The sequence below is a fragment of the Benincasa hispida genome, chromosome 1 (genome assembly GCF_027475165.1).
Source record: "Benincasa hispida cultivar pf3 chromosome 1, pf3_genome.v1.1, whole genome shotgun sequence".
In the NCBI taxonomy this organism is placed as follows: Eukaryota; Viridiplantae; Streptophyta; class Magnoliopsida; order Cucurbitales; family Cucurbitaceae; genus Benincasa; species Benincasa hispida.
In genome coordinates, this window is record NC_143478.1 from 71,788,710 (window position 1) to 71,860,397 (window position 71,688).

The following is a 71,688-nucleotide window of genomic DNA, read 5'->3' on the forward strand; positions in this document are numbered from 1 at the left end:
TGACTATAAAACGGAAAAACTAACATAATTTGTTTTTTATTTTCTTAATACTCCCCCTCAAGTTAGAAGATGAATATCGAGGACACCTAACTTGACTAAGACATCAGATATAACAGAGTGTGATAACGCCTTTGTGAACATATCAGCTAGCTGAAGACTGGAACGAATTGGAAGCACCTTGAGAAAGCCATCAACAATCTTATCTCAAATGAAGTGACAATCTATTTCAAAATGCTTTGTTCTCTCGTGGAAGGTTATATTTGAAGCAATTGAAATAGCAGCTTGATTATCACAAAAAACAGTGGCTGGAAGTGAATGTTGAATGCTCAAATCTGTTAGCAATTAGGATCGCGACAAAGTTGGTTGTTTTTTGGATTTCCAAGAGATCAAGGAATCTCCCAAGAAGATACAAAACCCAGAGATAGATCGCCTTGTATCTAAACATGCCCTATAATCTACATCAACAAAGGCTTGAAAGTGAAAAGTAGTGACTGGTTTAATCAGAATCCCTTGTCCTGGTGATCGTTTTAGATATTTCAGTAGATGATGAACAACATTCATGTGAGATGTAGTAGGATTTTGTAAGAACTGACTTAACCTATGCACAACAAATGAGATATCTGGACGAGATATTTGTAAATACAAAATACGTTCAATTAATCATCGATAACAAGTAGTGTCATCAATAGACAATGTTGCTCCTTCATCTTTTGAAACCATGTGTCCTCAAGGATTGGAAGACAATATTTTCTTTGAGGTATCAACAAACCTTGGTTAGAACGAGATAGTTCTAAACGTAAGAAGTATTTTGCTTGCCCCAAATCCTTCAATAAGAAGTGCATCTTGAGCATGTTTTTTTACAGTAGCAATTTTATCAGATGAGGGACCGGTGATGATAATATCATCAACATAAACTAATAGTGCAATGAATGTATCAGCATGTCCTCTAGTAAAAAGTGAATAATCCGATATACCCATTTGTTACCCACTATGAGATATCCTTTTGGCAAAGACACAACTGTCCAAGTGTGGTTTCTTTCCATAGCATCAATTTCATTGTCCATGGCATCTCTCCATTCCTTGAACTTGACTGCCTGATGATAGAAAGTAGGTTCATAGACTGTGGCCACATTTAACATATATGCTTTGTGAGCTGATGAGTAAATATCATAAGAAAGATATTTGAAAAAAAAAATGGAGTTGTAGAGTGAGTAGAAGTGTTGGTTATAATGTTGCAATAGAAGTCTTTCAAGTAAGAAGGTGACTTATGTTGCCTTTTTTAGCGTCTTAGAGCTAGCTCAGTAGGAGAAGCAGCTGCTGTTACATCAGGTACTGAAGTAGCAAACTTTGGTTCTATCAACTGATCATTATGCATATAATCATGTATAGCAGTAGACATACTTTCATTAGGATGCCGAAATTTATATTCAAGTTAGTGGTACTTGTAGCTGTCAGAGGTATATCCATAAGAATCGGAGAAGAAAGTACAAACTGATCTAAGAAATCAGTAGATATGTGAGAAGGATTGGCAATGATGCTGCGAAAAGGAAACAAATCTTCAAAGAATAGGACATCTCGAGAGATAAAGAAACTCTGTTTAACAATGTCATATAATCTGTATCCTTTTACACCAGGTGGATATCCCATAAAGACACATGGATGAGCTCTTGGATCGAATTTAGATCTCTTAACTGATAGGATTGAAGCATATGTCAAGCAACCAAAGACTCTTAGCAGAGAATAGTCAACATCTTTCCCATTTAGGATAAAAAAGGAGTTTTGTGAGATAATAATGGCATGAGGATTCTGTTTATCAAGTGGGCTACAGTGAGGACACATTCTCCCCAAAAAATAATGGGAACTTTGGCTTGAAACATCAAGGCTCGTGCTACATTCAAGAGATGTCGATGTTTCCTTTCAACAACAGAATTCTGTTGTAGTGTTTAAGGACAAGAAAACCGATGGATTGTTCCAGTTGTGGCAAAAAATTCCTTAAAGTTGAGTTTAGGTGCATTGTCAGATTGAAAGACTTTAATGGTTTTAGATAACTGTGTTTCAACAAGTTTAAAGCAACGAGGGATAATATACAAAACATCATTCTTATGTTTCAAAAGGTAAACCCATGTATAATGAGATTTATCATCAACTAAGGTGACAAAGTAAGAAAAACCAGCATATGTGAGATTATGAAAAGGTCTCCAGATGTCACAATGGATAAGATCAAAAGTTTCATCAGCAACTTTATTCAAAACAGGAAATGAAAGTCTACATTGTTTTGCAAATGGACAAACATGTCAATGATCATGATTTGATATAGAATCAGAAAATATGACAAGATATTTTATAATTCCTTCATTCTAGCAGTTGAAGTGTGTCCCAAATGTTGATGCCATATAGAGTTAGATGCTTTACAAAACATAACATGTTGCATTTTACCTTTATTCCTGTCAGTGAGTGTTGCTAACAAGTGAAGACCATCAACGAGATCAGCCTTCCCAATCATTTTCAAGCTTAACTTGTCCTGAATTGAACAATGATCTTTAGAAAAATAAATGGAATAACACTGATCTTTAAGTAAGGCACTGACAGACAACAAATTATATGTAAATTCTGGAACAAAGAGGACATCATTAAACAAAAAATCCTTCTGTAAAATGATATCACCAATGAATTCAACCATGAATCTAGTTTGGTTAGGCAAGACTACTGATATGTTATGAGCAACTCTCATATTTGCAAATAGAGATCGATTATGGGATATATGACTTGAAGCTTCTGAGTTTAAAACCCAAAGAATACTATCACTATTTATAGGTGTAGATGGAGAATGACATGTACCTGCTACACGAGTGGTTTCAGTTTTAATGATACCTTCATTCTGTGAAAAGGAGAGATGAGACTACAACATGGTCATCAGCTGTGAATACTAATCATTAGTGAGGCTTGTAAAGAATGCCGACTGATTGGATCGCCTTGCAATACTGGTTTTCTCTGATGCTGTTACATTGGGAGAAGATGAGCCGAAGATAACATTTTTCTGATGAATAGAAGAATTGTATAATCTGTGGCCTCGTGGATATCCGTGAAGTTTGTAACATTTATCCACAATGTGTCCCTTTATTCCACAGTTGGAACATATCGAACACTATCTATCTTTCCTTTTAGACTTATCAGGTTCGCTCTTTTTGTTTCCATCAGTACTTGCCATGAGGGTGATAGATTCAGTTGAAGAAGAATTCTGACCAATGGATCTCTATCTTTCTTCTTGAATTATCAGCGAAAAAACTTTGTTAATAGCCGACAAAGGATCAATTAAGAGAATTTGAGCTCAAATTTGATTGTATGATTCATTCAATCCCATAAGAAAGATCATGACAAATTTAGCATCAAGGAATTCAATAATTTTCTTCGAACTTCCACAATGACATTTATCAACAGGACGATATTCAACAAGATTTTGCTATATTGTAGCAATTTTAGCATAATATGTTTCAACAGAGGAATTACCTTGTATCGTTGTCACAAGATCTTTCCTCAACTGATAGACACGAGGGCCATCGGACTGAAGATATCTCCCAGATTTCTTTCTTATTTCCAGTGTATACAAGGCTTGCAACAATTTCTCTGGATACTGAATTAATGATCCAAAACATAATGACATCATTGTTACATTGCCAGATGGACATCAGCTTTCCTTCCATCGATGGTTTCTGAATTTTTCTAATGATAAATCCTAATTTGTTCTTACCAGAAAGTTCTAGACACATTGCTTTACTCCATGATGAGTAGTTGCTTGATCCAACAAGTGGTTGAGATATAAGATTAGTAGTCGAAACAATCGAATGATGTAGGAGATACGGATTCAATTGCACTTCCAGATCAATATTCATGAGAGGTGGAATCCTCGAATTTACAGGTGTTAAATCTTCTCCTGCAGACATGGCAAGGATGAGTTCTCAAACAGGGACGATCTAAAAGTGTGTCAAAAGGTGATAAATCGAAGAGTGATTCAATGTGAAAAAAAATTCGTTCTGATACCTTATTACCACATTGAATAAAACAAGAAGATCATTTTCTTCATTGATTGATTGATAAATACAATGAACTCTGTTCTTTATATACCAAGCAAGCAGAGAACAGAGTGATGAAGAGAAAAGAAAATGAGCTCAACAAACTGGATCCCAACAAACTAACAGACTATAAAATGGAAAAACTAACTGAATTTATTTTTATTTTCTTAATATTTAATAAATAATTTAGAAGATTGAATTCGATCTAGAATGATCACTTATGTAGGCTTTAATTAATTAATTATTATTTTTATTTAGACAGTCAAACATTGTTTAGCAATGTAATTTGTAATTGGAATTTGAGGCAATGAACAATTAATTTTGCTCCTTTTGAAAAACCCTAATCTCTTGCTAAGCAGGAAAAAAAAAAAAAAAAAACCCCCAAAATTAGCACTGTTTTCTTCCCCCTCTCTCACGCGCGGCTACTCTTTGAAACGCTGAAACATTGGCGACGGCGACGGCGACGGCGTTGGCGTTCATCTCTGCACGGACGGGCGGCAGCTCCTGTAATATTCCTTCTTTTTGAAATCCTCATCGACGGCCACGATTTCTGAAATATCTCTCTGTGTAGGCTTGTTGAGAAACTTTGTTCCGTTGTTTTGTACTTTTTCTTGAGGAAACAAACTGCTTCTTTTTTACATTGTTGCTTGAGGAAAAAAATGTGAGTTGTTCGTTGTTCTAAGATATTTGGTTGATACTTTGTTTGTGACCTTGCTCACATTGGTTTGCCAGTGCGAGACATGGCGAGAGCGCAAAAGTCTCCAAGGGTCAATTATCGTTTTATTGTATTTTTGTTATTTTTATTTTGGAATACTAAACTATAAATTCTTGGTTGGTAATTAAGGATGTCATAGATGCACAACAAGCTTAAAGAAGGCAATCATGGTGATGACTCAGTATGGCATCAAATATGCTGTTCACATTATCACTGCACACTTCGGAAATCTCGTCGCTGTATGCTTTTCTTATTTAATCTTTGCTTCAGAAATTATCAGCCTCTTCTTCTTCTTCTTCTTCGTGTTATCGTTGTTTAATAGTATTGTTTGTGCGTTGACAGAAAGTGTGCGAAACCCTGCTCCGAAGGGGACCTCTGACGTTGAGACTTCTTATACGATTCACAGAACTTACCTCATCACAGGTCAACAACTCTCTTCTTATTCTCATCCAACATAATTGCGTCCAAGCCTTCACTGCAGTGACAGAAGGTAGAGAGTTTTGTGTCTTTGTATTTTTTGGTAAAGCTAATCAAAGCCTCCTTTATTATTGACAAAAATCACTCACGGGCTGAAAGAGCAACCCTTTTATCTTAAATTGAATCTGGACTTTAGAATTGAGTTCCATATAACTGGGTTTATAGATAGTGTTTTGAAAGAATTTATTTAAGCTTAGCAACTCAGTCTAAGCCTATTCCTTTTTTTAAATTTATTAGCTTGATAGGAAGCTATTATATGGAATCACATCGACAACATTATTGGATAAATGGGGTTTTGAAAAGGTAGTTATATTCTCGGAAAGCACACCACTTGTGTACAGATTGAGATTCTTATCATTGTTTTTGTAATTGCTTATATAGGTGAGTTTGGAGATGCACCCAAGGCTGATACACAATACTTGGCTTTGTTTAGTAATGTACTTCATCGTATGAGATTTTCCAAATTCCTGGCTATTGCTTCGGAAAAGCTCAGGAAAGATAAAGATGTTAGTTCATTTACTCATTATGGAAAAATGTCTTATCGAGAGTTTTCAGCTTCAAGTTAATTTATTTTCTCAACTTATGTTTCTGATTTTGTAGTGTGAAGAACTTCTCGAGGGTCTGCTGCAGAATGGTAGGCTTTCAATGGAACAAATGGTTGAAAGAGCACAGTCAAGTAAACATGCAGGCAAGTTTGTTACCAGGTTTTTTTATTTGCATGTTATTATTTTCTTCCATCTGCAGTATTATTTTTTTAGACTTATAGAACAGATCCTGTTCAAGTAAGGTCGTTCTATCTGCTTTATTATTTAATATGCTACTTTCTTTCAGTATTATTTAGATGGATAGATCCCAGAGATCATATTCTTTATAATTCACGTTAGTCCCAATATCAAATTTTATTACTCAGGCAAGAAGATCATTTCTTTGAACAAGTGGAATTACTAAGGAGGGGGAAGAATGTCAAAGCTTTTCTCTAACTACTCTATTTCTCTAATTCTAGCTAATTGGCAATCTTTTCACCCCTTACCTCCATTGGGGTTTCATTTATCAATTAAATTTCTATTTGTTTCACAAGAAAAGAATAATTGTTTTTCTTTCATCTTCATCTTGTTTAGAAGAGTAAAATTGTGACACACAACTGGATATAAATGCCAGAGATTATTCATAAACATTCAAAGGAAGTTTCATACAATCCAAACATTTGAGAGGTCCGGACTCTCCCTACACAAAACCAAAACAATAAGATAGTTTTTCCCTTATGTAACTACTTTACTTAAATACTAATCCATATACCATACACAACATAATTCCTAATAACTGTCCAGACCCAACATGAGAGAAACCAACTCTCTGGCATAACTCTTCTAATCTCATTCAACTTCCTTCGAGATTGATTTTGTTGCTTTTCTTCCTTCCTGAATAAATATAAAGGATAGGTGGTGTTGTAGGAGGTGTATCAAATTGGTGTTTGTTTCCTAAAAGCTAAAACTGTGATACATTTTGCTGAACTTACTCGACAAGAACATTAATGAAGAAATTAACATAATTTAGAAGGCGGCTCTTGCACTGAGAAAGTATTTGCAAATGTTTGGTTTCTGAAGTATTGTTTCTGCATTTTTAGGAAACCGTCCAATTCCAGATATTGTACATGACAGTCTATTTAAACTATTAAATGCCCATTTTGTTGAACGTTGTCCGGCCCCTGAACCAAGTCTTTCACCCAAAGTTGAGGAACAGCCTCCTCCTAAAAAAAGAGGTGCTAAGGCTGCCAAGGTAACTGCATGTCTGAAACTTTAAGTGCAATATGGTGCCAACTATTACCTTTGAGTCATTAAATGGATTCGTTACAGATATCTGAGGTGCCAGAGACCTTAGAACAACGTGTTGTAGAATCAGCACGTCCAATGGAAGTTCTAAGATTTTCAATGGGTGATACCAACACAGAGGCTGAAAAGAGTGAACATTATTCACAAATTTCTGGACAGAAGGTATGAGAATGTTGTATCAAATTACCAGGTTGCAACACATGTAGTACTTGCTCATAATTTTTCTGCAGCGCAAGCACGATGATCTGGAGATGGTACAAGATTCTGGAGATGCAGATAGTGTTATTCTTTGGCGTGCCAACTTTGATGAGTTTATAAGATGTCTTAGACATAAGGTTAGTATTATTTTATGTTTTATACTTGGGAATTTTTTATACCTTCTAATGAGGTGATATGAAATACACTATACAGGGAATGCCACACCCCCTTTACTTGCATCCACAATAATGATGGGAAAGATAATCGGGCATGACAAACATGAGCAATTTACTCACTTGAACCTATTGATGGAGCAACTTTTTCAGGGATATTGATATTATTATTCTAATTTTATAATATATATAAATCAAAAAAAAAAAAAGAGAGAGAGAAGCACAACCAAAAACGTTAGGAGTGACCTATGGGGACCCCCCTGGCCTACGGAGGAGGAATCAAACAGAAACCCCTGATCTAAAAAAACGAGGACAGAAGAATATTACAATAGGATTTGTGTAAAGCACTCTATTTTTGGACTTTGTATACTGAATGTGGTCACAAGTTGGTGGTTGATACTTGGTAATTTTATGCAAGAACGAGAGAGACAGTATTTAAAATCACAAGTTTTATTATTGACTTATTCAAAATCAAAATATCTCGTTTTGCATTTTGTTTAGCTGCATGTGGGTTATAATTGGCCGCCATGTTGTCCTTCACTTTTATGTTTTTTTCCTTTTGATTAACTCCTTTTCATTGTGCTAGTTTTGGAAATGTACTTGATATCTACATTTAAGTAGTAATTGGATCAATATCTTTATATGTCTCTAGGCTTGCATTGAACATGTCAGATCACAGTTTGATGACGGAGTGGTAAATGTCTTGAGTGCCATTTTGGAGGCTACTCGAAGTTCTGAAAAAATCGTGAAAACAGAGATAACAGGTACAATCTAATGCTTTTGTAGATTCCTCAAGGAGTTTAATCATGCAAGTGTTTGAACTTGACGCACATTCATCGCATAGTCACAAACCCCTTTTTTCTTTACCTGTTGGGTCTAGAATTTAAGGAATTGTTTGGGCACTCTTTTGAAGACCACTTTCTACTTTTAAAAATAAAAATATTAGTGAAAACTTGTTGGCTTAATGGCTTTATACAAGTTGTTTTCTAATGTTTTCTTTTAGTTTGTTTTTAAAGGTGACTTGATTCCTCGAACAGCCGAAATTATTTTTTTTTCTAAAACTATTGTCTTGTAAATGATGACTAAGTGCAGAATAAGCTTAATCTTTAAAAACATTCTCCTTACAATTCTAAAATTCAAGGCAGAAAGCCGTTTTTTCAGAATCTTTTTCAGGACTTATGTTTGAACTTTTCCCCTCTTGGCATTAAGTCATTTACTTCATTGTGGAAAATAATGACCTTTACAAAGCCTACCATAGTTGGTAAAGCAAAGTGAGGATCTCTAGGCACTTTATCGGTATCATTAACCAGCAAACACATTATCTTTTGTGCTATTTTGATTTTGCTATATATATATATATTCTTCCATCCACCTCTTTTACATAGTGTTTCTCTGTTTTGTATACTGAGTAGTAGTTTCTTGGCTTCTTTTATCTAGACTTTTTATCTTGTTACTCTCTAGTGGAGGTGTTTTGGATGCATGGTTCATACATTTTGTAAAAACTAAATCGTGAAAGATAGGGCTCAAGAAATATAATAACACGATTCATGATTTGGAAACTACTGTAGAAATGTCTTTTCCTTTATCACCTATATACACTTTTTTATGTCCTGTGTTAACGTTTCAATTGTTTGCAGTTCCTTTATCATTGGATAACATTTACGAGGAGGTAATGAAGAATGAAGTCGGACGGAGTATGACCTTAGATCGGGTTGAAGCTTCCCTCTCCTCATTGGGTTGTCCGGGGATGGATGATTATCAAATTAGTATGTTCATCCGCTGTTGATTTCCCAATGTGTTTATTTTTCACACTTCTGAATGAGTTTCAGCTTTCCTAAAACCATTTGCTTGCACAGATTTAAGGAAGATCATCGAACAAGCTCAAATTGATGAGGTCTCTCCCTCCCTTTCGTTCATCTAGTGAAAAGTACACCTTTGTTCTCTGAGACTTGAGAACTGTCATTTTTTGGCTAATAAATTCATGTATATATATAAAAACACTATGATTGAGTAAAAATGAAATAATACACGAACATCAGAAAAAGCCAACCCACCAAAAAGGGAACCCAATTATGAGTAGGGGTTCTAGTTTACAAAATAGATCCTATAGAATAATTACAAAAGGCATTTTTTCTAGTTTGCTGGGGAGCACGATTCTTCTCTGATCCGTTGCACTTGCAGAGATTGATTAATTTATAGCCAACTAACTTGAATTCTCTTCATTACAGGTTGAATCCATTGTTTTGAAAAGATACGGAAGGGATGCTTACAGAATGTTCAGATTTCTGTCAAAAACTGGTGGCTTGGTTGAGACAGAAAAGGTAAGGAGTTTTCTGTCGCTTACATTCAAGGCTGTCCAACTACCAGAAAAAACACGTATGCATTTGCAATGTACCTTTCATTTTATCTTGAAATATATATAATTTACCCGTGAATTCAACTAAAATACATAATTTTGCTGTTGATTTTAAAATTAAAACTTGAACAAAAAATTGAGTAAAAAACTAATAATATAATGGGTTGGCCTTACATCCGTACGATTAGTTGTCTTGTTGTTTCAATCTAGTGAAGATTACTAGGAATTGTTATTTTTTATTCTTAGTATTTTGAAACTGGCCATTTGTGATTTTGTTTTTTGATTAATTATTTTACAGATTCCATTTCTATTTCTGTAGATTTCCGATAGTTCATTTGTTGATAAGAATGAGGCGCCTAAAATCTTATATAGGTTGTGGAAGGACGAGTACCTATACATGGAGGTAAAAACATATTTGCTCCGTATGCATGTGCCTTTTTTTTTTTTAAAGTGCATGCATGTGTTTTTGCATTCAATTTCATATATTTACATGTCATGAAGTAAGGATAATACAATACTCTTCTTTTCTTCCAAAGAGAAGCACGACATTTTTCATTGATAGAATTGAAAAACATAAAGGTGTAACCCTGGAGGAAGCAAAAATACCATACTGGCTTGCGTGTTTGAGTCTGATAGCATTGGACATATTGGTTTTCACTATATTAATTAAATACTTAAGATAATTGTGTGTAATCAGACATGGATGTAACTTGATAAAACATTAAAAAGATAGTTAATGTTTAATCAGGTAACATAATGTTTTCTTTTCAGAATTGGCTGTAGTTTTATTAGCAATTCTGCCCATATTTGATTTGAATTTTCTTTATAGCTTGTCTTTGTTTCTTCATTTCTGTGCATCATCTTGGGCCTACAACGGCTAGCCATGTCTTTTACCACTTGAATGATTTACATTGTTAATCTTTGGGGGGCATTTTGGGCATCATAGTAAAACAATTTTATCTTTGTTGCAGAAAGTAGCTCTAACAGTACCTAGACACTCCTTATGCTTGTTGTGGAGAGTAGACAGATATAATTTGTGGGAACATGTTCTGGATGAGATGTATCATGCTTCATTGAACTTGCAGTTACGACAGGCTTACGAGATGGAAGAAAACAAAGAGGTTAATGTTCACAGCATTCACTTAATTCATAATATGCGATTTTAAGGACATTAGGTTCTTTCAGACTTGCTTGCCAACTTTTGTCAGTAATGTCTATAAACCAGCTTTGTCGTTGAATGACAGGATACTTCTGGGTGAACTAGAGTCAAACCTGTTTTGTATAATCACCCCTTGTCGTTTGTCAAAGCTTGATTAATTTTGGCTTTTGCCTGTGCCCTACTTTAAACAATAGTATTGCCGTATTGGAATGAAGATCTCATTCTGCTGACTATTCCTTCCATGCCTTCTCACTGTGTGTATGTGTGTATGTGTGGAAAAGTTCAAATACTGACTTCTTGCTGTGGCAACTATTTTCCAGCTTCTGAGTCTTCCACCAGATAATCGCAACGAGCCACTCATGAAAAGATTTGATCGTTTGAAGAAAGTCAGAGGACTCCTGCAGTCGTCACTGCTGAAGCTCGACGACGCGCTAATGCTTTTCCATGACTTCTAAATGAAGAATTCAGATTAGTGGCTCATTGAGGAGTGTGAATGGAGGAAGCTTCTGTTGTGGTTAGCAGTGTTGTCTTCCTTTAAGGAATTTCATTGTCCTTATAAATGTAGTTTGATTGAGGATAATTATGGAGTATGGTTATGGCTTTTCCTAGTGTACTTTTTAATTATTGTTATATTTTAGGTACCACATCATTTGAGGCTTTTCTATCACAATAGAACTTAGGTTTTAGTTTTTGGGATTTACTTGGAGGTATTTTTTCCGCATAATGGTTTGTACATTTGATATTTTCTATTTGAATGGAAAGAAAATTATATTATTTGCTTCCTAAAAAACATAGTTTAATATTATTTGCAACTGACTAATAACTAAAATCATACCGTTGTAATGTTTATTTAGTTAATAGTTTACTCTTACATGCCTTGGCCAATCCATTGGAAAATGTTAGAGGTTCAAATATGGTTTGCCACCTAATAGAGTGCAAGTAAGTAATGCTATAGATATTCTTAAATTAAAAAAAAAAAAAAAAAGAAATCCTCTAACATTAGACTAATTTGACTGGTGTCTAGAGAGAGAAATACAACCTCTATTGATGTTTCCATTAATGTTGTGCCTCGACTCTTTCAATTATTTAAAATTATATTAGATATATAACATAGGTAATTTAACTTATAGATGAGTTCTTTTGTAATTCAATATAAAAATATTTTTGTGGGGCTCAATGTATATATGGGTTTTTTTTTTTTTTTGGGGGGGGGGGGGGTCGTCATATAAAATATTGGACAATTTATTGTTTTGTCCACATTTTTTTAACTTTATTCTTCTATGATCTTTTTAAAGGTTGTTAAGCCAATTTATTTATAAATATAATAAAATGTCACTGTTTATCCGTGATAGATTGTATAGACTATGATAGACATCTATCGCAGTCTACCTTGATATATGTATCGTGATTTATCACTAATAGATAGTAACATTTTGTTATATTTGTAAATATTTTCAATAGTTTTAATATTTAAAATAATTAAACATTTTAAAAAAAACTATGAGAAATAAATAATGTCTTAAGGAAGAAATGTTTATTTTTCAAAAAAAAAAAAAAAGAATAAGAAGTAGAAGTGGAAATCTTTTTAAAAAATTATGTGCTGTATAATGGTATATTTGGCAATTGGTTTGGCTTTAATGATTTTATACTTTGTATAGCAAAATTTTGTCTTATTTCTTTTTTACTTATATAATATTAAAAAAAATAATTTTAAGAAAAAAAAAGTATACTTTTTAAATACCTCAAAAAATAAATTGAAATATATGGTGAATAAAAATCCCCACCTTATAAGTTGTGGTTGTTGAAGCAGCTTGTCATTTTCTTGGTCCAAACTATGAAATGGACAGCCTTCATAGTTTTGGGGTTACATAATTTTTTTTCCTTTCTAATTTAGAGAGCAACTTGAGGTTGAGGGTAAGGCCAGCCAAAGACAGTCATATATTGTCTATCTTTCCATGACACAATAATACAATCACAAGTCTTGAAAAGGCATCAATGCTATTCTCCTTCAATGCTCTCATTTCTTTTCATATATCTTCACATTTTCATGGTAAATTTCTTTCTATCATATTCATACCTCTTTATTTGATTACATTTTTTCACATGCTTGCTAACTACTTTCATTCTAGCTACTCACTATTCTTTGCTCAACATTTGTGTCACTAATAGAGTCATAGGAATATGATATTATACGTTGTTGACATAAGTCATATCTAAAGCTTTATATCAAAGTTGATACAAGTTTGTTTAATAAAAAGTAGCACACATTCACACACATGTAATGATTTTGATCCTAAAGTTGAGGCATTTTTGACTCGTCATAGATCCATGGTTGATCATGGGATGTGACAAAGTAAAAGGAGAGATGAGATTAATCTTCAACGAATATATGAATTCTTTTTCAAATGCAATCACAAATAATATAGTTTTTTTAATTCACTTATTATTGAGGTGGAAGAATGGACCATTAACCTCTAAGATGATAATTAGTGTCTTATCCACTAAGCTACGTTTGAATCGACCACAAATCATGTAATTTGATTTATTATATTATTTATATTACTTTTTTTTAAAAAAAAAAACTTTCGCCCCCTTTCTTTTTAGGTTTTTTTTTTTATTGATACTTTTTCTTCTCTTGATTTTTTTTAGTTAAATAATGTCTAAAATAAGGAATTGAACTTTTAATCTCTTGGTTGAGAGCATGTATCGTTAATCAGTTGGGTTATGCTTATATTATATTCATGAGGATTTATAATTCACTAGTATATGTTTATTCCATAATTTAGGGTGATCACTCATTAGTAGTTCACTAAAATTAATGTGTTACCATTTTAGTGGGTCACACTAAATCACTCTCTTATATTAAAATCAATCACTAATTTATCAATTCATTAAAACTAACACGTCATTGATTTTCTTTTTTTTTAGTACAACAACAATTATAGATGAAGATCCAGCAATTAATCTTTAAGCCTTAATGTTATTTATACTCCAACTCTTTTAATTCTAAAATAAAAATGACATATCATAATTTTTTTTTAAACTAAAATTAAAATGAGCTAAAACCAATCTTTCAATTTAGATTTTTTTTTTTTAAAAAAAAAAAACCTAAAATTAACTCTAGTATTAATTTTCTTGAAAATGGACCCTCATTAATTAGGTTAATTTTATGGTTCATTTTTTTCACTTTTGATTTACACTCAACTAGAATAGATATATATTTAAGTAGAGACATAATCATATTCATCACTTTCTCCTACTATTTATAGTAATATTTGTTTAAATAAAAGCTATACCAGCAAGAATGTAATTAGTGAAAATATGACAGGATTTAGATCTTAATAAATAACTTAAATTAAGTAGAGTTTGCAAAATTGAGTTGAACATATAGAAAAATATCATAAATGTTTTTACTAATTATATCAATAAATTGGGAGGAGGTACAAAAGTCAAACTTGAAATAAATTAATATAAAAATAGACCAACACCTCATCACACAAATCTATGAGGCAATTGCACTTTTAAAACATACTCAAAAACTCCTGAAATTAAATAATAATAATAATAAAGAAATGCATATATAAAAATGCTAAATTTTTAATTAACCTTAATAACAATTGGTCTCCACAAATTGGGACATATAAATCCTTTTTCATCCTTCCTCACATGTACTACATAGTGTTTCTTTATATATTCAAAACTATACATATATAAAAAAAAAAAATACCTCCTTTAATAATCATTTGATTTTTGAAAATAAAAACTAAAGTAAGTTTTGAAACCTAGAAAAAATAGACTCCATTTAGTGACCACTTGAGCCCCGTTTGATAACCACTTGATTTTTTATTTTTTGTTATTGAAAATTAAGCTATAGACATTATTTTCACCTCTAAATTTTTTTTATTTGTTATCTATTTCTTACCAATGATTTAAAAAATAAGCCAAATTTTGAAAACTAAAAAAAGTAGTTTTTAAAAACTTATTTTTATTTTTGGAATTTAACTAATAAGTCAATCATTGTACTTAAGAAATATGCAAATCATTGTAAGAAATTGGGAGATAATGAGTTCAATTTTCAAAAACAAAAAATGAAAAATGAAATGGTTTCCAAATAGGATCATTGACTTTTTGTTTTTAGTTTTTGAAAAGATGCTATTTCAACCTACAAAATTCTATGTTTTGTTTTTCATTTTATTATAATTATTTTTAAAAACCAAGTTAAAATAAAGAAATATTAAAAAATAATTTAACTAAGAATTCAAATGTTTTAAAAAAAATATGATAACCGTAGTACTGATTTTAGAAGAAAATTAGCAAAAAATTCGACAAAAGAAAACTAAAAACAAAATTGCCATAAAATGAGATCGTAGTTTTTAGAAACTTGTTTTAAGTTGTAAATCATGGTAAATAAGTTGTAAGAAAACAAATATAATTTTAAAAAACTAAAAACTAAAAACCAAATAATTATCTGGTTAGATCTTAATAAGAATTATATAGAGATTTGAACCGAAGAAGTACACAATAATTACTACTCAACTATACTTACTTTTATATTATGTTTACTTTATATATATCCTAAGCAATTCCTTTTATTTATGTTGTGGCTTTTAAAGAGCATTTCCACTCATGGGCTAAGCTCATAGCAGTTAAGTTTAAAAAATAAAGCTTGTATTATTTGATCCCACATGAATTTTATATCATCATATACTAATTTTTAAGATAAAAACAAATTTATATTCATAAACTTAACTCTAAATTAATAGTTATATACTTTATTAATAAATCACTTTTAGACTTTCTAGTAGAATTTTATATTTTATTTTAAAACTATTAATGCATATATGAGTCATTTTGAGTGGTGGCTCTCATTTATTGAAAATCATTTATGTTAATATATTAAATTTATTTATTTAGTTTTTAATGAAAGGCATTTATGTTAATATATTCAATTTTGAAATGGAAATTTCCATTTTAAAATTTATAAAAAGGTGTTACATGGATGGGAAAAATAATGTGAGATGTTCCTATTTGTTTGTAATTTGGAAGGATTTTAATAAATCCCTATGATTTATCATAGCAAATTAGTGAAGTGATCTCTAGTAATTAAGCTATATATGCAATGTTAATAATAACCTCTCTCTCATCACTTTGTAGTTATGTTTAATTGTCTATCTAAATTGCTTGAGAGAGTTTTGATTATATGAGAAAAATATTCATTTTAAAAGAGTGTTGTATTTGGACATGTTTGAATTACTACAGAAAAAAAATGTTTTTAAGAAAAATTATTTTTATTATTATTTTTTTTTTTTATAAAGACGGTTTAAAATACACTTTCAGAATAGTGTTTTAAAATCTATTTATAGTGGTCGTTAAATGTTTTTCAAAATGACTTATTTTCAAAATTAAACACTTGAAAAGTTTAACCGAGTACACAATTTGTGTTGACTATTGGTGATTAAAAAAAATTAATTTACACCCATAAACTTAGTTGTATCGATTTAAACCATTAAACTAATAATTGTATTAATTTAAATATTATGAACTTTCAAGAGTGTATCAATTAACACTCTCTCTCAGACTTAGTTAAAAAAATTTCGAGCAAGTGAATCAATTTAGACCCTTCATTAAGATTATATTTGAACACCGTTCATGTATTCAATTCTTATACGTTGTAGGCTTCTTCAAATATCATGTTAATAAAATGGATAATTAGAATTAATACATGTAAATTTTTTAAATAAAATATTAATTGAAAGTCTAAATTGATTTGTTTATAAAAATTTAGAGATTAAATCAATAAAATTATAAGTCTGGCATTAAGAAATAGATAAAACTTTGAATTTCGTGTCTAAAATATCTCTAAACTTTAAATGGTCGTTTTCAAATACAGAAAGTAACTGACAATGATATTTTTCTATATTTTCAATATTTTTTTTTCATTTAAGACAACTATGTATTTACATATTTCTTAATTTTTAATTTTAAGTTTTTGCATCCTAAAATGTATAGTAAGTTTCAGGACTTTTAATTTTGTATTTGATATATAGATTCTTAACCTATTAAAAAATTTTAAAAATTAATTAATCAATTATATATAAAATTCAACTTTATAACTAATAAACTAATAAGTCCTCAAAACTTTTAATTTTGCGTATCTAATAGGTTAGTAAACTTTTAAATAAATAATAAATATTTCAATTATCTATACAAAATGTACAGTTTTTTAAAATTCGTAGATTTATTGAATACAAAATTAGAAAGATTTATTAAATATCTTTGCGCGGGAATGACGCAGCTAGTGAGATACTAACCGAGGCATATCTATTGCGGGTTGAAAAGATTTATTAAGTACTATATAAAGTTTATAGACAAATAGGCATAAACTTAGAATTTGAAAAACTAAGACCTGTTTAGTAATCATTTTGTTTTTGAAAATTAAGTCAATGGATACTACTTCCACTTTCGAATTTCTTTCCTTATTATCTACTTTTCACTAATGGTTTAAAAAACCAAACCAAATTTTGAGAACTAAAAAAATAACTTTAAAAAAATTGATTTTGATTTTGGAATTTGGCTAAGAATTCAACCAATGTACTTAAAGAATATGCAAACCATTGTAAGAAATGTAAATAAAATATGGTTAATTTTAAAAAACAAAAATAAAAAACAAAATGGTTACTAAACGAGATCTGATTTATTTATATATTTAAAAGCTAAAAATGAAGGTCATGATTGGTAACCATTTGTTTTTCTTTTTTTTTTTGAAAGTTAAGCCTATTTTTTACCACTAATTAAAAAAAAAGTCAAAATTTGAAAACAAGAAAGTAGCTTTTAAAAATTTATTTTTATCTTTGAAATTTGACTAAAAATTCAATCATTATACTTGATAAATATGTAAATCATTGTAAAAAATTAGGAGAAAATAAATTTAATTTAAGAAAAAAAATGATAATATTTAAAAAACAATAGTACATATTAATTGTGTCACACTGAATTGCCGTTGTAGTGTTCTTTTTTAACTAACAAGGGAACGTGAAAGAATTACTTTTAAAAAAAAAAAGAACGTGAAATGATTAATTAAAATTCTTAAAACATATTAATATCGAGTTGTATCAATTTTCATCCTAAATTTTCAATTTTAACAATATTATATCTCAAATTTAGTTAAATACTGTAATTTTTATCATAAAATTTAAAAGTATTATAATTTCCATTCACGATATAAAAAAATCTCTCTTACAAGTTTTAATGAATTATAAAATATATGTATATTTTAAAAAAGATAAAATCTCAGTGAAAACAACATTAAGCTCGAGCTAATTTTTTGTTAAAATTTATGAACTTTGAAAAATTATTTCATTGTTAATTTGTGTACTAGTCAAATTTAATTTTGTTTAAAGTTTGATTACATTGAATTTATGAAGATTTTGATATTATTTTTTCTACTAAAGTTAGCAATCGAAATAGGAGAAACCGAGAGTAAGAATTGCAACTATTTAAGCCTAGATTCTAATTTGATGAAATCGAAAACTTAAGGTTCAAATTAATACAACTTTATGTTTACGGTCAAAATGGATTTTTTTTAATATATATTTTTTAATTTTAAAAAATTTACTCGGATTTCGAGATCTTTTTTATTTTAGAAAATAGATTAAAAAATATGAGTGAAAATAATATTTATGGTGAAGTAGTATTGATGATTCAAAGATGTTTAGGAACTTAGGATGCTCACATTTCATAGGCATATAAGAAAATTTTTATTCAATTCAATTACTTGGTTTTCTTACTTTCCCTTGTCATTTACAAGCCAAATTTGGTGGGGGACTAACAAAGAAGATATATTTTAATTGAAATTTTGATAGTATATCTTTATTTTGAGTATCACTTAGCTAAGTAAATTTATTAATTAATTTTTTTATATAATTTTTTCTACTAAGATATACATTATTTTATATTTAATTAGACTATTTCTTGCTCTAAAATGTACCTTCTTTCAACGATGTTAATAAATTTGTCTTTTATGATGGAGCACGAAAGATGAGAAAAATTAAAAGCACAACGAAAAAGGAGGTTTTGTTAAAAGAAGTAAACGTGAATAAAGAAATAAAATAAAATTCATATTTGAATGGATTTTTTAAAATGTTTAAAAACATTTTCTTTAGCAAACAAATCAACCACAAATTACGAAACATCTTTAGATATAAATAAAATAAATCACTCAAATAAGGAAAAAAACAGAAAGAGATGAATCATGCTCACAAAAAAATATATAATCTTATAAAAAGGAGACAGTTTGAACCCAACGTATTCACGTTGCCTTCTCAAAACAATTTTATCCACTTTAATGTCTGGATTTCAAGAGTAATCGTCTCCCCGTATGGAACATATTATATTTCAAATGGAAATAATACCTCATTTATGAAAGCCTACTTTGTGGAATAATTGGACCTCTAGATGGAAGAAGTTTTACGAAAGAAAAGTGTTCGATAGAAAAAAGTAAAAAAAACCAATTAGAAGAAGCAGCATACTTATAAACTAATTAGTGACAATTTGAATAATGTATTTTCTTCAAGTTAGTTAAGATTTAAAAAGACATACTCATTCATGAAATAATCCAATTCATGGAATTGAAAAATGCGATTCTACACGAAGAGTCACATACCATTTGTTCCAACAGCGAATGCACCAAGAAATTGTGGCTTTGCCTAATCACATGAGAGAAAGAAACATCACTCAACTCAAGCAAACGAATGACCTGCCTTCTTCGATATAAAAAGAAACCTCGGAGAGATCAAAGAATATCACATCGATAAGATGAGCCACTTCCAAACTTTTCTTTTTTTAAAAAAAACACACGCACACATTTTAAGCATGGTTGCATTATTAGTTTAATTATATCTCACAAAGATTAGTCTTATCAAAATATTATTTCTAGTATAACAATAAAGACTTGACTTAAATTTATTTGCATTGACTGATGTCTAAGGATCAGAATAGGAGAAGAACTTTTAGTTCTATTATGTGAGTTTGCTTTGATAGTAATAAAATAATGAACACATCATCAAATGCTTCCTAGATGAAATTATAAGTCTATATAATTTAGAGGATAAAAGTATATACAACAATTTTTATTATTAAAATTAAATCAAATAGGTTATGGACTTGAAACATAAAAGAAGTTTTCCACTCAAACTCTTGACTTACAAAGAATCTTACTTTTTGACCAATATTTTCAAGTACCTTACTAAGTTCAAATGGTAATAATAAAATGAACACTTTTGCATTTATAGAATTATGTGGTTGTGGAAAGAACAAATAGAAAGATCAAAGCTAGATACACTAACACCATAATTTAGTTTTTTTTTTTTGGAAAAATGAAAATTACCCTTAACTTTGGTAGGTTGTATAAATTTAGACTTAATTTTCAGTTTCACAAATTTGGATCTAAACTTAAATAAGTATTGTTAATTTTACTCTTGGTCATTTTTTTTTGTTATTTCATCCACTAATTTTAGTTATAAATAGTATACAATTTTTCATAAATTCATTAAATTCAATAAACTAAAGCTTTAGATAAAAATAAGTTTAATTTGTTCAATGCTAAAATCAAACATTAAATATTTTTGCCAAAATTATGAACCTTCGATATAATTAAAATCAAATAGTTTAATTATGAAAATAATGATGAGAGTAGAGACATGAACCTTCGATATGTGGCGAAAGAATATGCCTTAACTATCAAAAGTTAGAATTTAAATTTAGTACTAAGGTCCCGTTTGGTAATAATTTATTTTTTATTTTTATTTTTGAAAATTAAGTTTATGGACACTACTTCACCTCTAAATTTCCTTATTTGTTATTTACTTTTTACTCATGATTTAAAAAGTCAAGCCAAATTTTAAGAACTAAAAAAATAGTTTTTAGAAGGTTGTTTTTGTTTATGGAATTTGGTTAATAATCCAATCATTGTAACTAAGAAATATGTAAATAATTGTAAGAAATATAGATAATATAAACTTAATTTTTAAAAACAAAAATAAAAGACCAAATGATTATCAAACGGGATCTAAATTTTCACATTTCTTTTAAGATCATTACATCAAATGTGAAGTGTTTTAAGTATAAAGTTATGAGTTTATCTCATTTTGTTCCAAAACTTTCAAATAATCGATTTAATTTTAAAATATTGTAAAAAGGTATTATTTTCTTAATTTTTTTTATCTTTATCTTTTCAATTACATGTTTAATTTAGATCAAGGTAATAAAAAACTCTTTGGGTCGAATTCATAAAGGAAATTATTAAATTGATAACGCTACTAAAATACTTTTTTTTTTTTTTTTTAGTAAGAGTATTTTTCTTGTTACCATTCAAATATGGGGGAGAATTCAAACGTAAGAACAATGGCTGATGTGACTTTAAAGATATCTTTTTTTCACTTTAAATCTCATATTTATTTTTTGAAAAAGTAAATTGATGTTATACTTTTAGTTTTCGTTCGATCTAGATTTCTATACTTTGCAAACCTGCATTTTAATTTCTTTGATTTGAATATTATCAATTTTAGTTCATATAATTTTTAAAAGTTTATTTTAATTCGTTTACATGCAGTGTATTTTCAAAAAGTAATCATTTTGTTTTTTACCTTCTTTTTTATCGCTTTTTTTAATCATTTTTTTAACACAAAAAGGCAATAATAAAGTGTTTAGATATTGCTAGGTTTTCATTACTTATAAAATTTGCGTTTGAATTTCGTGAACAATTTTCAAAATTCTCCCTCTTCAAAGTTACTAGAACCAAAACACGTGTTTTGAAAACACAAGGATGACAACGAATAAAAGCTAAAAATATATAGGATCATAGAATAAATCTTTTGAGAATATAAGAGATCGAAATGAACAAAGTCTTAAACGTAGAGATCAAAGCGGCGTTAAATATTATATTATTAATGTCAATATAAGCATAGTCAACTTTTAGGGGCTATTTGGGGGTCCAATATGAGATGGTATATCCTCACATCCTATATCATCTCAGTGTTTGGAGGTCCATTATCCTATCTCACCGATTTTGATTATTTGTGGGCCCATTTTCGGAACGTGTTTTGTATCTCACCGTCATTTTCCTTCCGTGTATTGTATATTATCTCAATACTTGAACATGTTCGATCATACTCGATCAGAACTCTCCAGACATCAGAACTCGCCACATTCTATATCATCTCAACACCCCCAAACAACCCTTTAAAGTTATGCCTTTCCTTGAGGCTCAAACTCTCTACTTTGTTATACTTAAAAATGTGGGGATATAGACTAGAACTCATTGTTCGACTGGCTATCATTTTAATCAATTGAAGCATGATGTAGTCAAACTATTTTTTTAATTATAAAATATATATTTTTTTTAGTGTGATAAGAGGTGAGAAGATTCAAACCATAGACCTCTTGATCACTAACAAATATTGGGTGTCAACTGAACTATATTTGCTTTGACATTATACAACGCAAAATTAAAGTATATAAAATGTGTGAGATATGTTTATTATATTAAGAAAGCGTTGGTTGAAAAATATTTTAGGGTCCTAAACTTTCGTGAAAGTAATAACTCAATTCCTAAATTTTAGTTGATAACGATTAAATTCCTATACTTTCAAATTTATAACAATTTAGCTTTTAACTTTAATAAGTAACACTTTAGTTCTTGTAATTTACCATTTATAAGACTTAATCCTTATCGTGATAAACATTATTAAGATTTAATAAATTTTCTTATACGCATAGATAGATAAATTACCAGGAATAAAATATTTTTCATAAACTATAGAGACTAAAGTGTTACATAATAAGAGTCAACACTAAATTTTAAAGGATTTTTTATGATAGTAACTAAATTATTACAAATTGTTACTAACTAAAGTTTAAATATCCAAATTGTTACTCAGATATTTAGGGACTAAAGTGTTTTTTAACGGAAAGAAATTCAGTTAATTTAAATTCTATTTTAGTCCATGAATTTCAAATCATGTTCTATTTTGGTCAAATTTAAAAAACATTTGTTTTAGTTTTTAAATTTTTAAAAAGTGTTTATTTTAGTCCTAATATTAAAATCGTGTTAACTCTTCAATAGAAATGTGAGTGAGCTTGTATTTTGGAATGACTAAACTCTAGATATATTAAGTAAGATGAAAGTGAAGTAAAATGCCAACAACCAACATGTCAAAATATTGAACGACCAAAATTTTGAACTAAAAATGTCTTTTAAATTATCTCGCTTTACCACCTTATTCAAAATTAGAACTCTAGATTTTTTAGCATAGTTAACTTATTTGATAGTTAGCTATTTAAAAATACAAATTAATTCGTCATTATATTTAAGATCAAAGTACTTTTTAAAAGTACAGGAACTATAATGATTTTTTTTAAAAGATTAAGGATTATTGAAAGTTGAGAGACTAAAATAGAATATTATTAAAAAAAAAAGAAGTTAGATTATAATGGTGAAATCTAACGAAATGGTAGAAATCAAAATGGGGAAATAAGGCAACGGATAAAAGCTCAAAATGATGAACAATAGAATATTAAAATAGGAAGCAGTGAAGACTGAAGGCACTGCAGACAAAATAAACAAAAGCAAATGCTTTTATTCTGATAATCCCAACTGCCGTTTTTGATTTGGACAAAAAGTACATAAATTAAATAGAATTGAGAGAAAGGCAAAGCAGCACCTCGCCTTGTTTCTTCCCAATTCCCTGATTTTCTGTAGCGAATAGTTTCAGAAAACCACAAGAAGAAGGAGGAGGAGGAGGAGGAGAAGAAGAAGGGTATTTTTTGTTTTTGAAAAGAAATTTGAATCGATAAAGAAAAGACAATGTCCCCTGTAATTGGTATGTGAGGTCAAAGATTGAGCTAAATTTTTGTTAAGGAAAAAAGAAGCAATGTTTTTTGGGGATTGGGTGGTGGAATTACAGTAATCCAGGCATGAAAAGATCAAAACCACATTAACTTCTCATTTAATGCCTTCACCTACGCTTTTCCCAATGTCAGAAATTGTAGTTTCCGCATTTAAGTCTCGTTTCTTTCTCTTTTTCTTCCACCCTTCTCTTTTCTTCTTTTCTTCCTCTGTTCTTCATTTTTCCCCTACAACAATTCCCATGATTCCTTTTTTTCTAAATCGGATGGTGGTTTCATGGAAGGAGCCAATGGAGGTTTAATGGGTAATTTTGTTGCTTCTCAATGTGAATTGGGTTCGCTTCGTTTTTGCTTTTATCTGAATATCTACTTGAATCTGAGGATATGTGGTGTGGTGTGAATGAATGAATGTCTTGGGATTTGAAACAGAGTGAAGTGAATTTTACTGGGTTTGTTGGTTTTGGAATTTAGTGTTGGGAGGAATTTCTTGCATCTCTTATGTCTTGCTGAACTTTTCTTGCTTCTGGTTTTCTTGAATTGTTATGTTTTTCTGTTTGTTCATGGAACATTTGAAGAGGAGATTGTTGTTCATTCTTTGAGTGATTGATTTGGTCTGTGCAATGGGTTTATTCTTGTTGGTGGATTTGGTTGTTTTGTTCTTGAAGAAGATGTGTGGTTGGAGAGGTGGATTGTTTGTAGAATTGGTTGTTTTTGCAGATATGTTTTTGTTGGTGTCGGGTTTAGGTTCAATGTCTCCTGTTGCTGTTTCTTATGGGGAGAAAGGACCTGTCTTCTGTGGTTTAAAGTCAGATGGATCTCATCTTGTGAGCTGTTTTGGTTCAAATTCAGCCATAACTTATGGAACCCCTTCTCATTTCCCATTCATTGGTCTCACTGCTGGTGATGGGTTTGTTTGTGGGCTTCTCTTGGATTCCAGTCAACCTTATTGTTGGGGAAGTAGTGGCTATGTTCAAATGGGTGTTCCTCAGCCCATGATCAAAGGAGCTCAATACCTGGAAATTAGTGCTGGTGATTATCATCTGTGTGGACTTCGAACGCCTCTGACTGGACGGCATAGGAATACATCGTTTGTCGATTGTTGGGGTTACAACATGACCAGAACCTTTGCATTTGATGGCCCTATTGAATCGATCTCGGCAGGGTCTGAGTTCAACTGTGGGCTGTTTTCTCTTAATAGAACTGTTTTCTGTTGGGGTGATGAGACGAGCAGCCAGGTAATCAGTTTGATACCTAAAGATATGAGGTTTCAAAAGATTGCATCCGGTGGATATCATGTTTGCGGAATTTCGGAGGGTGCTAATTCGAGAGCGTTCTGTTGGGGAAGGAGCTTAGACATTGAAGAGGAGATCTCAGTTGCATATTCAGGTGAAGGTAACGTAGACTTGGTTCCAGTTGATCCATTATACTCTGTTGTTGGAGGCAAATTCCATGCTTGTGGAATAAAGAGCTTAGACCGTGGTGTGATTTGTTGGGGTTTTACGGTTAAACCGAGTACTCCAGCACCAGATGGGATTAAAGTTTACGACATTGCGGCTGGAGATTACTTCACCTGTGGAATTCTAGCTGAAAAATCTCTCCTGCCTGTTTGCTGGGGTCTTGGATTTCCTACTTCTCTTCCTTTAGCTGTCTCGCCTGGAATCTGTAAAGCAGCTCCTTGTGCCCCTGGTTTCTATGAAATTAGCCAAGACAAAGCTCGGTGTAAGTCGCCAAGTTTTCATGTGTGTATGCCCTGCAGTCCTGCTTGCCCTCCTGATATGTACCAAAAATTTGAGTGCTCCTTAAAATCTGATAGGCAGTGTGAATATAATTGTTCAAGTTGCTTTTCAAGTGAATGCCTCTCAAACTGCTCATCCATGCTTTCAACTGGTATGGTGGGGAAGAAAAATGGGAAGTTCTGGCCTATGCAGCAGCTCCCAGTTCTTGTAGCCGAGATTGCTTTTGCTGTGTTTTTGGTGGCTATTGTGTCTTTAACTGCAATCTTATACGTTCGATACAAGTTACGGAATTGCCATTGCTCGGGAAAGGAGCTGAAGTCTAAGAAAAACAAAGGGACTGCCTCTTCCTTCCAGAAGGATAACTATAAAATACGTCCCGACTTGGATGAGCTGAAAATAAGGAGGGCTCAGATGTTCACCTACGAAGAACTCGAGAGAGCGACGTGTGGGTTTAAGGAAGAGTCCATTGTGGGAAAAGGAAGTTTCTCTTGTGTTTTTCGAGGTGTTTTAAAGGACGGCACAGTTGTAGCAGTAAAACGGGCTATAATGTCTCCCAACATGCAGAAAAACTCGAAGGAGTTCCACACTGAACTTGACTTGCTATCAAGATTAAACCATGCCCATTTGCTTAATCTGCTTGGTTATTGTGAAGAAGGTGGAGAGAGGCTTCTTGTTTATGAGTTTATGGCTCATGGTTCCTTGTATCAGCACCTCCATGGCAAGAACACGGCCTTAAAAGAACAATTAGATTGGATAAGAAGGGTCACAATTGCAGTCCAAGCAGCCAGGGGAATTGAATACTTGCATGGCTATGCTTGTCCTCCGGTCATTCATCGAGACATTAAGTCGTCAAACATTCTCATCGACGAAGAGCATAACGCTCGAGTCGCTGATTTTGGCTTGTCGTTGTTGGGACCGACTGATAGTAGCTCTCCATTAGCCGAGCTACCAGCTGGGACTCTTGGCTATCTCGATCCTGAATACTATAGACTTCATTACCTCACCACCAAATCTGATGTGTATAGCTTTGGCGTTTTGCTACTAGAAATTCTCAGTGGTAGAAAAGCCATTGATATGCAATATGAAGAAGGGAACATAGTAGAATGGGCAGTGCCTCTAATAAAATCTGGAGATATCTCTGCAATTTTAGATCCGATATTAAAACCGCCCTCCGATATCGAGGCCTTGAAGAGGATTGCAAATGTAGCCTGTAAATGTGTGAGAATGAGAGCAAAGGAGAGGCCATCAATGGACAAAGTGACCACTGCATTGGAGCGTGCTCTTGCACAATTAATGGGAAGTCCATGTAACGAGCAACCGATCTTACCAACCGAGGTGGTTTTGGGAAGCAGCAGGCTACACAAAAAGTCATCTCAAAGATCATCAAACCGTTCAGCCTCCGAAACAGATATAGCAGAAGCTGAAGATCAAAGGTTCGAGTTCAGGGCTCCGTCGTGGATTACATTCCCGAGTGTGACGTCGTCGCAGAGGAGGAAATCCTCAGTGTCAGAAGCAGATGTTGATGGAAAGAATTTGGAAGGAAGAAATGTAGGGAATTGTGGAGGTGTTGGGGATGGATTGAAGAGTTTAGAGGAAGAGATTGGGCCTGCTTCCCCTCAAGAAAAGTTGTTCTTGGAGCACAATTTCTAAAGTTTGAGGACTGCTTGAAAAGCAAAGCAAAGCAAAACCCAAGAAAGAAAATTCCAAAGCTTTGATTTTTATTACAAAGTCTCTCTGACATGAAGGAAAAAGAATGAGATTCAATTTAAAATTCTTGGAATCATCTAAAGCTCTTAGCTGTTGTTTTGTGATTTCAAAATCATTCCATTGCCTTTTTCTACTAATTGCTTTTGTCTGTTTTTTTTTTTTTGGTATTTGATGCTAACAACTTACCTCTGTTGGTCTTGTATGTTCCAGTTTGTGAATAACTTTTTTTTTTCCTTTTTCCATTTCTCTCAACATCCTGATATTTAGTTGGGTGACTCATTCTTCAAACACTTAAACAAGTGTCAAATTAAAGTCTCTATTTGCCTTTTCTTTTTCTTGGAGATTTTTAGCTCAAATGTAGACATGATCGAGATAAATTTTTCTTTCTAGAAATATCTGTTGACATTGATATTTTATTGATATTTCCATAGAATTGATACTTTTTCCTGGTTGAAAAAAGACAGACAACATCAACCTTTGAACCTATATCAATATTCTATTAATGGTATTAATGACAAAGATTTGAAACAAAGTATAATTCAAATTTAAGCCTATTTTCAAATTTTAAAATTTATTTTTGTTCTAATGTATAATATATACAAGTTTTAAGAACAAAAAGTTGTACTATGAACACTATTTAAAAGTTTGAAAACCTAATTAGAAATATGAAAAGTAAACCCTTCACCAATTACCCTTATTGTTGGATAATTTTTCTAGTACTACATGAGTATCATACTCCACGCTAATGTTAGTGAGACTCCACTCTACTTTTTTTTAGTAGAGGTCACATCCTACTTTTAAAAGAATGTTGACATGATACATAATAAGTGGAGGTAGTATGAAAAATTGTTCATACTTCCTAGTATTGAAATTTTTTTCTTACACATAAGGCCCACTACCCAATCTATAATTAAAAAAACGAACTAATTGACATGCAGAAGGTGATCTATCGATGTACTGTTACTATTATCGTTTAGAGTCAAGCGATAACAATAACGGTAATAGACTAATAGTAAATGTGGTAGATTCATAATTCCAAGTAAATATGATCAAAAGCAATCAAATTATGTTTGCGATTTTGACCCATTGCGATTGATCTATCAATAGAATTCCATTATGATTACACCAATTTCTATTATAAATTAGTATACGTGACCTGATGAAATTAGTATCAATAGAAGAGTGGATTCCCACATTTGTGATAAAACATCCTTTAAAGAGAGTGAAAATTTTAATTCTCATTCATCCATTTCAATTCCCATAGATTAAAGTAGCTCTAAACTCCGAATCACGAGTAAATTTAATACCTCTGGAAGTTAAATTATAAATTTTCTAATGTAACTAAAAATATAGAATCGTATCATATGCTAAGTATTTACAATTATTAATACAAACGTAACCAAAGATAAAAAGAATGGTATCATATGATAATAACAATTATTGTTGTTGAGTTCAACACATTAGAACGCAAATTTGAACCTCTAATTTTGTGGTCGAGAATATGTATTCCTTGTTAAGCTAGAATGAATGCCTCATGAGTTGAAAATCTTTCTTTACTCCCTAAACCTGTTACACTAATCTTACAAGAACACTTTCTAGATACCATATTCTCCAGAGAAATCTTTTTCTCCCAATCACAAGCAGATTTCAGAAAAGAAATGAAGGGGGTAAAAGTGCCATGACCTGAAAACATTTGTGCAGAACACTCGGAATGAAAATTTTTAACATTTTCCTCTAGACTAAAAGAATAAACAAATAAAGTTTAACTGTTGAGCTGAAAATATACTTCCTTCCATCTGCATGAAAATGATGGAAACCCCTGCAAATGTAACTTAACAGAAGAGCAAACTTTGATTATGATTTTGATTTTGTTTTTGAATTGTAGAAGTAAAAATATACCTAGAAAATGTACAAGTTAGGCACAAGGGCAAAGCCTCCTGGTATGTGGATGTGAGCCATCACAAGAAACCATTGACTGTGCGCTACTATATAAGCATGCTCCTGGATTCTGATATTAGTACAAACTAAAAATTAGAACTAGTACATTTCCTTTCTTTATAATACATTGACATTCACAAGAAACTCTCAGTAAAACATACAATCACCAAGAAAATAGAGCATATGCAATAGAACGTTCAAATAATATCTTCTGCCTTATTTAACTATCAAGAAAGGAAATAAAGAATGGTGTTTTCGATGTTGTTAGAGAAGCACGAGTTAATGATAACAGTGAGCTAGTATGTATGTATGTTCCATCATCTTCTTGAAGGGGTAAACAAAACAAAGATGGTCAATAGGATGAACGATGAACAAAAGTGCCCCCCTTGAAGGGGTAGAAGTTGATGACCATGTGAAGAAATCTGGGTAAATTTGGTTCCAATTCCTTGCAATAATGAAAAAATATCAATGAAGGAAGAACAAAATCAGATGGCTTCGGGAGTTGTGTTTCAATTGGTAAAGGAGGTCGACAAACTCCTTTTAATCAGACAGCCGTCAAGGTGGCTGTCTGGTTGATACATCTTGGACTCGGTTTAGCTACACCTTTAAAGGTTCTCTTCTGTGCCAATCTTAGAGAAGTTCGCATTCGTAGTATTCTTTTTCTTTGACTAAACAAGGACCATGGCAATGGCCAATGGGAATCCCTTACAAAAGAGAGATACATCCAGATTTACATTTCCTTCAGGGTCAAGAGAAAAAAAGGATGCTTTGAACTTTGAGCTCCTGGCCGAAATTCTTCCGTCTTGATTGCATGAAAAAGCCTCATGAACCATTTTTCTTTTTTCATTTTTTTTAAGATTATGGGACCCAGTTAGAATGTTAGGTCTCACATTATCTCCTCTTCCCTTTCTCTCCCAAAATTTCAGAATCTCAGTGTGATATTTTTACTCTCCTTTCTACTCCTTTCATTTTTATTGATTATTCGTCCCATAATCTTTCCAACTCAATGCCGACAAAGTATCAGGGTCTGAGTGTATTTAGGGGCTCAATTTGAAAATGAAATAAAATGTCAGTTAGCTATAATAATCCCCTCAAAGAGATATACTTTTCTAAATTTCCTATATTGATGATCAATAGACTAATAATGATAATGGTTGAAAGTAGGGTTTTTTCCCTAGGGGTATTATTGTAATTGTCTTCTACCCTAGAGCTCTCTCTACTGTCTATTTATTCACCCTGTTCTCTTGTATTCAGTGTATCAATTAAAAATAATAAGAAAAAGATCTGTATCGTGGTTTTTCTCCCTATTCTAGGGTTTCCACGTAAACTGTGTGTTGGTCTCTCTTTTCTTATATTTCATCATGGTATCAAAGCTTGGGGACAAAACCCTAGCCGTTATGGAAGAGAACCATCCACAGTCATCTTCTGCTGATGGATCTTCGAGTTTTGACATGAAAACTGCTATTCGAGTGGCTGTGAATGAGTGTTTTCAAGCAGCCTTACCGGAGTTACTTTCTGCCATCTAGTTGCAGTCGACGGAGAGCCGCCGTCAGTGGGAGCCACCTCACCCAACAGAAGTGCCGATCGGGCTTCTCCATGCAGAATCCAGCGGAACTCGCGAAGGTCAAATAGATCCGATCACGATTGGGTACGTCCGCACTGAACCCGGGCAAACCCTCGAAGGACAAACAGGTCTCGCGCCATTGGAGCCCTCCAGACTTGCGCAGACTTTCGCGCCGGCCTGCTCTTCCACAACGAGTCCGTCCGTTCTGTAAGGAGTAGCGCCGAACAAGTCCAGTGCAGATCCGATCACGACAGCTTTTGCAGATCCGGTCCATTCTTTTTCTGCCCTAGGTATGTTCGACTAGCGACAAACCGACAGCCACCTCGAGCAGTTCAGTCGGCTGGGATCTTCACATATGTCGGCGACCTCCCAGCCGGCGACGACCTTCCCGCCGACGACGTCCTTCCAGCCACCAGCGGCGACCCCGTTTCCAGCCGCTTGTAGTTCGGTCCATTACCCAGACGATATGAGACAACGATTGGCTTATCTGCAACAACAGATTTCAGATTTGGATATGATGTACCCAGACGATATGAGACAACGGTTGGCTTATCTGCAACAACAGATTTCAGATTTGGATACGATGTTTGGCGCAAATCCCCAACCGGTTCAACCAGTTTATTCAAAGAATCTGGTAAACTCGTTCTCTATTTTGCCCAATACAACTTACTTAACTGGCTCAATGGGAAATTCTACAGGATTTCTGGTAGGAGAAAAACTGAATGGCCAGAATTATTTCTCCTGGTCCCAATCGATCAGAATGGCCCTAAAAAGAAGGTACAAATTCGGGTATCTGATAGGAGAAATTCCGAAACCTATCCCAGGCAATCCTCAAGAAAGAATCTGGAAAGGGGAGGATTCTCTATTATGTTCTGTCCTCATCAATAGTATGGAGCCACAGATTGGCCAACCCCCTTACTGTATGCAGCAACTGCTAGAGATATCTGGGAGGCAGCTAGGGATCTGTACTCAAAGCGACAGAATGCATCTCGACTGTACACGTTACACAAATAGGTCCATGAGTGCAAACAAGGGACCATGGACGTTACTTCCTACTTTAATAAATTATCAGTGTATTGGCAAGAGATGGACTTTTGCCAAGAGGTTGTCAGGAACTGCGCACAAGATGGGGCCCAGTACTTGAAACTTGAAGAGGCAGATCAGGTGTATGTGTTTTTGGCTGGATTGAACCCAAAATTTGACAGTGTTCAGAGTCACATATTGGGTCAACGACCTACTCCTTCTCTCAGAGAAGTTTGTTCATAGGTTTGACTGGAAGAGGATCGGTCACATGCTATGAACAATCCTGTGGTTGTTTCCACTGATGCATCAGCTTTTGTTACAAAGGCTTCCAGTGCCGACGGTGATAAAAAGCCCACACCTGTTTGTGAGCATTGCAAGAAGTCATGGCATATGAAGGACCAATGTTGGAAACTGCATGGCAGACCCCCAAACAGTAGGCGACGACAGTCACATGACAAATCAAACCCTGGGCGTGCACTTGTAAGTGATTCGGTTAATGAGATTACACAGCATCAGCCCTCAACCAATAATAAGACCAATTTGAGTGCTGTCGGGGTGAGTGCCATTGCACAATCAGGTACATTCCCATCTTTTGGCCTTATTAGCATTAATGGGAAGAAACCCTGGATTGTAGATTCAGGGGCCACAGATCATCTCACCAACTCTTCAGAATTGTTTGTTTCATACTGTCCGAGTGTGGGAAATGAACGTATTAGAATTGCAGATGGGTCTTTTGCCCCGGTTGCAGGGAAAGGAAATACCTCTCCTTTTGATGGTTTAGTACTACGTGATACACTTCATGTGCCTAAAATTTCATATAATCTTTTATCGGTCAGTAAAATTACAAGAGATCTGAATTGTAAGGCTATTTTCTCACCAAATTTTGTTGTGTTTCAGGATCAGAAGTCGGGGATGACGATTGGCACTGCCCGGCACGATAGGGGGCTTTACTTCCTTTCTGACGATGCTTCTTCTAGGGAGGATCATAGAACTGGTTTTATGTCTTTAAATTTTTCTACTTCCGAAAATGACTTTATGTTATGGCATTATCGTTTAGGACATCCAAACTTTCAATATATGAAATATTTTTTTCCGCATTTATTCCGCAATATTAATATAGCGTCTCTAAATTGTGATGTGTGTATTCGTGCCAAACAAAGTTGTATTACTTTTCGTTCTCAACCTTATAAGTCGTCTAATCCTTTCTCCCTCATTCATAGTGACATCTGGGGACCCTCACCTACTACTATCTACACTGGTAAATGTTGGTTCGTCACCTTCATAGACGACCACACACGCCTCACTTGGGTGTTCTTACTTGCTGATAAGTCTGAGGTGTCATCCATCTTTCAACAATTTTATACCATGGTTGAAACACAGTTCCATGCAAAGATTGGAATTTTGAGGAGTGATAATGGACGAGAGTTCTTTTAACACCTCTTTCCGTGACTTTCTTGTATCTAAGGGGACTGTCCACCAGAGCTTGTGTGCTTTATACTCCCCAATAGAATGGAGTAGCCAAGCGTAAAAATCATCATCTGGTGGAAGTTGCCCGATCCTTAATGTTGTCTGCCACTCTTTCGTCCTATCTGTGGGGAGATGTCATTCTTACTGCGGCTCACCTCATTAATCGCATGCCCTCTCATGTCCTTGACTTTCATAATCCCTTGGACCTATTCAAAGAATCCTATCTGACTACTCGCCTGATTTCTGATGTACCCCTCCTGTCTTCGGCTGTGTCGCGTTTGTCCACTCCCATGATCCAAATCGCACAAAATTCACCCCTTGTGCTCAGAAATGTGTTTTTGTTGGGTACCCTCTCCACCAACGTGGGTATAAATGCTATCATCCGTCCTCTCATAAGTATTTTGTCTCCATGGACATTACTTTCATTGAAGATCAACCCTCCGTTAGTCATCTTCAGGGGGAGAGCTTGAGTGAAGAGCCTAATTGGTCCTCCTATGATATCCCTTTAGGGGAACGGCCCCGATTCCTTCTCCTAGTTCTGAAAAAGTCTGTCCTGTCCTCCTGTCCTCCCTACCAACCAAATTCCATGGATAACCTACTATAGGAAAAATCTTAGAAAGGAAGGGACGACACCTGTTGAACAGCCGGCTCCAGTCCATGAATCAGACCCTGCATCTGGTCCAGGTACGTGTATCCCTGAAACTAATGATGTTGATATATGTATGGAGACTGACAAGTGCAGGGAAGATAAGGATGAAGGAGGTGACAATACTGAAAATGTGACAGATGAGGAGACAGCTAAGAATGATAGCAGTAAAGGAAAAAAGCCAGTTTTTGATAAGGAATTGGAAGATACTATTGAAATCCTTGATATACAGATGACCAATCATGCTGAGAAACCTAGAGAGTTGGAAAATCATGATGCCTCTCTCAATCTTTCAATAGCACTGAGGAAAGATACTCGTTCAAGTGCGAAATACTCTATGCACAGTGTCACAATCGCTCTTTCGGAAGCTTCTCTTAGCGATTGTGCGGCACTTGTTCCCGCTCACGAACAAGCCAGCCAACTCGAATACGGACTGCTGATGGCACACCGAGTGCCTCTTGCAACCTCCAACCCCGTTTTAGGGAAAATGGTTTTAGAAAACGGGTTTCGAGAAAAGGTTTTCGTAAGAAGATTTGAGAGTGTGTATAAAGAAAGAAAGATTGTAGTAGACTAGAAAGCAATAAGCAACAACAACGGCTTTATAGAGTACTACTCCGGGTATGAGGAAGTGATGGTTAGTCTTATCCCCATATAGTGCATTCTGAACAAAAAGCTACCTGGCGGCATATGCAAAAGGGCGAGTGGTCACTTACAATGAAAATGTAAAGAAAGCAAGCTAACTAAACTAATACAATACAGGATATGAAAGTAAGCTAGAAGGGGGTTGGATTGGGCATGCGGCCATGGGCAACAGGCCCTGGACAAGCATGACCGTTACATTCTCCCCCACTTAATTGGTTGACGTCCCCGTCAACCGACCTTGTTCAAAATCTGCGACGGCTGGAGCTGCACTTTTCAAGTCTTCGGCTCGCTCCCAACTGATCTCTTCGTCGGGGAGATCCTTCCATTTCACTAAGAACTCTGTCAGTTCTCGTCTGGGTCTTCCAATACGGCGTGTACGTTTATCCAGGATTTGTGCAACTTCTTTCTCAGCAGAACTCTTCATCGTGACCGGTGGGCGCCTTAGCATGTTTCGCTATTCATCTTCGGGATCGGGATGATAGGGCTTCAGGATACTCACATGGATGACAGGATGAATCTTCATCCATGAGGGTAACTGAACCCTATATGAGGTTCTCCCGACCTTCTCAATTACCTCCACTGGACCTTCATATTTCCTTACTAGCCGTTGGTCTCTCTGGCCTCGGAAACGAAACTGTTCCGATCGTAGCTTGATCAGGACCTTGTCCCCAGCTTGAAACTCAAGGGCCTTCCGCTTCTTATCAGCCCACTTCTTCATCCTCTTCGATGCTCTTTCTAGGTAGGCGCGAGCGATCTCAGAGGTTTTGCTCCACTCTTTAGTGAAGTTATGTGCCTGAGGACTTTTGCCTGCATAAGGGTGGTCCACCAAGTGTGGCATGAGTGGCTGTCTGCCGCACACCACTTCGAAGGGCGTTTTTCCGGTCGCGGAACTCTGTTGGCTATTGAAGCTGAACTGAGCCACATCTAACAACTGGACCCAGTTCTTCTGCCTAGCGTCGATAAAGTGACGCAGATATTCCTCGAGCATACTGTTGAAGCGTTCCGTCTGACCATCAGTTTGGGGATGATAGCTAGAGGAGATATTCAGTGATGATCCCAATATTCTGAACAATTCTGTCCAGAATGTCCCAGTGAATCTTCCGTCCCGATCGCTAACAATGCTCATGGGGACACCCCATAATTTCACAATGTGTTTGAAGAACAGCTGAGCAGTCATCACGGCTGTGCACATTTTCGGCGTTGGGACGAACGTGGCATATTTCGAGAACCGGTCGATGATAACAAGGATCGATTCAAACTCTCCCACCTTGGGCAAATGGGTGATGAAGTCGAGAGACACACTCTCCCACGGTCTAGAGGGCACAGGTAGGGGTTCCAGCAGACCCGCTAATTTCGCCCTTTCAACCTTATCTTGTTGGCAGACAAGGCAAGTCTTGGTAAATTGCATGACATCGTCTCGAAGACTTGGCCAATAGTAGCCTTGCTTCAGAAGGGCATAAGTCCTCTGCCAACCATTATGTCCTACCCACGGTGTGTCGTGACACTCCTTCATCAGCGACCTTCGTAACTCCCCGGATCTGGGGATGTAGAGGCGATTGCCTTTGGTGTATAGTAGATCATCTTCCACCCAGAACTGGCGTGTCTTCCCCTCTCTGGCCAACTGTAAGATGGCCTGCGCCGCTGTGTCATTTGTCAAGTGAGTTTTGACAGTTTCTCGTACTGTTGCACTCAACGTACTTGCTTGTAGGCGGGCGAACATGCACAGGGCCACATGTTCGCTCTTTCGGCTAAGCGCATCAGCCGCTTGGTTGCTTTTCCCCGATCTATGTTCGAACTGGAAGTCGAACTCCGCTAGACATTCCTGCCACCGTGCCTGTTTCGACGACAACTTCGGTTGGTTGAAGAAGTGACAAATGGAGTTGTTGTCGGTCTTGACCACGAACTTGGCCCCCAAGAGATACTGTCTCCAGGCCCTCAAGCAGTGAACTACTGCTAACATCTCTTTCTCGGAGGCGGCATACCTCCGTTCGGCATCATTTAGTTTTCTACTCTCATACGCGATGGGGTGTCCGTCTTGGAGGAGAACACCGCCCAACGCGAAGTCAGAAGCATCAGTCTCTACTTCAAATGGCTTGGTCACGTCGGCAATTCCGAGGACCGGCCCCTCAATCATCACTTTCTTCAGGCCCTCAAAGGCGGCCTGACATTCAGGAGTCCAGCTCCATTGGCTATCCTTCTTCAACAGTTCGGTTAATGGCCCTGTTCTTCTCGAGAATCCTTCTACGAACCGCCTATAGTAGTTGGCTAGTCCGAGGAAGGATCGTAGTTCGGTCACGGATGATGGTACCCTCCAGTCTCTAATTGCAGCCACCTTGCCCTCTTCCATACCAATCCGACCACACTCAATCACGTGGCCGAGGAAATTTATGCGCTCTTGGGCAAAGGAGCACTTCTCTCTCTTTACATACAACTGATTTCTCCTCAGCTTTTCAAAGACTAGTTGGAGGTGATGTCGATGGTCCTCCAGCGAGGCACTATAGACCACAATGTCATCAAGATACACTACGACGAATTTGTCGAGGTATTCGTGAAACACTTGGTTCATTAGGGTACAGAACGTTGCTGGAGCATTGGTGAGGCCAAAGGGCATCACGAGGAATTCAAAGGCTCCGTATCTCGTGACACAGGTCGTCTTAGGTTCGTCTCCTTCAGCAATTCGAACCTGATAATATCCAGACCGTAGGTCCAGCTTCGAGAAATACTTAGCACCGTGAAGCTGATCAAATAAGTCAGTGATGATAGGAAGGGGATATTTGTTGCGGACTGTGAGCTTATTCAAGGCCCGATAGTCGATGCACAACCGGAGGCTCCCATCCTTCTTCTTCTGGAACAGTACTGGAGCTCCATAAGGAGCCTTCGCCGGTCTAATAAATCCTGCCTCTAACAACTCGTCTAACTGTTTCTGAAGCTCGGCCAATTCTGGCGGGGCCATCCGATATGCATTCTTGGCAGGCGGCTTTGCCCCTGGTAACAACTCAATCTCATGGTCAATCCCCCTTCGTGGGGGTAAGGACTTGGGCAAGCTTTTCGGCATGACGTCCCGATACTCTTCCAAGACAAATAGAACGTCTTGGGGGATCTCCTCTTCAGTGGACTCAACCGACTCTATCGGGATGGCCATGAACGTGGGTTCGTCGTGGGCCAGGCCCCTCTTCAATTGGAGGGCTGAGATCATTCTCACCCCATTTGGCTGCTTGATACTGGCTTGGACTATGGTCGGTGAAGATCCGGTAATGACCAAGCATTTGGCGAGGGGCATTGGTATGACTTTATGTTCAAGCAGAAATTCCATCCCCAGTACCACGTCGAAATCATCCATCTTGACAATTACGAAGTCAACGAAGCCCTTCCAGTCTCCTAACTTCACCGGAGTTCTCTTCGCTATCCCCGTAATTGGTAGGGCTGCGGAATTCACAGCTTTCATCTTCCCTGCATCTCTTTCCCAATTCAAGTTCAGGCGGCGAGCTTCCGTTTCAGCCATGAAGTTATGGGTAGCCCCAGAGTCAACCATAGTGGTTTTGGCCGATCTTTGGTTGACCCAAGCGTCCACATACATGAGACCTTTCTCTAGTGGCTCCGTCGCCTTTCCCATATTCTTCTGGAGTGCAGATAGGAATTTCAATGCCCCCATCCTGGGATTCTCAATTTCAGCCGCTGGCTCGGTTACCGTCTCCTCCAGTTCAGCCTTGTCTTCGGAGGTAGAGGCTAATGTGGCTTGAAAAGCATTGAACGCAGTTCGATTTGGACATTCGCCCGCCCTGTGTGGCCCTCTACATATGAAACAAGACAGGGGCCGATTGTAATTGTTATGCTGTTGTGGCGGCCCCCGCCAGTTGTTTCCTGATCTCGATTGGGACGATTTACGGTCCCCCCCTGTGTTCTTGTCTCCTCCCCCAGGTCTGGGAAGACTGGAACGGCTATTTCTGTTTCCCCCATTGGAGGAACTTGATTGCTTCCTCACATCTTGTGAGTCAGTGCAAAGGTCGTATAGCCGTTCAGCTGCCGCGTAGGCAGAGGGGAGATCCTGTACTCTCTGTTCATATAGTTTTGATTTCGCCCACGGTTTCAGCCCTTCCACAAAGCAAAAGACCTTGTCCTTTTCAGACATATCTCGTATGTCCAACATGAGTCCTGCAAACTGTTTTACATAGTCCCTGATGTTACCTGTTTGCTTTAGCTCTCGGAGTTTTCGTCGAGCCAAGATCTCGACATTTTCAGGGAAGAACTGCGAACGAAGTTCTTGTTTCAATCTATCCCAAGTATCAATAGTGCAGCGTCCTTCCTGTATGTCTGTAAACCGTGATCTCCACCACAATTTCGCATCTTCAACTAGATGCATCGTTGCTATTGTGACTTTCGACTCTTCAGTCACTGTGTTCGTCGCCTTGAAGTATTGCTCAAGGTCGAAGATAAAATTTTCCAGGGCTTTCGCTTCTCGCACCCCACAGAAGGGTTTCGGTTCTGGGATTTTTATTCGGCTCACTGCCATTGCTCCCCCAGGTGGGGCTTGGTTCCCTACCGCTCGGATGGTGAGATTCACCCTAGCACTCACATCCGCTATCTCGGCTCTGACGACATCCAAGGCCGATCGAAAGTCTTCAGATAAATCGGTTACCATCTGAAGTATTGCTTTTTGGGAGCTGTCCAGCTCTTCGACACGCTCCTCTATGTGGGCAACAGAGCCCGAGGAGCTATCGCCTCGTTCAAAGCTGCCGGACCGTACTGTTTTGGTCTCGAGGGTCTCTACCCTCATCATCAATTCTCTGACGGGTAATCCGTCTAGGCGGCCTACCACCGCATCAATTCCATCGGCTTTCTCGGCAACTTCTTGTAGCCGAGTCTCAAGGAAACGAACATTATCTGGGACCTCTCTCAGGTAGAGCATTTGTTCTTCCATCTCTACCAATCTGTCCACATGGGACTTGTTCAGGTTCTTCGTCGCCGACATGATCACTGATCTTCCCTCTATAAGCCAACCTGGCTCTGATACCAACTGTCACAATCGCTCTTTCGGAAGCTTCTCTTAGCGATTGTGCGGCACTTGTTCCCGCTCACGAACAAGCCAGCCAACTCGAATACGGACTGCCGATGGCACACCGAGTGCCTCTTGCAACCTCCAACCCCGTTTTAGGGAAAATGGTTTTAGAAAACGGGTTTAGAGAAAAGGTTTTCGTAAGAAGATTTGAGAGTGTGTATAAAGAAAGAAAGATTGTAGTAGACTAGAAAGCAATAAGCAACAACAACGGCTTTATAGAGTACTACTCCGGGTATGAGGAAGTGATGGTTAGTCTTATCCCCATATAGTGCATTCTGAACAAAAAGCCAACTGGCGCCCTTGCATATGCAAAAGGGCGAGTGGTCACTTACAATGAAAATGTAAAGAAAGCAAGCTAACTAAACTAATACAATACAGGATATGAAAGTAAGCTAGAAGGGGGTTGGATTGGGCATGCGGCCATGGGCAACAGGCCCTGGACAAGCATGACCGTTACACACAGCTACATGACATATAGCAATCTGTCTCCCGAATTTAAATCTCTCATTGGACACTATCATGGTCCCAAGTAGTATTCGTGAAGCAATGGAGAGTTCTGAATGGAAAACGGCTGTTATGGAAAAAATGAGGGCTCTTGAGAAAAATGGGACGTGGGAACAGGTGCCTTTACCTGAAGGGCACAAGACAGTTGGATGCAAATGGGTGTTCACCGTAAAATATAAATCAGATGGGACGATTGACCGATATAAGGCCAGACTGGTTGCTAAAGGTTTCACCCAGTCCTAGGGAGTTGATTACTTTGAAACATTCTCTCCCGTGGCCAAACTCAACTCTATTTGGGTTTTGTTGTCGATTGCTGTAAACAAAGATTGGTCACTTCACCAGTTAGATATTAAAAATGCATTCCTGAATGGAGAACTTGATGAGGAAGTCTATATGAGCCCTCCTGGATTCAAGAGTCAGTTCAAGCACAGGGTTTACAGATTGAGAAAGTCATTATATGGACTGAGGGCTTGGTTTGATAGGTTCACCACATTTGTTAAAGCACAGAGATATAAACAAAGGCACTCAGGTCATACACTGTTTACGAAAAGGTCCGACTCCGGGAAGATTGCAGTCCTCACAGTGTATGTTGATGATATTGTTCTGTCTGTCGATGATGAGGGTGAAATTACAAGGCTCAAAACAAGAATGGCCAGAGAATTTGATATTAAAGACCTTGGCAAGCTGAGATACTTCCTTGAAATGGAAGTAGCTTGATCAAGAGAAGGTATTTCATATGCAGTAAGCGTGGTAAGCCAATTTATGCAAGCTCCCTATGAGGAGCATATGACTGCGGTTAAGCGTATTCTTAATATCTAACTGGTAAGGGTTTGATGTTTTGTGATAATAAATCAGCAAGTTGGGTCTTATTGATATTTATGCCCCAACTTGAGGGGGAGTGTTGAAAGCAGGGTTTTTTCCCTAAGGGTATTATTATAATTGTCTTCTACCCTAGGGCTCTCTACTATCTATTTATTCACCTTGTTCTCTTGTATTCAGTGTATCAATTAAAAATAATAAGGAAAATATTTGTATCGTGGTTTTTCTCCCTATTCTAGGGTTTCCACGTAAACTGTGTTGGTCTCTCTTTTCTTATATTTCATCAATAATCACTTCTGATAATCAATACAAAAAGAACAAGACAACATACCAATTCTTTAGGAGCATCAAAAGCAACTTCAGCAGGTTGATCAGCCCCAGCACTTGCTAAGCAACCTCCTTTGCAGCTCAAGTATTTTTTCATACTATCCCAGAAACACAAATAGAATATAAGAAAGTACATAATTCATAAGTCATAGACCAAAGCACTGAAAAGAACCAGAGTAACTAATGATTGGAAGCAAATTATATATCCACTTTTCTATTAAAAAACACTTGCATCAAGGAAAAAAAAAACAGTGGCTTCATTAAGAAATGGGGACAAAAAACAAACAGCGGCTTACTCACATGTCACAGTGATTTAGGACCAAAATCTTGTTTGGGACACACGATTGTTCATTCGACTTGCAAACTGAATCACATGACTCTCCTTGTCTATCATAGATTCAGTTCATAAGAGTAAGAAAGATGTTAAACAATGTAAAAATAAACAAACCTGGGATAACTACCCAGCGAAAGATACCTTCCAATAACGACATTGATGCCATTGAGTCTGAATTCTAGTTGTGTGCCGTTGACTCCTATGAAGTCCATTTTAAGTATAATAAATTGTATAAGATGAGAAATAATAAACCAAATGAAAAGTTAATGCTTAGAAAACCATATAAAAAACATAATCCAGTGTTTGAAAAAGAAGCACAAACATTACAGAAGGATTAAAGAAAACAGAGTGAACTATTTATTTCGATGACAACCAAACTTTCACAGAGCAGAAATGAAAGGACATGCAATGGGTATCGTAAAAACGAGTCGACATTAACAACAACCAAAGTGAGAATAGTTTAGCAGTAATTGGCATCTCCTTCTTCCTAGAGATCAAAGGTTCAAATCTCCATTATCCCCACTTGTTGTACTAAAAAGCCAATAAGAGTAGAGCCAAACAACAATGTCAAACACCTAACAACTAAAAAAACGTGCTCCATTGTTAAGAATAGATAAGGGGATGGAAACAAAACTCTTTAGACATTATCACCCGAAGGGAGGCATTGGATTAAAATATGGACCACATCTCCCTATGACAAATGTTGTATAAAGATGCCAAAAAGGATCTCCACAAAGCACCTCCCCCTCACTAAATGGGAGGATTGGAAACCACCTCTCCCTAACCATTGCATGACAAGAGCTATAACAGGCAAAGGAAATGTTAAAAAGACTCCATAAATGCATAGATAATCAAGGAAGCAAAGCTGCATCTCCAAAGCATGTGTTCCAAATTCTATGAGGCAATCTTACAAAAAAAAAAAAAAAATACCCTCGTGGATTTTAAAACAAGGAGCAAGTCCTTTGTATCAAATCAATATTTTTTTCCTCCACACATGACTTACCAGGAAAAAACTAGCCTTCTTTGGGGCCTTCACTTTCCAAAACAAGGAAAACAAGGAAGTGTTTCAATGCGGAGAGCAATAAAAATGGGAGAACATAAAGTCAATAGAAAAACCACTAGATGTGTCATGAATTCACAAAGAAGTACATCCCTAGATCCAAAGGAAGGGTAGAAGTGTAGTAATAAAGGAATCAAGAAAATTTTAGAGGATTCCCCGTCAATAAAAGGATGCACAAAACCAAAGTTGGAAAAACCCATATCCCTTGTTTCTAATAGAACTAGGACGTGTTCAAAACCCAATGGCCCAAAAATTCCAATCAACCCAATCTAACCCAACACAACCCAAATGGGCTGGGTTGGGTAATAAATTTGTTTGGGTTTGGTTTGGCTCATATAAATGAACACTTTCTGCATTGGGGGTTGGTTCATGGGTGGGTTGGGTTATAAACTGGCATGGGTTGGTTGGATTCAAATAAATGAAAACTTCATAAGTGGGTTGTGATTCACAGATTCACAGAAAATTAGTCTATGTAAGAATTGTACCAATACGAATTTATATAACTAATTTAAAGAAACCTTCTTTTGCTTAGAAAATAGGTGAAGGCAACCTGGGTACAAGTTGTCAAACGGCTCAGTGGGTTCTCTTCCCAGCTCCTGAACTCCTAAAACTTTCTCTTAAATTTCACTCCTCGACTAAAATGTCAAAACCACACCTTTAACAAATCCTCTCCCAACCTAGCTCCTACCAAACTCATCTGTAATCTTTTTTGTTTTCCCATTGTCTAGCACAAATCTGATCAAATGTTCACATTTCAGCTATACCAATTCTTCCAAATTACCTAGTTGTCTAAAAATCTATTTTGTTCATACATATAAGAACTGGGGTATATTGCAAATATATGGAAAGAGGTAGAGCCAAACGACCAAGGGTAGAAAATCAGAGACCAAGAAGGCTATTACATGAAGCATCAATTCAAGATAATCAGAGTACTGTGATTACCAAAGACCATATTGTGAAGCAGCAGTCCAAGTTCGCAAAAACATCAAAAGATTTCTGTATTGGAAGATGATTCAGTTTGTTTCTAGCCAAAGAAAAAGAATCCACAAAAGAGCTCTGACTACACACTTCCAAATCACTTTTGCTTCATCTTTCAGCCACAAACCATTTCTTCCATATCACATGGGCTACATTGTATTTTTTACATTATAATCCTCTCTCTTATAAGCTTATTCTTATTTCTTATAAACATCAGGGAATGCAATTACAACAGCCTACAATACACTAAATCTAAAAGAAAAAGTAAGAAAGACAGCTGATATATTAACAATAATGAAATGGAAGATCAGCAAACAAATAATGGAAATGAAGACAACAAAGTGAGAATGTGGACAATCAGGGAATGCTAAAATATGAAGCACACCTAGAAAATGGTTCTAAAAAAAGGTTACACATGGCATTGACCTCTGTGCAATAGTTCTAAAAATCATAATCCCTGTATGGTTTGGATTCAGCTATTAAAGTTGGTAAATATTCCATGGTAATTTACAACTGCCAAGAAGAGTTCCGATCAAGTTCAACTTCATTGACTAACCTGAAGAATATGACGGCAGAGAAAAGCAATGATGGTAAGCACTGTGATAAGCATTTTCATGCACCTGAAAATCTTAAATTCTATCAAATATTTCAACTGTGAAAATAAGAGATATGACGACAAATTATTAATTCATCATAGTTTACAAGGACTATAAATCAAAATGATAACATTGTGTAAAGCATTCAAAAGGATATTCTTAAATTGGAGTGGCACTTGGTATCCATTAAAGTACATATACACCCTAGCCTGACTTGTTGGAGCACCAAAAATAATGACACAAATGACACTTAAACTTATGGCCCTAGAAATAGAAAAACTTCCATTTTATAAACATTACGCAATACTAGAAAAAGGATTGCACATGTTTAGCTGGTTTATATAAAGGCTTTTCATAAAAATTATATGTTGTGCTTAAAAACTCCAAGGAGGATCATCAAATGACACATAAAATGCAATAATACCAGTTTCATTGTAAATATTTTGAAGAAAATATCAATGCAGGATCCTTACAACACTCTCAGAATTGTGACGACACCTCCCAACACAGAAATCAAAGACGCTGGCATATGTCCCTGCAAGATGAAGCATACTTTTAAATGTTTAATCTTATACTAACAGTGTCTTTAGAATAACTTGTGAAAAATGCTTTAAAAAAATAAATCAACTTTTCTTCAAGTACCTTTGCAAAAATTAATTAATTAAAAAATAATCAATGTAGCTTTTTTTAATGATTTTAGATGATAAAATATTTCTTTTATAAAATTTTAAAATAAAATAAAGCTTAAATAAAAATACCTCAAAAAAATTGAAGTAGATTAAAAGTCATTTTAGGATAATCTATCTTTCAAGAGTTTCTTTAAAAATAAGAAGTGGAATAAGCTTAAATACTACCTAATCATTCTTCCTCATAATGGAAGCTTGTATACAAGTTCTAGTCATTACTATTAGTCATTACCTGCAGTGGCTGGCTTGGCAATTTTGATTTTTAGTATTTGCTCCCTTTTTGTCTGCATGCAAGCATCCAGAAAGGCACCAAATTTTAGATTCCAGCTCGAACATATAACGAAAAAGAAGACTAAATAAAAAGAGAATTGCATTATAAAAATCAAGAAGAAACCCATCATACCCTTGAAGGATTCTGGCAGCATGAAACACAGTATTCATATGAATTGCAACATTGTGAAACAAGATTGCAGCCACTGCAAGGTGTAAACAGCAAAATAAGCACTAAGCTTGACAAAACCCTTATACTCATCATGAGCCATTGAAGATTTATTGGGGGAGAGGGAAAAAAGAAAAAAGAAAAAGAAAATAAAAAAAACTCACTGACAAGGAAATTTCTCCCCTTTCCCAAGACAGCAATGAGATAGTGGATCAACAGACAAAGCATCACATACATAGCCTGCAACGAGAGCACAATAATTATGCTGAATGGAAAAGGTATACATTAGTTTTTGTGAGAAAGTTTCAATTTCTAACAACATAAAAAGGTACAGGACTTTCCAGAATATTTAATATTTTTAGAATATTATGAAGATCAAGAAATGATAATAAGTAGGAAACATAAGTGTTGTCATAGCCAAGAACGGCAGAGGTAATCGTTGAAAATTAAAATCACAGATGGAATATCTAAATAGAAGTAATAGAAATCAATAAAGAACAAGAAGGTATCTTCCTTACAACTTAGCAAACTGATGTCGTGCAACAATGCTGTATTACCGTGGATATGACCAAGAAGAGTCTAGCAAATAGGTAGGCAATGCAACATAATTGACTACCCCAAGATTAACCGTTTACTAGAAACACTCCCTTTGTAAAAAGCTAGCATACAATAGGAAAAGAGGCCAAGAAAATCAGCCTAATCCACTATCACCAACACAAAGGATAGAACATATAACAGCGGGTTTTGAGGCCAATTCAAGGGGGAAAACTCAACTAGAATTGTTAATGTATGGTCTCCCAATCCTCTCTTCGCTGAAAATGGAGCTTAAACATTAGAGTGATCATGGAGTTTAGTAATCTGGAATGACCGTTTTCAGGTTGCTACAAGAACTCTGATAATGATTTTTTGTATATAAAAAGAATGAGGCTAACAGGTCTAAAGTCATTCACAGAACATCTTCAACATGTCAATCAGACTTGAGTGGCAATAATACCATCTAAACCCATAGCTTTGTTTGAACTTAAAGAGTTAATGTCAAGTACAATTTGTATCTCGATGAAATCAGCTTCTAGTAATCGATTATGCTAAGAGATAGGATTCCCAGCAAAGATTACTTGGTTAAACCGTCTACACAGATTTTTTGGAGTAAAGTTGATTAAGAGATCCACAAAGTCTTCTTTAATATATATGTCAAAGAGAAGGCTTTTGTCTTCAATGATGGAACTTCACAAAAGGAGCATTTATGTTTCTCTGAAATTTCAAGCTGATGAAAGAATCAGGTATTTTCATCACCTTCTAAAGGCCATTTGGCTTTGCATTTTTGGCACCAAAGACTTTCCATTTGACTTTCTTCATAGGAAGAGAACTCTAAGGCATCAAGTTTCCATAAAGCAAATCTTGTCCTTTTGGGAGAAAAGGCAGCCAAATTTATCCTTATTCCATGGTAGAAGGATTTTCTTTAGAACTTTCAGCATTAGAATAAATCCATGACCTACTCACTCAGCCACACAAAAGGGCATATTCCACCAATTGTATAAGAGATAACAAAAGGCTAAAATCTAATGTTTGTTTCCAATCTTTTTACATTATGTTGAGTAAGCTTAGTTTTTTCCAAGCTATCATAGAATTGTCTTAGATGGGATAAACCAAAGAATCTTTGCCTTCTCCTTAAGGTCATGGCCACAGAGAATCTTCTAAATTATATTTTCCATGTTAATACCATCAAAACATCGAAGTCCGAGGACTCAATTTTGTGCATAATACAAATAGCAAATTGGATGAATGCTCTGGCGTTTATAGCCAATATAAAGGAATCAAACTAACAGAAAAATACTAACCCACCAAAAGAAGTGGTGCAAAACAGAAAAAGAAATCTAAATAACTAAGTTACTAATCCAGAGGGATTTTATTCTAACAGAATAAAAACATCTTAATAACAAAATAACTGAACAAATTTTTCGTTTAATCAAATAATAAGAAGATATATTTTTTTTAGGCAATGTCCAATTCAATATAATATCTCTGATGATTTCCTTCCAAAAGTTAGATTAAGTGGCAGAAAACTGCAAGATCAGAGATTTAATAGTGTGACACGATCAAAGAACTGCGAATCAAACAAATCCTAATTAACTTGCACAAAAAAAAAATAGTAATAATAAATAAAACAAAACAGAAACTAACTTTTCCATCATGCCAATTTTTCAAATACCCCTAATAAAAACACCAATTTGAAAAATAAGTAAAAGAAAGACATATATTCAGGGACCTTCAATGTACAATAAAACGAAGAAATGAAGTAGCACTAGAAATTAATGAAAGAAATATTTACCGTTATCATCAGTCAATAAATATCTTCCCTGAACAGTGCTCCTACATGAGCTATTTACTGCCAAGCCAATATTACTCCTTCAATAAAAAAAAAATACATACAAATATGAACAATTTAGTAAACAAACTGATATATAGCCCAGCTACAATGGTACAGGAAGAAAGTGATAAACAACAAAGATAATATATAACATAGAGCATTTAACCCGTCAAAAACAAAAGCAAGGAAAAAAAAGGAAGTAAAAAAAAATCCCAAGAAAGTAAAGAGATTGAAAAGAAAATTTTTTGAACATGATTCCAAAATTCTAGAATCTGAACAGCAACATTCTTCTGTTTGAGTACAGAACAGTATGAAAGGCCAAAATCCCAGAAAGAATAACGCTGGTAGAGTGTCAAAGAGAGTGGAAATGGGATGAATTAGAAACTGAAAGTGGAAATTTTCACCTGATCGCTGAAATTGTTGAAGGAAAGAGGAAGAAAAATTGAAAGAACAAGAGTGAAGAATCGAAGCGATGAACCCACATTGCGTTGGTGAGGATAATGAATAATTAAACCCAGAAATGAGAATCGTTTCGGGAAGTCGGTGATTAATCGGATTCAACGTCTTCGGTCTTCCCGTCTGTCTCGGTGAGCTTTCTTCCCGTTCTGTTCTATATGCCTCGCCATTGCCATCATAAAATGAAGAGTGTTAATTTGTCGGATTTTCTATTAATTAAATTTTTTTCCTTTTTTTTTTTTTTTTTTTTTTTGCAAGTCATTAATTAAAGTGTTTTTTTAAAAATAATGATGATGATGATGGATAATATATCAAATTTTTATTTCTGAAAAAAGAAACACTTCAACTATCATTTCCAATTAAACTTTAAATTTTATTGAATGGACTCAATTAAACCTTGCAAAATTTTCATCTTAATCGTTTTTTTTTATATAATCGTCAAAATAAACTTAGTTCAATTAACATTAAATATATACTATTATTTTTGAAGTTAGAGATTCGATCTCCTTTTCCACATATTGTAAAAAAAGATTTAGATAATACATTCACTAATTTCAACAAAACAAAAAGTCTAAATTTCTTTGAAAACTCACTAGTTTCATTAATATCAAGTTTGGGACAAATTTAAGTTTGCTAGTATACATAAATTCATCATTGAATAACTTTGTCAAAACTTTCATTTAAAAAAATTAATAATGCCATTTTTCTTTAAGAACTTATCAATTTTATACCATACATATGTTTTATAGTTCATGGATATGAAACCACATAAGAATAATTTAACAAATTTTCAAACAAAAACTTTCATATAGCAAATATTAAAATAAATACCCCCCCCCCCCCCCCCCCAAAAAAAAAAAAAAAAAAAATTGAAATACCATTTTAGTTTAAGATATCTAGATTTAGCCTTTATATTTTTAATAAATATTAAAATTATTCTTTATTATTAATTGGCTGTTATAAGCAAAAGGTGGGATAATAAAAGGTTAAAATGAACTTAAAAGAGAAAAAAATTGAAAAGGTGAGCTTGTTCAAATTAAGACTTGTTTGGAATGATCAAGTGTCTAAAAGATGCTTCTAAGTGGAAGTAAATAATAATAGGCAAAGTCATTTCAAACACCCTGCTCTTTTAAAAAATAAATAAAATTGTTTTTAAGAAATCCAAAAATGTTTAACAGCACTTCAAATTACTTTAGCCAGGCTTTTCTCTTTCCACCTAAACTTTATAGAAGTAACAATTTAATTTGGGTAAGGTTTTTCTCTTTCCACCTAAATTTTATAGGAGTAACAATTTAATCCTTGTACTTTTAATTTTGTAATAATTTAGCGCTCCTAAACTTTACTATGTAATAATTTAGTCCTTACACTTTAAAATTTGTAATAATTTAATCCCTATTGTAGGCATTAGTGTTAAGATTTAATTAAATTTCTTGCATAAATAAATCGATAAACTAATTAGAAACTCAATATTTTTACAAAACACAAAGTCTACATCATAAAATAATAAAAATAGACACCTAATTTTGATGATTTTTTCTTACTTTAAGAACTAAATTGTTACAAATTTTAAAGTATAAAGATCAAACTTATACATACTAAAATTCAAGAGCTAAATTGTTACAAAATTGAAAGTATATGAACTAAATCATTACAAATCAAAGTATACGAACTAAATTTTTATTTTCATGAAAGTTTAGAGACCAAAAGTATTTTTTAACCACAAAATTATGTATTTGATTTGAAACTTAGGCTATTACAGACATTGAAATACCTTTAAAGAAAGTCAAGTACATGCCGGTTACCATCTAAAAAATGTCTTCTAAGCACAACACCCAGTTAGTACACAGCCAAACTATTGGTTATCAGCTACTTGATTAATCTTTAACATGTGGAGGATGGTTGAAACATAGAATTGTAATCAAACATTCAAAAATGAGTGAGTTGTTCAAGTTTTCTAGCCTGGAAAAACTTGCACCGTCCTTTGGCGTTTGATTCAATTTCTTCACTCTTTCTCTTCGATGTGGTGATACCAACACTGCTTAGTCTTAATTGTTTCTTACCACTTCCCGTCGTTGCCCCATCTTCATCCACTTTGTCCGACTCCCTGTAAATCAAGCATATAAATAATATGTATATATGATATCACTGTGAATATAATCAAAAGAACTTGATAACAAAGTCTAATTTAAGTTTGTGAGACTGACAGGAAAGTATCAGAAGTTTTGGCATCTAATTTCAGCTCACAGGGAATCAAATAAATCAGATTGTGATGTTTGATGATTTATGAGAAGCGAAATTGATGAAAAGAAACTAGTTGTAGCCATTCTAGGTTGGCCTTGTGGCACAGGATTTTGAAAAATAGGTTAGAACGCTATGGATGCCAAGGCCACCTACTTAGAATACGACAATCTTGTGAGTTTCTTAATAACCAAATGTTTAGAAAGTGACCATTGTCCCATGAGATTAGGTAAAGTGTAAGTAAGTGAAACTGAACACAACAAAATGAACCTAAGTGTATCAAGAAGTAGACATCAGGAACGAACCCAAACTGTTTGGAAGTCCAACTACTGTACAATAAAAGTGGGATGCACTAAACCAACTATAGACTAGAGTAAAGGTACAACCATTCATTTCCAATGAACAAATCAAGTTAAAATTTAGAATGGGAAAGAAATGAACATCCCAGTGCATCGGAGCAGGATGATGTTCCAGAAAAAATGAGAAGAGCACTACATTAACAAAAAAAAAGAAAAACTATCATTAATTACTAAATTCCATATAATATTCAAACATATTTTAAGACAGTGCTTTCATTAAATCAATCCCACCACCACCAACTAAAGCACTTATCACAAAATACCTAGAGCTGTATGGATGTTGTGACAACTACCAACATTTTGGACAAGAATACTTGAACAATTTTTAATAACACAGTGATCTGGTTTGTTTAACTAAATTACTGATAATTCAATTGTTGTGAAAATATTTTCGAACAGTATGCAGTTTGCCCATCTTTTTTTTAAATGAAAAAATTATCCTTCATTACATTGATAAGATAAAATTACAAAATATGACAAAACATGCCAAATGATTTACAAAAATATTCCAATGTCCTATAAGAGATGCAAGGCTATAATAAGAGGAGAATTTACTCCACGTCCATCATAAATAATGGTATCATGAGGCAAACAGATCAGAAGAACAAAAGCCATTCCTTTCTATACCATGGAGAACATAAAGAAATTGTATATGGCTTAATGAGCTAATTTCTGCAAAGTAACTACAATTCTTACAAGGCAGAGTAAAAACTAACCATGATACTTCAACAATGTCTTTGAAATATGACGTGCAGGTACCCCAACTGAAGCGGACTAATGTGGGGAACCCAAATACCGAGTGCTTGTGATCTTCTAACCAACATTTAGTTGTTGGATCTATATAGATTAAATCACAAGAGCATTATTGATTTCACCCTGGGCAATGAAAACCTGATTATAATATTTTGCAAAAAAGTATTTAGCGGATGAATTGACCTCCAGGGTATCCAGAACCAAAGTTTCTATGCATGTTTTCAGCTGTTTCCTCCAATGCCCATTCCCGCAATGCACGATCTCTTGTGACCTGCAAGTCAAATTGATGAATTTAAGTGTGGGAAACAGTTGGAATGCTATATCTTAAAAGGAAGCATTAGCATTACCTTTGCGACTATGCTTGCCCCACTGACAACAGGATATAAACTATCAGCTTTCTTTGCAACTACAAATTTTACACTGGGAAATTTTTCAGACAACTTAATTCTGTACTTTTCAGGATCACCAACAGTATCCACATAAACCTGAAAATAAATGGAAGTGATTAATCTAACATTGTTCATGGGGCACCCAAGGTAAGGTTGGATGCATGGAGTCTGAAAGAAGAATGGGCAGAAAAAATCTGCAAATGACTTCAAATCATCAATGGATAACAAAAAATCTTTTTGAGGCAATGAAAGATGAGATATGCTGAACGAGGATTTTCTTTCCCTCTAGCTTATGGACCTGAAAAGATCAAGAATATGACTTCCCAAATTTAATTCTTACAGGTCTTCCTCAAAAAGAATGTGTCACACCCTATTACTGTAATCAAGATATAAAACTTGTTCATATACCTTCTCGTTTACTTTGGTGTAGATCTATAATTAACAAGAAAAAGGCATCAAAGATAATCTGTGGTTTGATTTCTTTTATTATTATTATTATTTATATTTTCCCTCCCAAAAGAACTTATGAAATGATAATATATGAAGTTCAAGATTCTACATGCTCTCTCTTCTCCAAATGATATCCATAGAATCATGATCTTAAGATAATTGGAAGTTACCAAAGGCCATTCATTAGACTTCCCTTGTTCGTTTCATCTGCTTTCTCTATTGGGAGACTGTATCCTTAACAATTTTAGTTTTCTTTCATCAATCAATGAAGAAACCAGGGAGAGAGTTACCTCAGTTAAAAGAACTCCAATGCCTAGAACCTTGGTGACTAGACCCATTGCAGAGTCATGTGATATTTCATTTAGGTTTATCTTTACTCTGTTGATCAATAAAGTAAAAGAAATACTTTAGTCCAAGGCATGACCCTTTGATGTGCATAAGTTAACAAAAATAGAAGGGGGAGGGAAAGCATCATTATCCATATTCCAGTCTTTTGCTGACTCTTCCTAACTCTGAATGAAGATAGGCTTCCTTACCTTCCATTAGTTAAAAGAAATATAAAAAATACCAAATTTATGTTAATCAATCAACTTAAGTGTTTGAGTTTTTGGGTTTAGTGGTGAAATTAATAAGGTCAATACATGTACAAATATATATAAAGTTCACCCATTATCAACTTAAGCTTCTGGGTAGTCATGTAATACCATTTCTCAAGAAAGACGAGATTTCAGCTAAGTTCCATTCTCTATACCGTCGAATTCAATGGGTAAAGTGAAAATTAGAGTATTTATGCAAATGAAAGAATTTATAAATCACTAAAGACTGACTTATTTAGCATTTTCGATGAAAGTTCTCGAGGATCTATGACATCAACAGCCCATCCAATTGACTCGTTAGCCTTCAAATCTTCAAACAATTCCTCCCTCTTCTCTTCTTTCAAAGTTTTCGAGTCTACATGCAAAACATCACAAGTTGGAAGAAAAGTAAACGAAATAGGGAAATGATGAACAACAGTTAAAAGAAAAACGATAGAAGCAAAAAGCTAAACCTGCAAAATTCAAAGACGAAAGTTCTTTCAAATATGAACTAGCGCAGTACAAGCATCCATACACCATTGGCCCTGAGATCATCAAATGCAGTAATATTTCAGAAAGAAAAGAGTAATCAAAACCATATCCCAAAATATGATGATCGAAGCGGAATTAAAGAGGCAGAAATGGAACGAAACGAAAGGGAACATAGAAAACCTAAAACAGGGCCTCGACCAGCTTCATCGATGCCCATTACACAAGGCTTGGAAGCCCATTTTGGGACTGGATATTGCGAAGACATTGCTGATTTCTACTCGCTACTTCAGTTTACAAGAAAATCACTCTTCCTCTCTTTACTTGAGCGTTTCTTCTTCGAGTGTGTGTTCTCTTCTTTTAGGTCGTTCCCGCCATGGAAGCTGCTTTGGTTCTAATTCTTTTCGTAGCTTCCCGCCTAGAAGACGACTATGGCTTATTTGGACCCACGATTAACAAATGAGTTTTCTTTTTTTTTTTTTTCCTCCCCTCTCCTTGAGACCTTCCCTTTTATGTTTTTTTTTACTCATTCCTCGCAAACATATGAAATTTAGATTTTGGTTATTGTCATATTCCATTTTATAATTTATAATATATCGCAGTTAACCCTAATATGATAATCAATAAAATTCTTATGTTGTATTTAAAAAAGATCCTGTTAAGATTACATATGATCATCTCTAACACGATAAGTTATAAAATGTGTAACTTTGTTATGCTTTTCCCAATTTTCATATAGTTTGTTGTGAACTTTTTTATCGCAATAAGGATCACCATCGCGTTAGAGATGCAATAGACTTAGTTGCCCCTCACGCAATATGTTATAAAATGCGGCAGTGGGTATGACCAATGAAGGAACAGGTGAAAGTCCTTGAGCGGAAACGGGATCAGACCCAAATCCCAAATTTTACAGAATTTACAATTTTACAGAAGAAATACATACTGTTATGCATTTTAATGAGACAACAGCATGCTTACAGACAAATTAAGAATAGAAAATAGGGATGAAAAAGATACTAACCCCTGTATTCTCTGGGATGAGAATCTAGGAGTTTTGTAGGCTCTGTCTTTTTGGAAGAAAAGAGGAATTAAAAGAGAGGAGAAGAGATATTGGGGGGAGAAAGCCAATTACATAACTATTCTATAAAATTAGAACAGCTCTCTGAGAAAAACAAAAGTGAATAAGAATAAGGAAGAATCTCCCAACCAGGGTTGAGAAAGAATATGGGAGGGAAATTAAAATTAAAAATAATTTTAATTTTAATAACCAACTAATTATATGTATATATATGTGTGTGTATAAGTATATATTATATCATATATAATATATAACCTATGGTTTTAATATTGTATCACATACAATATAACCTATAGTTTTAATTCCCTCATCAACGATATTTAACATAAATCTCATTTATATTAAATTTAATTATATGAATCAAATTCACATAATTAATATTTGAATTATATTCAAATATTTATTTCCTCTCATATAAACTTTATATTATAATGTATCAAATACATCATAATAATTATATCATATATAATTAAATTAAATTAATTATATCACATATAATTAATTCTCTCAATTAATCTGAACAATTCAAATTAATCCAAAATTGATTCTCATTTAATCTCTATTGAGCTACAAAGGGGACCTCATGGTCTTGTAGCTTGAAGCTCCAATGGTACTTGAATAATTAATTAAACTCTTTTGATTATATTATTCAACATTCATTAACTTTCAGGCACTTTATTAAAACCGACAACTGAACTATTTGCACTACAAATATATTTCTATGTTTATTGGATAAAACTAGTCAATAGTGCAATGATTCTTCACAAATTGCTCGTAAGTACAATTGGGCCAAAATTATGGTTTTGCTCCTATAGTTACATTTAACTCCCTAAGTACTAATGATCTCTCTAACGAACAATAAATCATAGTCAAACTATGACCAAACTCTTCTCGGGCCAAGAAAGGGGGTGGCGCCACATTGTTCATGCCCCGGAATCAGACCTTAAGAGAGCAATTTATCTACTTTTCTCAATCTCGGGGAAGGAGTGAATTTCGTCTTGTGTAACTATGTTCCCAGCTCCCCAATCAGACAACCCCAAAATGGTAGGCTTGTTGAATCGGCGATCTGACCACTCTCACCCATACAAATCAAATGATTGCCTCTATAGGTAGGAGTTCACAACTCACTCAGGATTCAGGTCATGTCACCTATGGTCATCTTAGTGAAATGTAAGTCTCTATTATGAATGGTGTTAAATAATAAGACTAGTCATTTCGTGGTCTGGTCTTATACAAAGTCCTTTGTATATAATATCCCTACTCACATGTCTCCACATCAATTATCAGGATCGGATCATTTGTAGCACATCACAACAATTGTAACATCTACAAAGTGGGTCGTACTCATAGTGTCACAAGGATAAGGTATCCAGTTTTATCCATCTATTACAGACCATTTAGGTTATCACTTAAACATAATCTATCTGTATGTCTTCACATATATGTTTAAGCTACAGAATATAACATTGGATATTAGCTTATTGGTTTATGGGTTAAATGTTAGTAAATGTCAAATAAAACATCTCATATTTTATTAAATAAATAAAATGTTTGTACAATACAATTACAAACTACAAAACCCTACCAGATTTAGGGTATCAGCCCCAACAATCTCCCACTTGTCCTAAAGCTAGTGAGGTGTACAATATACAAGGTTGGATTTTATGTCCTAAAACTCGTGGTATGTAAACAATGGAGCTTATTCTAAAAATTTAATAAAGGTGTTATTGAATAGATATATTGCTTGAATAGAAATCCAATAAACTTAAAAGTCCCTTGACTATTGGATGAGTATTTGAACTTTATGTGAAGACATAAAGGTGAATCAGGTTCGAGTAAATAGTCAAAATGATCCATAATATATGGATAAGGTTAGGTACCTTATTCTGGTAACACTATTGGATACGACCTGCTCTGTAGTTGTTACAAGGAGTTGTAAAGTTCTACAAACGAAGTGATCCTAATTCGTTCAAGTTGGACATGAGGAGTGAGGGTGTCCTTATGCAAAAGAATTTGTACAAGATCGGACCACGAAATGAGTCATTCTTACTTTATAACGCTGTTTATTATTTAAGACTGACTATTTCAAAGCGATTACCTAGGTAACTTGACCTTAATCCTGAGCTAACTATGAACTCTTGTTTATTCGGGATTGCCCTTAGATTTGCATAAGTGATTGGCTCAACAGCGCCGACTCAATATGACTGTCATTTCAGGGGTAAGACTGGATAGATAGCTAGGGACATAGGGTGCAAAAGGGAATTCACTCCTACCTGCTTTAGGGATAGTAGAGAGGTTGTTCCCTTAAGTGCTGATTCTGGGGCTTGAACAAGGGATCCCGCCCTCTCATCTGTTATAAAAGGGACCCAGTTTTGTGATTGGATCACAAAAAAATTGTTCATTTGAGGATCAATGGGGATTTAAGAAACAATAGGTAATTTCGGGGGTAAAACAGAGATTTAACCTAGCCATCATTGCGAACAACCTGTGAAAGGTTAACTTACTAATCATGGTTATATCGAGTGGACATAATATATCTATAGTGAAGGGAGTTCAACTATGGGCTTTAGTAGAGTGATCTATTAGTTAACAAATGGGGTTAGATCAGTCTAATGAGTTTAGTCGATTAATCTCGGATCATTGGAGTCCATGATCTGTAGGTCAATAAAGTCCCCCTACTAGTTCAGAAATGTATTAGCTCTGGAGTAGCGTAATAAGTTAATTTGAAACGTTCAAATTAAAATCAAACGAAATTGAAAAAAAATATATATTCAAATATGATTTAAATATATGAAGATGAATTTGTGTAAACATTAATTTAATATTGGATATTAAATTAATTATAATTATTTTAATTGTTTAAATAATTATTTATTAATTTTATTAGAAAATTAATTTGTAAAATTAATAAATTCTGATTTTAGAAATAAAATATGATTTTAAAATCAAAATAGATTTTGGAAATTGAAAAATTACACAAAATTGAAAATGAGTTTTTCAAAGTTCATCTTCAATTAGCTTACAAGGAACCCACCATCTCTTCCTTGATTTACTCCAAGCATGAGCTGCATCTCATGCAGCACATCTCTTTGCATGATAGTCTGCAATATATTGAATAGATTGGAGTAAAGAATAAATGATGAATCGATTGAATTTTTGCAGAAAAAATTGGATGAAAAATGTGTTCTTCAATGGGTTGGTTCAATGAGCTTTCTCCATATTCCCTTCGATTCAAACTTATTTTGAGTCCTACAACTCAATCTAGAGCACCAAGAAGATAGTAGGGAAGATCTTGTGGTAGTCTACACAATGATTCAGAGGATTTAGCAGCTGGAAATAGAGATTTTGTTGGTTCGGCCAAGGTATGTACTTGAAACCCATTATACTCTGTTTTTGTATGTTTATTTTCAACCAAAATTAATGAATTAGAGTGTTTATAGATCCTGAACTCTTCCACTGCATGATGGTGTCGATCCAGCAATTGGTATCAGAGCATCTTATAAACATTTAATTCGGATTAATTCTGGTTTGTTGGGTGTTTTGTATGAAAATATGAAACTGCTATAATGATATTTTTTGCACGAGGTTTCCGGATAAACGTGTTTCGTGGAGTTGAACTTGAGTTGGTGTTGATGTTAAAGTTGATTTGATGCGATGTGGTTTGATCTCTAATACTTGATCCTCTGATTCTCTCTCATTTGTGTGAATGTGCTTGACTTGAAGAAGAAGAGCGCCGAACGTTCTTGAAATAGAAGTCTTGGAAGTTTGAAGTAGAAGTCTTGAAAGCTTGGAGTAGAAGTCTTGGAAGAGTCTTTGTGTCTTCAGGGATCTTCCGTCTTATAGGAGTGCAGCTTCAGAAGTCTTGGGAGTCTTCTGCTTGTTGATGAATTCTCTCTGAGCTCTCTGAATATAGAAAATGTTGCCCCTACAAATGAAAAGAACTTCTCTATTTATAGAGTTCTCAGGCGGGCTTTGTGAGCTTGGTTGGTCCATGGGCCTGGCCCTTAGACCCAATTAGTTGGTTTTGGACCTGATCTGAAATTTGGATCCAATTCAACTTTTTTTTTTTTTTTTTTTTTTTTTTTTTTTTTTTTTTTTGTAGTTTGGACTTTAAACCCAAATAATAATATCAAATTGGGCCAATTTAATCTCATCTGATTCAACCGTGTGATGTCATCAAAACTTGTCTTCAACTCAATTCGGGACATGTGTCAACTTCTAATTGGACCCAAATTTTATGATTTAGAAATCCGTTATTAATTTAGCAAACAATGTGGTGACTTGTGATTGGTCCAAAATTTTATCCTTCAATAAATGCCCCTCTTTCGAGATTTATGCACGCTTACGGGTGTGTGAATCTCGAAAAAAAAAAATAAAGTTGTGATCGAAATTCAAATATATTTGTTCTTAAATTTGACCTCAATTGATGTGTTAGTCAAACTATGAATTCAGTACATAAGTTTAACTCGAATTTGGGATAAATTTTGGAATATAGCCAAATTTTAACTTGACATTTTATTCATAATTCAATATCAAAGTCAACCATTTAAATTTTGATAAAATTTGGGATATGGCCAAATTTTAATTTGGGACGAATTTGACATCTATCTTATCACCCGATTTGGCTGGCTTGAATTTAGAATAAAATTTGAATTAGAATCTCCTTAAACTTTAGACTGAAATTTGGAATAACATTTGAATTTAATTCCAATTTGAATGGAATATGAATTTGAACTTAAATGGAAGAAATTTTGAAGAGCCAAAGTATTGTAAGACAACCTTACTAGCGAGATTCTCCCCATGAGCGAGATCAAGCTTTCCTAGCGATACTCACTTACCAGCGATACCACTTACCAGCGATGCCAGTGATACCAGCGATGCCAGCGATACCAACGATACTCACTTACCAGAAATGCCAACAATACCACTTATCAGCGATACCAACGATACCCACTTACCAGCGATGCCACTTACCAGCGATACCAGCGATGCTAGCGATACCAGCGATACTCACTTACCAGCGATGCTGGCGATACCACTTACTAGTGATACCAACGATACTCACTTACCAGCGATGCCAACGATACCACTTACCAACGATGCCAGCGATACCAACGATACTCACTTACCAGCGATGCCAACGATACCACTTATCAGCGATACCAACGATACTCACTTACCAGCGATGCCAGCGATACCACTTACCAACAATACCAGCCAAATTTCTAGTGAGATTTCCTTCTCCATATGAGTTGTTTGCTTGTTTTTCCTAAGCATTTGTCTGCTTATGCACAGATTCTCCTAAAATTTAAGCTCAAAATTCCTCGTCGTTTAATCTGGAGATTCAAAACTTCATCATTGCCCCCAATTCAAGCAGCTGTCTCAAATTTTTTTTAGCAAAAAATGTTTTGTAATTCATTTTACCACAACTTTGAAGATTTTGAACGACCGGATATCCTGAGGTTATCATTGAGGCAACAAATATTTTTAATTTGCTCGACAGAATCCAAAGCAATTAATGATCCAATTGTCTTGCTGCAGAAAACTCTTGATCCACCTGCTACCAATGTTGTTGAAGATGCACCGAGTCTGAACTTATCAAATTTCGGCTAACCCAACAACCAACAACCAGCATTCTGAAACCCAACAACCAACATCCAATCGAGTGTGATTTTTTTGAATCTTAACCAATTTTGGCTAAAATCGGGATTCTAAAACCTAACAACCAGCATTCAGTTCAGATAACTTGTGATCTTATCAAATTTCAATTGATTAGTAGAAAATTCCGTCCGAACTTAACTATATATATACTGGCAGGACACATGATTTTCTTCATCTTGAAGTGTGATTTTTTTTGTTCTTACGTCCTTTGCAGTTTGCACGTCGTTGCAAATCAGACTTGGATTGTTGTGGGGAGACGACCATCTGTTCAGAACTACCGTAGGAAGCTGTAAGTGAGAAGGAAAAAAAAATGGGAAATTAGGGTTTCCCTTCTTTTTGTTTTCATATCTATATTTTTTTTCTTGATTTTTTTTCTTTTGTTTTTCTTTCCTTACGTTTATTTTTATTTTTATTTTTTTTGCTTTTATTATTATTATTATTTTTTTACAATTTCCCTTTCTTTTCTTTCTTTCTTCTTTTATTTTTTTTATTCTTTTTTTTACTACCCCTTTTTAAATTTTTGTTATGTCACGATCTCCTTTTCTTTTCTTTTATTTTTTTATATATTTAATATGTTTTTTTTCTACTAACTTGCCCCTCTTGCTTTTTGTAGAAGTTGAAGCGTAACTTAAGAGAGCACAACCATTTTTTTTAAAACTCGTCGGCCATCAGTAATCAGGGTGGGTTATTTTCTCTCACCTCCGTGTGACCGACTCTTTGGTATACATGTTCTTCCTCATATTCGTGCATCCTGATCGTCGTGGGAGGAGCCCCGCAAAGGCTTACAACTCTCCCATTCGATCACCCTAGGAGGATCCTTGAAAGGTTTGCCTCGTAGCATCGTTCATGCATCCTGATCGTCATGGGAGGGGCCCCGCAAAGGATTACAACTCCCCCATTCGATCACCCTAGGGAGGATCCTCGAAAGGTTTGCCTCGTAGCACCATTCATGCATCATGATCATCATGGGGGGCCTCGCAAAGGCTTACAACTTTCCCATTCGATCACCATAGGCAGGATCCTCGAAAGGTTTGCCTCATAGCACCATTCATGCATCTTGATCGTCATGAGAGGGGCCCCGTAAAGACTTACAACTCTCCCATCGATCACCCTAGGGAGGATCCTCGAAAGGTTTGCCTCGTAGCACTGTTCATACATCCTGATCATCATGGGAGAGGCCCCGCAATGGCTTATAACTCTCCCATTCGATCACCCTATGGAGGATCCTTGAAAGGTTCACCTCGTAGCACCGTTCGTGCACCTGATCGTCATGGGAGGGGCCTGCAAAGGCATACAACTCTCCCATTCGGTCACCCTAAGGCAGATCCTGGAAAGGTCTGCCTTATGCGCCACTTGTGCATCCAAGTCATCATGGAAAGGGCCCCGCAAAGACTTACAACTCTCCCGTTCGATCTTAGAAGGGTCTACTACGGATTCCCCAGTCCTTTTCTCTTAGCAAGTTGTCATGGAGGATAGGGGTTTTATTTTTCTCTCTTTTTATTTATTTATTTTTTTCTTTAAATGGTTGAAACTTATCCCTCCTGTGATATTTTTTTTGCAGAACAATGGTTCACTTCACCGAGCACGTTTCATCTGATAAGAGGCATCTCGTGATTCTTAAAGACCGGAGTCAGCCCATGAAGGAAGGACTTAGCCTTTCTGTAGCAAAATCATTAGCCATTCCTTTCGCTGATCATTGGCCAAGTCTAGACGACAACATGATCCTTTCAAAATTGTCGATGGAAGTGCCCTTGACCCGAGGAGAACATGCATGGATCCTGCGATCTTCTATTCATGAGGAGTCCCCAAATTCCGATCGAGTGCTAACTCTTGGACGTCGCATAATTGAGGTCAGGTCCGCTGGACCTTCATGACGAAAGTCCTTGGAGAATTCAACTTCGTTAACTGTTACTGGGAGTGGCTTGAGGTCGTAGTAGGTCGAAACGAGTGATTCCTTCGTGACGTCAGTTTTCTTGGCACAATGACGGCTTCTTTGTACACGTATGATCGCAATGGTGACATAGTTCGAGCTTTCTGTGAAGCCTAGTGCCCTTCAACCAAAACTCTCCACACCGCGGTGGGCGAAGCATCGATTTCTTTGTGGGACCTCTGGTTGCTCGGGGGTCTTCCAGTCAGAAGAAGCTTTTACGAGGAGGTGGTTCCTTCCCTCAAAGAGCTAACCAGTCACCGCGACAAAGAGAGGTACTTGCCGAAGACGTGTGAACACCTTTTTCAGGTGTATTTTTCGATAGTGTGCTCGTAGAGAGAAAATTGCACGACTCCCTTGAAGCATGACTCCTCAGTGTCTATCAGCTCCTGGATCTCTTTTTGGTTCCTAGGGGTTCACAAATATGACAAGCCTGTTACACGGAAGCAAAAGAAAGCCTCTCAGTCTCGATCCACGCAAAATCCTGACGGTTTGCAGATTACATTTCGAGATTGGTCAAATAGGGAGAACGTACTATTTTCGGAGCTAGTGGTCAAAGACGAGTTGAAGGACAAAACTTATCTGGCCGCCTTTCTATCCTGCTAGTTATGCCTTTTTGTATTTTTTCTAGAAAGAACGGTACCTTCGCCCCGGGGGTCTTGAAAATAGCTAGTTTGATGGCTCACGAGACTATTTATAGTCTTGCCGTTCCGATCTTGGTCAACATCTATCATGGCCTAGGGCTGATAGCAGAAGCTTTGAATCCGATCAGGTGTATGGACTTTCACTTTCCCATGCATTATGTCCATAGTTGGCTGGCCCATTACTTCAACACGCATTACCCCGTTCCTGCAGCTGTTCAAGTTCCCAAGATGGCTTGCTTTTCTGGCGAAGGTGGCTCGATTTACTTCGACGAGTACGAGGCACGGGAATTGATCCATAGCGGCGCCAGTATTCAATAGCACGCAAGCATTCTGAACAGGAGCAGGCATGAACGCCTAACTGATGATAGAGACCTGTCCTTTTTGAAGTCCAGTTATTTCTTCAGCATGCGGTCAGGCTACATATCCTCCAAATGTGGTAATGTCCGAACTATAGAGTCGTATAGTCCATTTCGTTTTGGCCGATAGTTCGACTTCCATCAAGACATTCCGAATGATAGAGGGGGAATACCTCCCACCCCTACGCCGAAGAACGTTTTACATTACTGGAGAGTATGCACGAGATGAAGCCCTCGTCTCAGGTATTCTTGTCGGCCCGTACATTGGATCCGCACACTCATGTTACCCCACGGTTCAAGGATTAGTGGTTAACAAAGCACGGGAACTACTTCGAAGGGAATCGTCATTTGTTAGTGACTAATGCTATTCCTCCCCCAGCGCCGCCAAGATTACCCAAAGGTAGAGGGATCGGCCATGGGGGGAAGCAATTTTGCCTGACTGAGGAGGTGGCGGCGATCGCACAAAAAGACGTTTCCAAACTGGTTAAGGAGGACAATCATAGTAGTACCGGTGATCGTTGTTGGAAGAGACCCTCCAAAAAGCATAGGGCCTCGGATGTCGATTTTCTTGAGAGGGTTTGAATGATCTGGTGGCTTCTAACGCTCTCAACCTACTGATATGTTATCCCTTTCTATATATATAAGTCCTCTCATCGTGTCTCTTTTTTTTTTTTTTTAAACTGTATGGTTTATATTTAGTCTTCCCTTTTGCAGTCACCCCTGAACCTCTCTCTTCAAGGACTTGAAGCCTCACAAAGCGAAGAATCTTTGGTGGGCCCTTTTGCCATTGACTCAGCCGTTGAGGGCATTAGTACCTCCAATGTTCTACCGGTGGATCCCGTGCCAAGGTTCTGTCCAGTACGTGCTATCCCCGGTGACATCCTTCATGTCAAGAAGGCAGTGGTCATCGGAAACATCGAGGCTTCAGATTTCGTAGCCAAGGAAACTAATTCCACCTTGGTGCCTGTGGCAGGAAGGGTTCTTCAACCTGGAGAAGTGTCGAGGGCCTTGACAAGTCCAAGTGATAGTGAGTTCCCGAGGCAAGTAGATAGCGTACCACCCCCAGTCGTCCCCAAGATTTTTGAGTTCTGTGCTGCCACCGTAGTTTTCGACGTTTGACGCCATGCAACCTCGACCATGTGAGAGACTATGCATAAGAAGATCATGCATACTTCTTTCAAGAAGGTTTTTAGTCTGGAGAAAGAAACACATGAGATATTCCGAGCCATTTTCGACATTTGTGGTGCCAACCTCCCTCCTCTAAAAAAACTCATCGATGATTACTTTCAAAACGTGGAGAAGTACAATCAGTTTCAGTTATCCTATTCCTCTCAGTTAACTCAAACAAGTAAGGAGCAACGTCTAAAGGAGGCTAAGTTCGATCTGGAGAAGATACTGTACGATGAGAGTAATGCTTTTGCTAAACGAAAGGTGCTACTTGAACGTGACTCTTGGGCCTTACAAGAAAAAGAGACACTACTAGCCAGGTTGGAGGCCATCAGGGCCAAATGGGCCGAAATATCGCTACTGATTTCTGAGAGTGGAGGCCTTTTGACTCGGCATAAGCTTGAGGCCTCAGTGATGCGGGGGGCGATAAACAAGATCGAGACCGTCCAAATTCTTTCTGACAAGGATTTCAAAGCTTTGGATGTCCTACGCTATGTGTTGGAAGCCATGCAACATGAGCTGGGGAACTAACTAGGTACCTTGACTTGATGTTGCTCATCTTATTGGATTAGGCATACTCTTAGGCAAAGCTACTGGATTCGACTATTGTAGTGCTGAAATATCTTAAATGGAAGTTTTTTTTTGTCATTTTCTCAGTGATGTTCTCTAGTGCCTTGTAGCCTCTTTTGAATTTCTGCTTCTCTTATTTGTTTATTTATATATATATATATATATATATATATATATATACACACACACACACACACACACACATATATATATATATATATATATATTTTACTCATGTACATACACAAATATATATTTTTTCATCACATGACTGAACTTAAATTTCTTTAAGCTGCATACGTACCCTTTATAATGACAGGGATCAAGTCGTAACGTAGTTCGTACAAAGGTATTTTTTTTTATGCGTAAAACTTATTGAGAAACTTGCCGTTGATTTGGCCAATTCTTAGCCCATCCTGATCAACTATCTTGTACGCTTCGTTTGTGTAGACTTCTTTGACGACGTAGAGTCCATGCCATGTAGGTGTAAACTTATTCCCCGTATGTCTTGTCATGATAATTGGTCTCCTTACGGCGAGCACTAGATCACCTACTTGAAAGGACCGAGGCTTTACATGCTTATCGAAGGCCTTAGACGTTCGCGCCTGGTAACATTCCAGCGCCTGCTAAGCTTCTAATCGTTTTTCATCCAGTGCTTCCAACTCTTGGAGCCGCAGTTTGGTGTTGTCCTCTGTAGTCAGCCCTTCTTGCACTGCCATTCTTAGCGATGGAATTTCTCTTTCCAAAGGGAGGACAACTTCTACCCCGTAAACGAAAGAGTACGAGGTGACTCCTGTAGGGGTATGGTGAGTGGTGCGATAAGCCCACAATGTTTCACCGATCTTCTCCTGCCAATCTCTCTTCGACTTGGAAACAATTTTCTTCAGCAGGTTACACAATGTCTTGTTAAATGCCTCAACCAACCCATTTGCGGCGGCGTTATATATGGATGATTTGTACTACTTGAATTTGAATTTTTCACACAACCTATCCATCAAACTGTTGGAGAATTGTCTTCCGTTATCCGTCGTGATCCGATGGGGAATACTGTATCGATAAATGATATGAATGCGGATAAAATCCACCACGTTTTCTTTCTAAGCTTCCCTTAGCGTGATAACCTCAACCCATCTTGAGAAGTAGTCAGTGGCTGTGAGGATGTAGGAGTGCCCTGCTGTCGACTTAGGCGTTATAGGGCTGACCAGATCGAGCCTCCATGCTTCAAAAGGCCACGAGGCTATGATCGGATGTAGAGGCTCGGGCGGTTGATGAATGAAATTCACAAGATATTGGCAGGCTTCACATTTCTTTGCATAATCCATTGAGTCCTGGATCATTCTCGGCCAATAATAGCCCATTCTTTTCAGTTGGAATTATTGCTCTCGTCCCACTTGATGCGCGCCGCATACGCCTAAGTGTGTTTCCTCCAAAGCCTTCGCCGACTCTTCCTTACTGAGGCATCGAAGGAAAATTCCTTCAAGGGATCAATGGTATAGGACCCCTTTGTAGTAAATGAAATGCGCGGCTCTCCTGCGAACCTCGATTTTACAGCGGGAGTCATCCGGGAGCCTTCCATGCTCAAGGTAATCTATGATGGGTTGCCGTCAGTCTTCCTCGTCAGTTAGGTAGACTGATATTGTATTCGTTCCCCCATATGCAGTCCCAATCAGAGGTACAACGCATCTTCGCCAAAGCGATATATTAAGGGGCACATTATCCAGGTCCGTTAGAGCAGTGGCTAGGTTTACCAAGGCATTCTCTTTCTTGTTCTCCATCCTCGGGACATGTTCCAATACCACGCTTTCGAACTTCTCCATCAACTGGCGAGCGTAAGTGAAGTAGGATTTCAAGTCGTCATGCTTCACCTCGTACTGGCATAAAAGTTGATTGATTATCAAATTTGAGTCACCAAAGATTTCTATACAAGCTACTCCAATCTCTAAGGCCATTTGGAGGCCAATTATCAAAGCTTGGTATTCGGCGACGTTTGAACATGACTTGGCAAGTGCGAAGCTATAAGGCAGCATGTGCTTTTCTGGCGAAATGAGGACGATACCTGCCCTTGCACCACTTTTTCGTGCCGCACCGTCAAAGAACATGACCCACAGTCCTGAGGTCTCTGTGAAGAGAACTTCGTCATCGGGAAAATCTTCACTTAACTCTCAATCCGATGGAATCGGGTGATCTGTCAGGAAGTTGGCCAATGCCTACCCTTTAATTGCCCTTTGTGGTATGTAAACAATGTTGTACTGTTAAAGCATGATTGCCAATTTGGCTAAACGTCCAGAGATGATCGCCCTGGACAGGACGTACTTAATGGGGTCGGCTTTCGCAATTAAGTGGACTATGAAGGCCTGCATGTAGTGCCTCAACTTATCTAGGGGAATAATTGATCTCGGCTACATTCAGGGTTCTACTCAAGTAATAGAGAGCGCGTTCTTTTCCTTTTTCTCTTTCTTATGTCAATAGTGCCCCTATTGATCTCTCTTGCGTTGCAATGTATAGTATCAATGGTTTGCCCGCTACTGGGTCTCTTAAGACAGGAAGGCTAATCAGGTACCTCTTTATGTTATCGAAAGCATTCTGACAGGCCTCGTCCCATTCGAATTTCTTTTCTTTTCTTATCAGTCTTTGAAAGGGTTGACACCGCCCTGCCAGATTAGAAATAAACCTCCGGATGTAGGCCAAATGTCCCTGCAAACTTTTCAACTCATGTAGATTTCTTGGTCTTGGCATCTTCTGGATGGCATCAATCTTGGATTGGTCTATCTCTATCCCTCGATGTCTCATAACGAAGCCCAGCTTTCCTGAAGTTATGCCAAACGTGCATTTAAGGGGGTTCATCTTTAACTGGTACTTTCGCAAGCGATCGAACATGGTTCTTAGACCTTTCAAATGGTCTTGTCGTCGCTTGGTCTTGACCACAAGGTCATCCATATAACACTCCACATGATTGTGCAACATATCGTCAAACACCTTCTGCATGGCATGTTGATAAGTAGTGCTGGTGTTCTTCAGCCCGAAGAGCATTACCTTGTAACAATATATCCCTTTTGGGGTTCGAAATGTCGTCATTTCCTCATCTGTGAGGGCCATCCGTATCTGGTTATACCCAAAAGATCCGTCCATGACGGATAGGGCCTCATGTCCCGTTGTCGCATCGACCACGATCTCTGTGATGGGAAATGGAAAGTCGTCTTTAGGACAAGCGCTATTTAGGTCGCGAAAGTCTACACAAATGCGAAGCTGTCCATTCTTTTTTCTAATCAGGACAATGTTGGTTGTCCATGTTGGATATTTAACTTCACGAATAAACTCGGCCTCAACCTCAATCTGGGGGATAAGTTCTGGCCGAAAGCGTCGTTGAGCCTGCTTAACGGGTCGACACCCCTGTTTGATCGCAAGATGGTGGACTGCTACTTTTAGATCTAATCCCGACATCTCTTTGTATGACCAGGTGAAAACATCCCTGTATTTGATGAGTAAACTCATGTATTCGTCCTCTTCCTCTTCCGAGAGGGACGCACTGATGCAAGTCGAACGCGGCTCTTCTACGGTGCCCAGATTCACCTCTTTTAGCTCGTCCACCGTGGATTGACCACCATCCTCTAGACCGTACAGAGCGTCCTCCACTACTTCTTCGATCATACCTTCTTCGAATTCTTCGGTGACGGTGATGTGGTGGCACGAAGTTTCACCTTCCTCCTGCTCTAAATTTCCATTTTGAGGATTGGTAAAAACGACGTCGCACCTCTTTACTTTGAGCGTGCCCTCACTTGAGTTTAGAGTAACGAAGGTCTTTCTCTTCATGTGTGAGGGGATGGTACTACGGATTTCTCCATCACTTCTTGCCTCTTCTGATGGCTTCTGGTCTGATAACGCTTCAACGTTTTTAAGGTCGATTCGCCCCCAGATGGACGCTCGGGGTATCGGCCCCCTCTTTCTATATTTGTTTCGGGGGTGTCAGCGCAGGCTCTTCTCTTCCCCTTTGTCTTACTAGGGACACATTGGTCGAAGGGATCTTCAGCCCTCTCATGCTTCAAGCGATCAAAAAATGGGAGTGTGGGGTTTTCCTTCGCTCTCCTTTAGAACTGTGCCTAGTCTTTCGAAGGCTGATAGTCGCACCACCACCGGCGATTGACAGATGATTTCCTCATTTTCTTCATTTGGCAGAGTTAGCCTTCGAAAGATTGAGCATGGAGTATCGTTGGGAATAGTATGTGGGCTCCCCCTTTCTGCTTCTTTCATGCTTAATCTTTCGAAGACCAAGGCGCGTGCGACAGGTGGTCTAATACGGTCGAATGCTGAGGCTCTTTTATCTTTGCCCTTCTTTTCTCCTATATCATCAACTTCTTCTGTAGTGATATGATTGATGTCGGCCACTTTCCCCTTCGTCTGTCTGATTATGCGGACTAGCTCTAACGGCTCATATCCGAGACTCGCCCTTGACGTGGGTATAGCGTGTCCCTCTTGCAAAAGCTTCTTTTGGGTTGGTGAGAATCAGGGTTGCTCGTAAATCTTCAAATTTTTGAACTCAGTGTGAGTTGTGAAGTCGTAGCCTGCCTTCACCAACAACTTGTAAGCTTGGGATCGAATCCGTCTTCCGTTTGCCTCTCGGGCAGCTTTAACCCTGTTACTTCCGCCTTTGACTTGTGGACTTCTTGCTTCATTATTGGCGTGAGGGGTGTGATGAAACTCTCCTTTAGAATTTCTATGTCGCTGACCTGCAAACCTTTTGAGCATTTCGTAAAAGGTGACTCACCCTTTTTTCGTCTCGATAAAGGGACATAGCACAGAATCGGAGGTTTTGAGGCTTTCTCGCCCCTCACCACAGGTGTTTCTCCAACGTCGAGGGACATTCTATTCTCTTTTGGGCTGGAGGCTTGTACCTTGCTACCTACTTTTTTCTCTGTGTCTACTGGCGACTTCAACCGGGATCCACCCACTTTCTTTGTCAGCAAGTTCTCTGCCGGCATAGTCTCACCTGAATTCTTGCTCTTTAGGTAAAACTTTGCATTTTTGAAGTGAGACTCGGCTTCAGAAAACATATTAGAATCTGCTTCGACCTTCTTAATCCCGTCTTGGTAAAACTTGAAATACTGATGTCGTGTCGATGTAATCACACCATTCCCATGAATCCAAGGGCGTCCCAATAGCAGTTTGTAGGTGGCCTTTGAGTCTATCACATGAAACAGCGCTTCGGCCTTCAAATCGCCAATGAGGAGCTTCAAGCGTATCATGCCTATCGCCCTTTGACTGCCTTGATTGAAACCCTGAATTACTAATTTGCTATTTGATAACTCTTCCATGAGTATGCCCAACTATTTCATAGTGTCTTAGGCATTATATTGATGGTGGATCCGTTGTCGATGAGGATTCAACCCACTCTCTGTTCTCGGATGTATCCAGAGACGTACAAAGGCCTATTATGCAATTTGGATCCCAGTAGCAGATCTTCGTTTGAGAAGCCTATGGATGTGCAACACGAGGCATAAGCACGTGCTGCGGGGGTCGATGCACCAGAGGCGTTGGATTCTAATAGCGCTTCAATAAGGGTCGTCTTAGCTTCTCGCGGGAGTGAAAGCAGGTCGTCTATGTTGAATAGTGATGAACCCTTTGGTTCTCCTGTCGACTTTAATGGGCTGGGAATGGTATTTTCCTTCTCCATAATACTGACAGCATGACATGCGGCAACCTCTGGTATCTCCTTTGAACCCCAATTGTAGAAGTTCTTCAGGAGGAAATCTGCTAAGGTCATTTGTCATCTGGGAAGAGGAATATCCTCGTCTCTCATGTCGACAGCCTTGGACCTTTGAGCCTTTTTTCTACCCTTCCCTTTTTGTGCCTTGCTCCCTCCCTTGTAGCTCCTATAAGAACGTAGCTCTTTCTGGGTAAAGTTCAGTCCTTCCTTCTTACGACGCGCCACAAGGATCCAACCTCCGTTATCATCATCGTCAGTGCGCTCTCTTCCGTTTTAAGGATTTGTAGTTTGGACCTCCTGCAGAAACCATACTACCACAGGTTCGAAGGTCCCAAACTTGACCGAACTGTCCCTTTCTTCATAAAATATAATTGGTGGCGCCACGCTTGGAGTTACCGTTACCGCAACATGATTCGTTTGGACCACCTCATCTAGATCCAGCTCTATTTTCCTTTCATGGGCCAATTTGAGGATCAGTTCCTTCAGTACAAAACATTTTTCGACTGGGTGGCTAATGACCCTGTGATACTTGCAGCAATTGGGATCATCCACCTTGCCGGTCTGTTTCGGTCGGTTACATTCTGGTAGCTGGATAAGGTGGTTCTCTAGTAGTTGCTCAAGCATATCCGCCACGTCAGAGTTTAGGAATGGGTAAACTTTTTCTTGTCGTTTCTTTAGGGTTGGGCGACGTCTTTCACCATCTTCGTTTTTCTTTTCTATCTTCTTTTCTTTCCTTTTTGAGGAGAACTTTAATGGGGTTGTATTAAGGACCATTGATTCCTTTGTGGCGCCCTTCACAATTTTATCGGCGCCCTTCACCTCCATTTTTTCTTTCCTCGGTTCGTGGCTCAGAAAGTCCCTCGTTCCTCTGTTGACGATACTTAGCTCCATATCATGAGCGCGGGTCACCAATTTTTTAAAGGTACGGGGCTTGATCCCCTATAGGATATAGAAGAGTTCCCAATGCATACCCTACGTGCATATTTCTTTAGCAGATAATTCGGTGAGTCGATCTTTGTAATCCAGACTCAGAGCTCTCCATCGGTTGATATAGTCGACGACGGGCTCCCCTTTCCGTTGTTTGGCGTTCATCAGCTCCATCATG

The 71,688-nt window shown here is 36.4% G+C and overlaps 5 protein-coding genes across 9 annotated transcripts; 2 read left to right on the forward strand and 3 right to left on the reverse strand.

The window, feature by feature from the left end:
* Nucleotides 1-4,330: 4,330 nt before the first annotated feature.
* LOC120070245 (RNA polymerase III subunit RPC82 family protein) lies at nt 4,331-11,751 on the forward strand. 4 transcript variants are annotated; one of them, XM_039022133.2, is made up of 15 exons: nt 4,331-4,576; nt 4,915-5,024; nt 5,128-5,275; nt 5,644-5,768; nt 5,863-5,950; nt 6,887-7,038; nt 7,116-7,253; nt 7,322-7,426; nt 8,115-8,226; nt 9,100-9,228; nt 9,319-9,356; nt 9,691-9,783; nt 10,138-10,221; nt 10,790-10,939; nt 11,298-11,751. In XM_039022133.2, exons 2-15 carry the CDS (start codon nt 4,953-4,955, stop codon nt 11,430-11,432), a joined length of 1,569 nt encoding a protein of 522 aa, XP_038878061.1. In that variant the 5' UTR covers nt 4,331-4,576; nt 4,915-4,952; the 3' UTR covers nt 11,433-11,751. The 4 variants fall into 4 exon arrangements, with proteins under 4 accessions (XP_038878061.1, XP_038878062.1, XP_038878064.1 ...); XM_039022134.2 differs by having other exon boundaries at nt 4,434-4,637; XM_039022136.2 differs by having other exon boundaries at nt 4,466-4,576; nt 5,128-5,208.
* Nucleotides 11,752-23,646: 11,895 nt separating this feature from the next.
* Nucleotides 23,647-27,653, forward strand: CR4 (crinkly4). The gene has a single exon (XM_039037014.2). It carries the CDS (start codon nt 24,501-24,503, stop codon nt 27,264-27,266), a length of 2,766 nt encoding a protein of 921 aa, XP_038892942.1. The 5' UTR covers nt 23,647-24,500; the 3' UTR covers nt 27,267-27,653.
* A 986-nt stretch (nt 27,654-28,639) lies between these two features.
* On the reverse strand, nt 28,640-48,417 carry LOC120086783 (glycosyltransferase family protein). Of its 2 annotated transcripts, XM_039043587.2 has the most exons (12): nt 48,175-48,417; nt 47,732-47,808; nt 45,567-45,642; nt 45,367-45,439; nt 45,196-45,247; nt 44,751-44,812; nt 44,238-44,301; nt 41,785-41,842; nt 41,610-41,696; nt 41,314-41,407; nt 29,223-29,331; nt 28,640-29,006 (listed from the first exon to the last, which is right to left on the reverse strand). In XM_039043587.2, the coding sequence occupies exons 1-11, from the start codon at nt 48,252-48,254 to the stop codon at nt 29,239-29,241; spliced, it is 816 nt and encodes a 271-aa protein (XP_038899515.1). In that variant the 5' UTR covers nt 48,255-48,417; the 3' UTR covers nt 28,640-29,006; nt 29,223-29,238. The 2 variants fall into 2 exon arrangements, with proteins under 2 accessions (XP_038899515.1, XP_038899507.1); XM_039043579.2 differs by having other exon boundaries at nt 28,640-29,331.
* Nucleotides 48,418-49,887: 1,470 nt separating this feature from the next.
* LOC120088895 (Polynucleotidyl transferase, ribonuclease H-like superfamily protein) lies at nt 49,888-54,022 on the reverse strand. The gene is made up of 8 exons (XM_039046336.2): nt 53,663-54,022; nt 53,464-53,535; nt 53,243-53,366; nt 52,706-52,793; nt 51,924-52,061; nt 51,760-51,847; nt 51,540-51,660; nt 49,888-50,330 (listed from the first exon to the last, which is right to left on the reverse strand). The coding sequence occupies exons 1-8, from the start codon at nt 53,745-53,747 to the stop codon at nt 50,153-50,155; spliced, it is 894 nt and encodes a 297-aa protein (XP_038902264.1). The 5' UTR covers nt 53,748-54,022; the 3' UTR covers nt 49,888-50,152.
* Nucleotides 54,023-65,508: 11,486 nt separating this feature from the next.
* LOC150038696 (uncharacterized) lies at nt 65,509-66,204 on the reverse strand. Its single transcript, XM_090314171.1, has 2 exons — nt 66,004-66,204; nt 65,509-65,841 (listed from the first exon to the last, which is right to left on the reverse strand). The coding sequence occupies exons 1-2, from the start codon at nt 66,202-66,204 to the stop codon at nt 65,509-65,511; spliced, it is 534 nt and encodes a 177-aa protein (XP_090170297.1).
* Between the last annotated feature and the right edge of the window lie 5,484 nt (nt 66,205-71,688).

Coding starts and splice junctions, on each gene's coding strand:
- LOC120070245 (XM_039022133.2), top strand. CDS start 4,953: ATGGTGATGACTCAGTATGGCATCAAATATGCTGTTCACATTATCACT. Junction 5,025..5,127: donor ACTTCGGAAATCTCGTCGCT/GTATGCTTTTCT, acceptor GTGCGTTGACAG/AAAGTGTGCGAAACCCTGCT. Junction 5,951..6,886: donor ACAGTCAAGTAAACATGCAG/GCAAGTTTGTTA, acceptor CTGCATTTTTAG/GAAACCGTCCAATTCCAGAT.
- CR4 (XM_039037014.2), top strand. CDS start 24,501: ATGGGTTTATTCTTGTTGGTGGATTTGGTTGTTTTGTTCTTGAAGAAG.
- LOC120086783 (XM_039043587.2), bottom strand. CDS start 48,254: ATGTGGGTTCATCGCTTCGATTCTTCACTCTTGTTCTTTCAATTTTTC. Junction 47,809..48,174: donor TCAACAATTTCAGCGATCAG/GTGAAAATTTCC, acceptor TTTTTATTGAAG/GAGTAATATTGGCTTGGCAG. Junction 45,440..45,566: donor GGGGAGAAATTTCCTTGTCA/GTGAGTTTTTTT, acceptor TACACCTTGCAG/TGGCTGCAATCTTGTTTCAC.
- LOC120088895 (XM_039046336.2), bottom strand. CDS start 53,747: ATGTCTTCGCAATATCCAGTCCCAAAATGGGCTTCCAAGCCTTGTGTA. Junction 53,367..53,463: donor TTCGTCTTTGAATTTTGCAG/GTTTAGCTTTTT, acceptor TTTTGCATGTAG/ACTCGAAAACTTTGAAAGAA. Junction 52,794..53,242: donor TCATCGAAAATGCTAAATAA/GTCAGTCTTTAG, acceptor ATTGATCAACAG/AGTAAAGATAAACCTAAATG.
- LOC150038696 (XM_090314171.1), bottom strand. CDS start 66,204: ATGGATTATGCAAAGAAATGTGAAGCCTGCCAATATCTTGTGAATTTC. Junction 65,842..66,003: donor ACTTCTCAAGATGGGTTGAG/GTTATCACGCTA, acceptor AAATTCAAGTAG/TACAAATCATCCATATATAA.